At 43.3% G+C, this 72,089-nt stretch overlaps 1 protein-coding gene and 1 long non-coding RNA gene across 2 annotated transcripts; one reads left to right on the top strand and one right to left on the bottom strand.

Moving 5' to 3' along the window:
• Positions 1–20,549: 20,549 nt before the first annotated feature.
• LOC144679824 (fatty acid-binding protein, liver-like) lies at positions 20,550–22,774 on the bottom strand. The gene is made up of 4 exons (XM_078540648.1): positions 22,402–22,774; positions 21,750–21,922; positions 21,563–21,664; positions 20,550–21,302 (listed from the first exon to the last, which is right to left on the bottom strand). Exons 1-4 carry the CDS (start codon positions 22,472–22,474, stop codon positions 21,249–21,251), a joined length of 402 nt encoding a protein of 133 aa, XP_078396774.1. The 5' UTR covers positions 22,475–22,774; the 3' UTR covers positions 20,550–21,248.
• Positions 22,775–23,656: 882 nt separating this feature from the next.
• LOC144679825 (uncharacterized) lies at positions 23,657–31,144 on the top strand. Its single transcript, XR_013576428.1, has 2 exons — positions 23,657–24,003; positions 30,027–31,144. It is a non-coding gene; the product is annotated as an uncharacterized LOC144679825 (long non-coding RNA).
• Positions 31,145–72,089: the final 40,945 nt, after the last annotated feature.

Genomic DNA, 72,089 nt, shown 5'->3' with positions numbered 1-72,089 from the left:
TCACATTGTCTTTGTGAGTGTCTGGATCCTGTCTGGCTGAGGGAATGTTGCTTGCGCTCTGTGATCAGGGTCATATCATGGAGATAAAAGCAAAAAACTGCGGATGCTGGAAATCCAAAACAAAAACAAAAATACCTGGAAAAACTCAGCAGGTCTGGCAGCATCTGCGGAGAGGAGCACAGTTAACGTTTCGAGTCCGAATGACCCTTCAACAGAACTAAGTAAAAATAGAAAAGAGGTGAAATATAAGATGGTTTAAGGGGGTGGGGGGTAGAGCTGGTTAGAGGGCCAGTGATCGGTGGAGATAACCAAAAGATGTCATAGACAAAAGGACACAGAGGTGTTGAAGGTGGTGATGTTATCTGAGGAATGTGCTAATTAAGGGTAGAAAGCAGGACAAGCAAGGTACAGATAGCCCTAGTGGGGGTGGGGTGGGGCGAAGGAATCAAAAAAGGCTAAAAGGTAGAGATAAAACAATGGATGGAAATACATTTAAAAATAATGGAAATAGGTGGGAAAAGAAAAATCTATATAAATTATTGGAAAAAAGGGGGGGGGGAAATTGGAAAGGGGGTGGGGATGGAGGAGAGAGTTCATGATCTAAAATTGTTGAGCTCAATATTCAGTCTGGAAGGCTGTAAAGTGCCTAGTCGGAAGATGAGGTGCTGTTCCTCCAGTTTGCGTTGAGCTTCACTGGAACAATGCAGCAAGCCAAGGACGGACATGTGGGCATGAGAGCAGGGTGGAGTGTTGAAATGGCAAGCGACAGGAAGGTCTGGGTAATGTTTGCGGACAGACCGAAGGTGTTCTGCAAAGCGGTCACCCAGTCTGCGTTTGGTCTCTCCAATGTAGAGGAAACTGCATTGGGAGCAATAAATGCAGTAGACTAAATTGAGGGAAGTGCAAGTGAAAAGCTGGACTATCACTTTGCTCTGCAGGTTACACACTGCACAGGAAATGGGCCCTGGACTGAGACACCCGCTTGTATCTTGTGCAGGAGCCAAGGTTTCACATCTGAATGACACAAGCATTGTTCATCATAACAAGGAGCCATAGGCAAGGAGACACTCTTGGGAGTTTATTTACAAAAGTGAACATTAACACCCATGCCCACACTGTGCAGCTACATCTTCCTACATCTTCCTAACCCTGCTGCTAAGTCATGGTGTTCCCCCAACAGCCAAAGCAGAGGTGGGGGCAGCCTGCTGACTGCGACGCCCTGTCTGTGATGACTTCGGCATGTGTCCTTAGGAGGGCCGAGACCTGGAGGGTCCTGCCCTGCTTTGGGTGTCCTGCTGTGGGCACCCAACAGCAGGTGCCTACCTTCTTGGCTTGTGGACCTGGAGCTGTGGGGGTCACAGGAAGAGAGGATTTGGATCAGCTGGACATTCCCAGAATCACCTGGATGGATGGCCCTGGGGTGTTGAGCTGCTGATCCTCTTCCCTCTGGTTGCCTGACGGTCCCGGCTGACACCTTGAGGAGAAGGGGGAGCTGTAGTGAGATCGAGCTGCCCCACACCCCTCTCACGTTGACACTGTTAGCGATGGAGTTCAGCCCACATAGCAGTGTAACACCAATGTCCTGGGCCAAGGTCTCCATGGCAGCCGCCATCCTGCCAGTGTTGACCTCGGTGTGTTGACATGCTGGCGCTATCAACTCAGACTGAAAGTGGATAGATTCCCCCATTGTCCCTTACAATCTGAGGAGTGTACCAGACATCCCTTCCTGATGTTCCCGTGATTGTCTTTGCAGCTCCAACAACTGATTGAGGGCAAAGTCCAAAGGCTCAATATCTGACTCAGACTCAGCAGATTCCTTACCTCCAGCAGTCCTCTGAGTGCCGGCGACCTCAGATGTCTCTGATTCCGCCTGTTGTGGAACATATTGTGTGCTGTGCTCACTGGATTGTGAACCCGAGACTATTCTAGATCTAGGTCCCACCATGGTGTGTATCACTGTACTGGTGGAGTGTGTGGGTGAGTGCCGTGATGGGTCTTCAACGGTGCTGCCCTCAGAGGCCTCATCTATGGTTCTTTTGGTGCTGGGGTCAGGCCCAAGGTTGCCTAAGGACGACGTGGCAGATGTGCCTAGGAGAGACATTGGAGATGATTAGTGCTTGGTAACCACATTACACACAGAACAGTGGACCCAGAGTAGTATTAAAAGAGGGATGATCTGCTGCTGGGTCCTCATGCAGATGCTTGCTGCCGACCTCACTGTTGCCGCAGGAACAGTTCACATTCCTTCTGGGAGCAGCCATGCACCCATCAGCAGCAGCAGAATTGTACTCGAACACAATCTGTAACCTCATGGCCCGGCATATCCCCCACTCTACCATTACCACCAAGCCAGGGGATCAACCCTGGTTCAATGAAGAGTGCGGGAGGGCATTCCAGGAGCAGCACCAGGCATACCTAAAAATTAGGTGTCAACCTGGTGAAGCTATAAGACAGGACTACTTGCATGCCAAACAGCATAAGCAGCAAGTGATAGAGCTAAATGATTCCACAACCAACAAATCAGATCTACATTCTGCAATCTGCCACATCCAGTAGTGGGCAATTAAATAATTCACTGGAGGAGGAGGGTCCGCAAATATCCCCATCCTCAATGATGGGGGAGCCCAGCACATCAGTGCAAAAGATAAGGCTGAAGGGTCAGCCAGAAGTGGCGAGTGGGTGATCCATCTTGGACTCCTGCAAGGGTCCCCAGCTTCACAGATGCCAGTCTTCAGCCAATACGATTTACTCCACGTGATGTCAAGAAATGGATGAAGTCACTGGCTATGGTCCCTGAATATATTCTGGCAATAGTTCTGAAGACTTGTGCTCCAGAACTTGTCGTGCCCCTAGCCAAGCTGTTCCAGTACAGCTACAACACTGGCATCTACCCGCCAATGTGGAAAATTGCCCAGGTGTGTCCTGTACACAAATAGCAGGACTAATCCAACCCGGCCAATTAACGCCCCATCAGTCTACTCTCGATCATCAATAAAGTAATGGAAGGGGTCATCAACAGTGCTGTCAAGTGGCACTAGCTGAGCAATAACCTGCTCACTGATCCTCAGTTTGGGTTCTGCGAGGGTCACTCAGCTCCTGACCTCATTACAGCCTTGGTTCAAACATGGACAAAAGAGCTGATCTCCCGAGGTGAGGTGAGAGTGACTGCTCTTGACATCAAGGCAGCATTTGACTGAGTGAGGCAATAAGGAGCCCTAGCAAAACTGGAGTCAATGGGAATCAGGAGGAAAAATCTCCACTGGTTGGAGTCATACCTAGCACAAAGGAAGATGGCTGTAGTTGTTGGAGGTCAATCATCTCAGCTCCAGGACACCACTGCAGGAGTTCCTCAGGGTAGTGTCCTAGGCCCAACCATCTTCAGCTGCTTCATCAATGACCTTCCTTCCATCATAGGTCAGAAGTGGGGATGTTCGCTGATGATTGAACAATGTTTAGCACCATTCGCAACTCCTCAGATACTGAAGCAGGCCATGTCCGAATGCAGCAAGGCCTGGACAATATCCAGGCTTGGGCTGACAACTGCCAGGCAATGACCATCTCCAACAGGAGAGAATCTAACCATCGCCCCTTGACATTCAATGGCATTACCATCACTGAATCCCCCACTATCAGCATCCTGATAGTGATTGACCAGGAACTGAACTGAACTAGCCATATAAATACTGTGGTACAAGAGCAAATCAGAGACTAGGAATCGTGCGATGAGTCACTCACCTCCTGACTCCCCAAAGCCTGTCCACCATCCACAAGGCACAGTCAGGAGTGTGATGGAATACTCTCCATTTGCCTGGATGAATGCAGCTCTAACAATGCTAAAGAAGCTTGACACCATCTAGGACAAAGCAGCTCATTTGATTGGCACCCCCTTCTGCAAACATTCACTCACTCCACCACCAATGCACAATGATAGCAGTGTGTACCATCGACAAGATGCACCACAGGGACTCACCAAGCCACTTTAGGCAGCACCTTCCAGACTTATGGCCAATACCATCTAGAAGGACAAGGGCAGCAGATAGATGGGAACACCACACGTGGAATTTCCCCTCCAAGCACTCACCATCCTCACTTGGAAATATATCACCATTCCTTCATTGTTGCTGGGTCAAAATCCTGGAACTTCCTCCCAACAGCACTATGGGTGTACCTACACCACATGGACTGCAGCAGTTCAAGAGGCAGCTCACCACCGCCTTCTCAAGGGCACTTATTGATGGGCATTAAATGCTGGCCTAGCCAGCGATGCCCACATCCTGTAAATGAATAAAGAACAAAGAGGCAGCATGTGTCTTTCACTAGCTCTCCAACCACCAGATGAGACCCACGACGCCTCAGCATGATTCTGCCGCAGGAGAGATTGATTGCTTGGGGGACTGACTGATCATGGCAAATGATTTGCTATAGGGGCTGGGGTAGTACACCTAATCCTCCTGGTCCATAAGCAGGGAAGTTAAGATAATCACAGTGAGTTTGGTTTTGCCTGTTTATTGATTTAACCCCGACCTCTCAACCCCTATCCTCTCTTGCCTGTTTTGGGATGCTGGGTTAAAACTCCCCCTTCCTTGACTGGAACAGCCTCCCTGGCAACTGTCTGAAGCTGAACCAGACTGTTCAAAATCTTGGTGTCAAATTTGAGCCCTGAGGTGAGCTATTGACCACATAGTCGCAACACCACTATAAACTGCTTACTTTCACATCTGTAAGATCACCTGACCACACTCCACCTCAGCTCATCTGCTGCTGAAACACTCTTTGATGCCCCTCGTTACCTCTACAATTGACAACAACTCACTCCTGGTCAGCCTCCCAAGTTCAACACTCCGTAAACTTGAGGTCATCCGAATATCTGCTGCCTATTTGCTAACTTGCACCAAGTCCTGTTCACCCTGTGCTTGTTGATCTATATTGGCTCCCAGTTAAGCAACACCACAAATTTTAAAATTATCATCCTTGTTTCCAAATCCGTCCATGACCTCAAGCCTCCCTACCTCTGTAATCTCTTCCAGCCCTACAAACCTCCAAAATATCTGTACTCCTCCAATTCTGGTCTCTTGAGCAACCAAATTTTAATCGCTCTACCCCTGGCAACTGTGCCTTCAGCTACCCAGACCTGAACAGGTAGGATTCCCTTCCCACCTCTCTCTCTTCCTTTGAAATGCTCCTTACAGCCCAACTCTTTGACCAAGCTTTTGGTTATCTGCCCTAAAATCTCCTTGGTGTCAAATTTTCTTTTATAAAGTCCTGTGAAGAATCTTGAGGTGTTTTACAACATTAAAGGTGTTATATAAATGCAAGTTGTTGTTATAATATGGAAAGCTGCCTTGCAATTTTTTGTCCAGTTTTTGTCCCTTGTAATTTTGTCCACTTAAATCTAAAAATGGTAGAGATCGAAAAGAGAAATAACCAATAATTACCAATTTGTTTCATTTTTGATTAGAAACATCTCTGGTAGCAAAAAGGAGACAGATCTTTGAAAGAAACCTCAAGCCTGCTGTGAATGCTGCCTCCTTCTGCCTAAGCTCACATGTACAGAATGATCACCTTGGGCAGGTGCTGGTAGTTCCTATTGAACAATACACCAACATAACTAAGCACTTGAGGGGGAGGAGGGAGAGAATGGCATTAAGCATCAATCATTTTGCAGTACCAAAGCAGTTTTTTCCTCCTGCTCTATCTGCTTATTTTTATGTTAAGCTTTCTTCTAGAGCAGAGGCTCCCAATCTTCACTTAATGTGTACACACCGCCAGAGCAATCAGCTGTTTGCATACTCCTAACAGCATACAGGTTCAATATTTTAAACCCTTTAATGCCTAAGCATTGTAAAAAATGTACTAGTTACAATATACATATACAACTTAGTGACTTAATAGTATTACTCGCTATTCATGTGATGGATGAGGTTGAGCTTCTTTGTTCAAACATATATGCATAATGTTTGAAGTGATAGGTGATAGTTTGAGTTGTAAGCTGTTTTTTACACAAAGGCACTGAATATTCTTTCATTTCACTCCAGTTAGTGATGAAAGTTCACTTTCCCACTGGTAAGTTATAGCAAACAGTTTCAAAACATTGACAACAGCCCTGCCTGACAATTCAGAACTCTGCTTGCATTTGGGCTCAAATCTCAGCCAATTACTTTTGTTGGAACTAATGTTCCCATTAAGCTGCACGTGTACATGGCCACACAGCAGCTTGGAAGGTAACCTGTTAGACTTGTTCTATTTCAATACTTCATGTGCATGTCTGTGCAAAAATAATTAAAGGAACCAAGTATTAAGAAAAAACTGACACAATAACAACATTTTAAAGGGAACATGGGTTGTTGCTCAATCTTGGGTTCACTATCAGTTGAGATGTCCAGGATAAAACTGCCACGTGGATACTGCAGAAAACATCGTAAAAGGGTAGCAGACCCAGCTGTTTTGCATTTCACTTGGGACAGGACAACCCTCTGCCAATTTAATCTAAATCTAGGATGACAAACCCATCAGTTTAACCTAAATCTCCTATTAATAATTAAGGTACCACTCTAACTTTGACCATTTTGGCAACTCCAAATAGCATTTTCAGATATTGCAAAGTTCAAGGGTCATGTTTCCCAAAAGCAAATTTACTCCATGTTGGTTTTAGTGTGTGCAATTCTCAGCACTCAATATCATTTGGTCTTGTAACCACTGTACCTGCAAACCAAATGTCCACTTTTCAAGTGAACTTTCCTATTCCTCCAGATGCATGTTTTTGAATGTATTGTCATAATCAGAAGACAGGAAGGAAAATATATAAATCCACATCATCCTACTGCTTTATAAACTTATTACTTTTTAAAAAAATGGACAAATGGTTAGACTGATAAAAGGCCCACCACTGACTACATGATGGTAGTTCTGGGGTTCCTGAGCAGTTTAAAAATGGACAAAGGCTAACACATCACACTCCTGGAATGTAACACTCCTTGCATTGTATAAACCTTCCAGCCAGGCCAACACAAAGGATAGTAGATGATACGTCTGCACCAACCAGCTATTGACAAAGGCAGAGCCATTTGTGACTCCTCATCTCCAACGTTGTGCTAATGGTTCTAAGGTTATCTGCTCAAACACAATGGGTTTTAAAAAGGGTGCTTTGTTAGCTGAATAGCTCGAAACAAAACCACCCTGACACATGATTGAGACTTGAGCTATTGAGTTAATTAAACAGCTTTTGAGTTTTGTCGGCAGTCTGCTGTTTAACATCCGACTGGCAGGTAACACAGAAGCAAGCTCTGGCCAGGTTGGACAACTGGGCCCCATCTAACCTGACTCTGCTGGGGAGATTTTATACGATTGCCTACAGAACTGATTCAATCTCTGTGTGTCTACTTCATCTTGAGACATCAACATCACTGGAAAAGTGAATCTTACACCACCGGTCTTCAGCCAGCTAACCTCTGCAAAAGGATTCCTCATGGGACTTTGATTCTGGATTCTGGACTCACGTGGAACCATAATTCTTATTGTTATCATGGTCTTTATCCTGAACCCCTTTCTTTCCCTTATCTCTCTTTTATTGCATGAATGCAAAAGGGGCAGACATTGGGAACCCCTTCCCGCAGTGTGCGTGTTTAAAATAAACTACCCCTCTTGTTTTTACCTTATCTTGAGTTTGCTGTGGGGTTATTAATAGAGGATTGGATCACTCCAAACTGTAGGGTTGGGAAAATACACCACCACTTACAAAGAGGAAATCAAAAATTGAAACACATTTCTGTTTACTGTCAGTTAGTGAGTGGGGAAATCAGGGCTGTTTAGTTAAACCCTGTCTTGTCTACAACAGTATCCTGTTGTACTTAACATCAACCACATCTTAAAATAGGATTACTTACGCAGCTTTTTGGAATATTATGTTTTCTCTAAGTATTAATATTTTACATTAAAATGTTTCATGTTCTAATGCTGTGTTTCTTAGACAAGTTATACATTTCAGATTTATATTGGAATCAGTGCAACTTCATAAAATCCAATTTTACAAAGAGGCCTGGTCAGTCAGCCTGTGAAATTAGCGAAAATAAGATTTTCTCAATAAAATGACTACTTTCAAAACATAAAACAATCTGAATTCTTCCCCCAAAAAAGAGTGTAAAAGACAAGACTCGCCCTTTGAAAGATGGAGAAAGGGCATACGAAAGAGAAAATCTTGGGCAACAATAAGCAACGTTTTTTTTCAAAGCTGAAATTTTTGACCCGATGAATACTTCAGCGAGTTTACGACCTGCCTCCACCAACTCCTGTTATGTGTAGTCAGTAGTGGCCTTAGTAATATTCTTAATTGTAACTCTATCTTATAAATTTAAACTATCTTAACAAAGCAAGTGACAGCTTTATTTGACCAAAAGTTTAAACACCAACGAAATGCTGCCAGCAAATCCTAAATGTTCTTCTATTTAACTGTCTACAGAGTCATCATTGCCAGTGACCTCTGCAAAAGAATTCCTCATGGGACTTCGATTCTGGATTCTGGACTCACGCGAAACCATAATTCTTAATTTTATCGTTGTCTTTGCCCTGAACCCCTTTCTTTCCCTTATCTCTCTTTTATTGCATGAATGCAAAAGGGGTGGACATTGGGAAACCGTTTCCCGCAGTGTGCGTGTGTAAAATAAACTACCCCTCTTATTTTTACCCTTTTATCTTGAGTTTGCTGTGGGGTTATTAATAGAGGATTGGATCACTCCAAACTGTAGGGCTGGGAAAATGTGCCACCACTTACAAGATAATTGCAAATTGCAACAAGTTACAGTGAAATGAAAGAAAACAACCAAGGGAGAGTGCAAGAGGGAACACAAGAAGAAGGGGCACATGAGAGGATCCATCATAAAACAATATCCCCTTGTATGTGTAGCAGTTTTGGAACCACTTTTCTAGATTATGGGAAAGCAACAGTAAACATCTCAAGGCAGATAGGATAGTTTATTTTGGCAATGCTGGTCTACATTTATATAAATTCAAGGTTCTCATTTCAAAGATAACCTCATAAGATTTTACTTTAGCTAGAAATGTTACCAATGTGAGAAAAAGAGAACATCTACTCATCGAATCAAATATAATCTGTTGCTTTCTAACCCCAATGCAGCACAGTAAAATGTTATTTTGTTATGAATATTCAAGGCTGAGGCAGTGGGGTGTTCTTCATGAATTCCATTTAACTCTGTGTTGAACTGAAAGTTTACACTGTTAGGATCATAAATGATCATTATTCCTCATTGGTCACATTCAGTGTGTCAGATACCATGGCTGCCTATCCAAAAACATTTGATTAAAAGCTAGTGTGCCTCAGAGCACTCGGCTATGGCCAATTAGAACATAGGACCATAGGAACACAGGACTTAGGAGCCAGAGTAGGCCATTAACCCCTCAAGCCTGCTCAACCAACCAATAAGATCATGGCTGAACTAGTTGTCATCTCAACTTCACTTTCCAGTCTCCCCACCTATAACCCTTGACTCCCTTGCCTATCAAAGGTCTATTTAACGCGGTCTTGAATAAATTCAGTGACCCAGTTTTGTGGGGAAGAGAATTCCAGACTATAATGATCCTCTGAGAGAAAACAATTCTCCTCACCTTTGTCTTAAAAGTGAGCCTCTTATTCTCAAACTGTGTCCCCTAGTTCTAGAGTACCTGCAAGAGCAAATATCCTCCTAATAGCCATCCTAACAAGTCCCCTCAGGGTCTTTATGTTTCAATATGATCACCTCTCATTCTTCTAAAATACAATAGGTATAGGCCAAAACTGTTCAATCTTTCTTCATAAGTCCTTCAACCCAGGAATGAGTTGAATGAACATTCTCTTAACCACTTCTAATGCAATTATCTTATTCTTCAAATAAGGAGATGAAAGCTGTACAGTACTCCAGATGTGGTCTCACCAATGCCCTGTGCAGTAGCAGTAAAACTTCTCTCCTTTTATATTCCATTCCTCTTGCAATAAATGCCAAAATTCCATTTGGCTTCCTAATCACTTGATGTACCTACATACTAATTTCTTGTGATTCATGTGCCAGGACACTCAGATCCCTCTGTACCAGAGTTCTAAAATCTCTATTTAAATAGTATACTGCTTTCCTTTTCTTCTTGCCAAAGTTAAGTTCACATTTCACACATTAAACTCCATCTGCCAAATTTTTTCCCACTCACTTAACCTATCTTTTTTTTCATTCATTCATGGGATGTGGGCTTCACTGGCTGGGCCAGCATTTATTGCCTATCCCTAGTTGCCCATGTTTATATTGATGATCTAATAGTTTTCAGTCCTACGTGGGAGGAGCATTAACAGCATCTGGAAGGATTATTTTCTCGATTACAAGAAGCTAATTTGGAGATGAACTATGCTAAAAGTAAATTTGAAAAAAACGCAAGTAACATAACTAGGCCATACCATTGGACATGGTAAGGTGGCTCTGAGAGAGGCAAAAGTCAAGGCTATCCTGGATTTCCCAGTTCCTACAACAAAATGAGAAGTTTTGAGATTTCTGGGCATGAGTGGGTTTTGCCGGAAATTTGTACCAAATTTTAGCAGTATAGTTGCTCCACTGACTGAACTATTGAAAAAGAACAATAAGTTTCAACGGGCACAGGAGTTTCAGAATTCATTTGACAATTTGTAAACTGTATTAACTACAACACCAGTTTTGGCAGTACTAAATCAAGGCAACTCAATGGTTCGTCTAAATCCCTGTAAGATGTAATATGGAAAGGTGCCGATGTAGCCCTATTCCTTATAAGGTTTGCGTCCTCAATTAAATATTTAAATAATGAAATCTATTTGTACTTCAATGCCTGTAATGTAGGAATGTGTATTGGTTTGTAATTTTAATGGAATTTTAAATCAATATTCCTTCTTTGACTATCCCATCCACCACTTCTCTGTTACCTGCTGAATTTGTCTTTTTTTGTTATTACATGATAGTCACATAATTCATGTTTTCAATTGGTTACTTAGCTTATATATGAATTTTATGTTTTTTTGATACATACAAATTAGGAGCAAGAATAGGCCATTTAGGCCCTTAAGCCTGCTCCGCCATTTAATAAGATCATGGATGATCTGATAGTGGCTAAAACTCCACATTCTGTCTATTCCCGTTAGTTAGTCATGCATCTATCTACCTCTGCCATAAAAATATTCATTGACTCTGCCTCCACAGCTCTCGATGGAAGAGAGTTCCAAAGACCCTCTGAGAGAAAAGAATTCTTCTCATCTCTATCTTATATTGAAACAGTGTCCCTTAGCTCTAGTCTTTCCCTCAAAGGGAAACATCCTTTCAGCATCCACCCTGTCAAGTCCCCCCAGGATCGTAAATAAAAACATAAAATGTTCAGAAAAACTCAGCAGATCTGGCAGCATCTGTTGAGAGAAAAATAGAGTTGACATATGGAATGCAATATGACCCTCCTTTGGAACTGGGCTCTTCAGGACCATATATGTTTCAATAAGATTACCTCTCATTCTTCTAAACCCCAATGGATACAGGCCCAGCCTGTCCAACCTTTTCTCATAAGATAACCTGCCTCATTCCAGGAATGACTGCAATTCGGTCCTTGTGTTTCTTGAATAAAATTTCATTATTACATACCATAGTCTTACATTTCTTTTAAAATTAGTGCTAATCTATTCTCAAACAATATCTGTCCACACTTCACAACAAATACCGTTTCCTGTTTATGGAGAAACAAATAGCCTATTCTTGGCTCCAATCAGAACTTACAAATGAGGTCATATCAGTTTTTAAAAGCATGGTATTAGCATTCCACTTCTAGGTTTCCCAACTAATTAGAGCAGATGGCGTGATAAGAACCTGGACCTGACTTTTGAAGCTTCACAATTTAAAGTTACCCTATGAGTGTCAGAATGAAAGCATTCTATAACTGTCAAGAGAGAGTCAGTGACTTGACAGATGGAGTTTCAACGCGGGAAGGCTGCTCATGGCTCTCAGATACAACCTTGGACATCATGGTCTTGGGTCTGAAAAGACAGATGATAGCCTGTTCTTCATTAACAAAAAGAAAAAGAAAGATCTGCTCCATAATAAAGGAAAATTAAAGCCACTGCGAATTGACCTAATTCTACTTTGGCTATACGGGCCCACAGTGAGATTTTGGGCTGAATTTTACCAGCTCACGAGAGGCGGGGAGGGAAGCAGGCCAGTAAAATCATGGGAAGCCTGGTGAATTGGCTTTCCAACTATATCCTGCCGTCGGGGAATTTTACCAAAGGTGGGACTGGAATCAGGCTTCCTGCCTTCCCAAGGAGGCGGGAGCTTGCTTGTCCCTACAACCACCACCCCACCCCACCCCTCCTCAACTTTTCTCTCCCCCACCCCACCTTAAACCAGCTTATATTTCACCCCTCTCCTAACTATACTCAGTTCTGTTGAAGGGTCGTGAGGACTCGAAACGTCAACTCTTTTCTTCTCCGCCGATGCTGCCAGACCTGCTGAGTTTTTCCAGGTAATTTTGTTTTTGTTTTGGATTTCCAGCATCCGCAGTAGTTTTTTGTTTTTACCCAACTTGGGGCCATTTAACAGTGCCATTGGCATTTCACTGATGGTGGATTGACCTCCTGCTGCATAAGGAGGTCAACAGCTATATGGAATTGGCCTTGCACCAGCAGCCCAGGAGAGATGGTTTTTTAAAGCAAAGAGAGGATTGATGGCAGGGAAGGCAGCAACCCCAGCCCCAACAATACCCCCAAGAAGGATTTTCCCTCCAGCACTAAGCACCTTTTTTTAAAAGGAAGTTTATGCCTAGCTTCTGTAGGCTGCAGGCTGATTTGACCAGCAGCTCTTCAGGCAATGCAGCCATCCTTAATATGATGGCATCCATGGTGGCAGTCACTTCATTGGCTGTCACCCATAAAATTGAGAGGAAAGTTGAAGCATTTAGCCAGTCCTTGCTTTAGCAAGAAGGTAAAGGAAAATTCATATTGCCAATGAAGCCTAATCTTCAATGGGAGAAAATGTTTTAACAATGCTTACCCTGTTCTGTACAAATGGGTTCACAACTTTGTAACACACTGTGCACAGACAATATGCTAGTTTTGAAAAGAGAGATGAAGATTGTGTGCCAGTGACATGCATTTCCTGCTGATGTCTGGCCGTCCGCCCAACTGGCAAAATTCAAGCCTTTGTTTCCTGCCTTAGAGACTAAGCAGGCATGGCTGACAGTGGCAGAGGAGGTAAGCAGCAAGAGTGTGGTGTCTCGCTTCTGGGTACAGTGCTCAAGAGTTTCAGTGACCTCAGAAGGACAGCAAAAGTGAGTGGCATGGAACATTCAAGTACAAAACCCCTCACTTTACCTTCTCCAGTCTTCTCCTGCTCCTCAGAAAAATAAATCCTGAGGTGCACCCATCCCTCCCTTTCAAGGCAACGCTCATATCCCCACCTGATCAGCCATCACTGACACTCACACTTATCTTACTGCAATGTCACATCAATCCCTCACAGGGACCCTCCACAATTATTGTACTTCCACTCTCAAAAATTCCATTTCTCACACTCAAAACTCTTTTCTTTGTCTCCATGCAGAACACAACACAGAGAGCTGGATTGAGGGGAAGATAACCCTACAGTTATCGTGAGTCTGACTACTGCAGAGGAGGAAACACCAGGAGATTAGCAGAGTCTCAGCATGTATGACCATTGGCAATGGGAAGACGGCAGTATCCCAGCTATCGTGTGACAGAATTAGATATTACACCACCACGTGGCACAGAACACTCATGTTGATCTGATGTCAGCAGCTAATGAAAAATGATCAACACAATGAGGATTGAGAATACTCTCACATTGTCAATTCTAATTCATATCTTTCATCTCCCACAGATCATTCTATAAACATCCTTAAGGAATTGATGTAGGAGGAGGAGAAAGAATCCTCAGAGCAACTCGGGCATTCTGAGGAAGTACCTTCAAACAACTCATGACAACTCGTGCCGCTGTCCACCAGCTCAGATCCATGTCCCTTGGTGGGGTCACCAAGTCAGGTAGTTGGATTGTCATAAGGTTAGGTACGCAACACAGACTGAATTTTACGTTCCCCCATAGGTGGGTTGACAGGCAGACAGGGGAGTAAAATTATGTGCAAAGCCATGGGCACCGTCCCCAGTGCCTACTTGCCCACCCCAATTGTCAGGAAGATATAATAAGCTTCATAATGTTATTGTAATTTATTGTACAGTAATAGTGGGGTCTGTGTCTATGTGTGTCTCTGTGTGTGTGGAACTTAATTGAATTAAAGGCAGCTGGTCTGAAGGCTTTGATGTAACAGAAGCTAGGTTTGAAATGTTAAGTAGGTGAACATAGGTGTAAAGGGAACATTTGCATTTTTATTGCAAATAAAATGCAATATTAGACTGGCTTGAATTCAAAAGAGGGGGGTGAAATGTTTCACCTAGCTAGGAGAAGTTAAGAAACAATATGTTAATTTTTCCCAAAGATTACTGGTAAAATTGGTACTTTGATGGATTTTTATTGTTCGAGATAAAAGTCCAAAGATATAGTGAAACAATGGGAATTTGCATTCAAAGGAGAAAATATGTATAAAGGGGAAAAGGCTGTGTGTAAAGGCAGGCATTCTAAGATCAAATACAAGTGTGAAAAGCTTCCAGCATCTAAGCCTCAAGCTGCTGTCTACAAGGAACCGAAGCTAAGAAAAACTCACTTTGAATTTGGCTGCTCAGGGTATCACGTTACTTTGCCTGGGTCTTTTAAAATCTATGTATCTCACTGCTGCCTTAACGGGGGTGTAGCTGGGGTTTAAATTAATTAGGGGATTTAGATGTTATCATAGTAGTAATTTGTAGATCTATGTATGTGCTTAAAATCATTTCTTCTATTAATAAAGGTTTAATTTAGTTTTGTAAGAAACCTACAAGATTTGGTGGCCTTTTTACTGAATTCAAAGCCCGCATCTCAAAATAAGTACAAATTGCAAATAGCTGTGGCAGCTGCTTCAAGTTTCCCTCTGGGATTTGGGCAGCTTGGCATTTACCATCTGCCTGCCATAACACAATCCTCACTGCAGTTTTAAGTCTGATGGGAGGAGGCATTGGGCAGCCTGACTGCATGCGGGCCACTTTCAGCCTGTGCTGCAATTTTCCATGTGGTAGGTGAAGGTCAGCGCCAAGTTTGAGGCCCAGCAGCTATCAGTGCTCAGGCTGGAGGTGCGCAAGAGGAAGCAACATATGTGGTAGGCAATCGAGAACATGCTGACCCTGACCAGTGACCACATACACAGACCACCAGTTTAGGGAGGATGGAGGAAAACCTTGTCTTGGCCATTCAATGCCTCACTGAGGTACAGCAAAGTGCTCTCAGGCTCATGGCAATGTGGGTAGGCCATAAGAAGGCAATCAGGGAGAGGGCACATGGAAATGAGGACGAGAGAACCTAGGCCCCCAGCATCTGAGCAGTCAGTGCTGGGGAAAGAGCTGCCTGCCTTCTAGTTCTGTTGAAGTGAAAGGGACATAGGAACAATAGGAAAAGAATTTCCAAAAGGCATTCGATAAGGTGCCATACAAAAGGTTAATATGCAGGATTAATAAGCACTCATGGAATTGGGGTAATATGTTGGCATGGATGGACAATTGATTAACCCACAGGAAGCAGAGATTAGTGATAAACAGGGCATTTTCAAGTTGGCAGGCTATAATTAATGTTAGTAATGCCTCAGATCAGTAGATCCCAAGCTGGGGTTCATGAGATATTTTTTGGGCGGGGGGGATTTGCAGGAAAAATCCCTTAATGGTGGTAGCAGAAGTGTTTCCGCACCAAAGTAACATGAAATGACAGCTGTCGGTTTGGTGCCCACCAAATGACTGGGGCCCAACCTCTCGGTGGGTTGGGGCGGGGGGGGGTGGAGAGGCGCTCATTGGCCAAGTAGGATATCATTCAAGATGGTCAATGTCCAAAAGCAGCCAATCAGGTATGTAGACCATCCCAATTGACAGACTACTTGGCCAACGATTGCAGTCATTCTGACAACAGCAATCATTTGTCCTGTAGAACACGCTGTCTCGCACCTCAAAACTGTACATGAAGTTGGAGAATTGTCAGTGGTCAGGTGTGCTGTGTCTTCTGCTTGGACTTCAGAGTCATGTGCTGCCTGTGTCTGTAGGAGTGGAGCTTTTGGTAAGTAACTGCATTTTAATTTACCTCCATGGCTGGCCACTCCCCATACCCCCCTTCTCCTGAACCTGCAAAGGCTTTTCCCCTCCTCCCGACATCACCTGTAAATCCTCGATGCTTCGACAATGCTTTCTGCGGCCCTGGCTTGGGCCCTTCCCCTCCCAACCTCTTTGGTAAATTCTGAAGGAGAACTTCAGCATTTAGAAATGAGGTTGGGAGGGGAAGGGCCCTGGCCCACAGACAGACACCATCTTTGTGGGCCAGGGCCCTTCACCTCCCAATCTCTTCTGAGTCATGAAGTTGTCCCCAAGTCCCTCGATGATGGGTGTGGCCCAGGGCCCTAACCTCTTCTCTGGAGTCCTCCCCCAGTCCCTTGCCGTATTGTCGAAGGACTGGGGGTGTTTGCTTATCAGAATGGTAGGGTGTTGCTCCTCTTGCTGGTAGAAAATCAAAGATGCCTTTATTGCATCTCTACAGACATGTGCCCTCACGCCCAATGTTAAAGGCTCCATTTAGTGGCAACTGGTGGCATAATCTGGCCAGACTGGAAATGATTGGCTATTCCCCCATCAATTACACCTGGAGTCTAGCAATGCTATATAAGTAACTAGGTTTGATTTTGTGCATCTCATTTGTATTAGTAGCTACCCTTCACTTACTGCATTTTGCTAAATAATGATAAACAATGTAATTATTAATAATGTGCAGTAGTGTTGTAAGAAAAACAAATTTTACATTTCCAAGATCACTGCTTTTGTAATTTATGCTCAGATACGGGAGAAAATCCCTAGAATATGTTTAGTTTTAGAGGGGCGGTGGGGGGGGGGTGGGGTTCGCGAAATTTGGCATTTTCCTGAAAAAGGGGTTTGCAGGATGTTAAAGTTTCAGATCCATTGCCTTAGATCAAAATACCAAAAGTAATGTAACTAAATTTGATGACTATAAAGATAAGTAGGAATATAAGTGGCAAGGAGGACACAGAGACTGCAAAGAGATATGGACAGGTTAAGTGAGTGAGCAATAAGATAGCATATGCAGTGTATTGCAGGGAAATGTGAGGTTTTTCACTTTGGTAGTCAGAAAAGTCAACTTTTTTTTTAAAAAGTGTGAAACTTCCAAACGTTAATGTTCAGAGATACTTGGGTGTGCTTGTACAAGGAACACAGGCAGTACAGCAAGCAATTAGGAAGGTAAATGGCATGTTGGCCTTTATTCTTGTACTCCAATGCATTTGCAATAAGTAAGTCTTGCTACAATTGTATGGGACTTTGAGATCACACCTGGAGTTACAGGGTGTAACTTTGATCAACATAAGATGGCACTGTGTGTTAGTGGTAAGGGAAGTGAAGTGAATATTTAAAGTGGTGGATGGGGTGCCAAATCAAGCAGGATGCTTTCTCCTAGATGGTGTCAAGCTTTGAGTCTTGTTAGAGCTGCACTCATCCAGGTAAATGGAGGATATTCCGTCACACTCCTAACTTGTATCTTATAGATGATGGCCAGACTATAGGGAATTAAAGGGGAGGGCAATTACTGGCTACAGGATTCCCAACCTCTGACTTACTCTTGTTGTTACAGTATTTATATCGCTGACGCAGTTAAGCTTCCAGTCAGAGCTAAACGCCCCCCCCGGCCCTCAAGATGTTGTCGTGGAGGGATTCAGCAATGGTAATGCTGCTGAAGATTAAGGGGAGATGGTTAGATTCTTTCTTGTTGGAGATGGGCACATTTATGGCATGAATGTTGTTACTTGCTTATCAACCCAAGCAAGCTGGAATGTTGCCCAGATCTTTCTGCATGCAGGCTTCATTATCTCGGAGTTGTGAATAACATTGCACACTGCACAATTGTCTAACCTTATGATGGAGGGAAGGATACTGATGAAGCAGTTAAAGATAGATGAGCCTAAAACTCATGAGAAACTCCTGCAGTGATGTCTTAGGACTGAGTTGATTGGTTATGGCTGTTGACTGTTATCTTTCTTTGTGCTAGGTATGATTGCAGCCAAAGGAAAGCTTTTCCCAATTCCCATAGACTTCAGGTTTATCAACGCTCCTTGATGCAACACTCAGTCAAATGCTGTCTTGCTGTGAAGGGCATTCACTCTCACCTCACTTTTGGAATTCAGTTAGTTTGTCCATGTCTGGACCAAGGCTGTAATGAGGTTTGGAGTCAAGTGGTGCTGATGGAACCCAAATGAGAATTGGCAAGCAGGTTATTGGTGCAGGTTGCCTTACAACGCTATTGGCGACAGCTTCTATCACTTTGCTGATGAGGCAGTAATTTGTCAGATCAGACTTTATGGGCAGGACAGATGCACACAATTTTCCACATTGTGGGCAAATGCCAGTATTGTAGCTGTAATGGAAAGTTTGATAGGCACATAGCTAGTTCTGCAACAAGTCTTCAGTATGGCTGTTGGTACGTTTTCAGGTCCTATAGGCTTTGCTGTATACAGTGCCTTCAGCTGTTTCTTCACATCACATGGAGTGATTCACCGAGAACTGACACCAGTGATGCTGGAGGAGGCTGAATCACATCACAGGCACGTGGCAAGCAAAATGAATGATGGCATTGCTTCCAGCACAAGGCTACATCTGCTGCATGCATCTACAACAAGATGAAGTCAATACTCCAAAACACATCTCTTCAAAAGTTAAAAATTTTGTCGAAGAAACATAGTAACTTCGCTATTATTTGGCTGATAACCTGAAAGTTAATTGCCAAGAATAACACTGAAGTCCTGGAATCATAAATATTAATAGTACCTTAATTACAATCTGTTCAATGGGCTGCAAGATGAAAATACATGGAAACTGTATGAACACATGACTTGACAATTACATAGCTGTCAGAGGTAGTGACATAAGAAACATACTAGATCATCTAATTTCTTAATCACTTAGTTCGTCAGACTACATTTTGGGTGTGCAGTGCAGGCTAGTAATTGGAAATAGAACCAAAAATGCTGTCAGACCTAGTTACTGACTTAATTTTATCTAACTCAAATCTTTATTTCCATCATTCTTGGAATCATTTATGTCAATAGGATCAACTGTTTTGCACTTAATAAACATTTATTATTTAAAATGTGGTGGTTAATCATTTTTGTCACTCCAAAACTGTGTGCTTTTGAGTATATCCTTGAATCCATATCCTAACTTTAAAATTAAAAAGTGTGTTGAAAAAGCCAAAAGGACTATTTTCTCCTTCCTCTATATTACGAACATACAAAATAGGAGCAGAAGGCAGCCAGTTGGCCCTTCGAGCCTGGTCTGCCATTCAATAAGATCATGGCTTAACTAAATGAGTGCAGGGTCAGGAATTGAAATGAACTTTAAGCTGCAGTGGTGAGGAAAACCATGGATATTGCCACCCTTAGGCTAGCAACCTTAAAGTCAACACAAAAGCAAAAATAATTTCCATCAAACTAAAAACAGAAAACACTGGAAATCCTCAGGTCTTCCAGCATCTGAAGAGTGAAACAAGAGTTAAAAGTTCAGGTCAAATGAGAAGGTCACTGGCCTGAAAGTTTAACTGTTTTCTCTCCACAGATGCTGCCAGACCTGCTAAGCATTTCCACCAATCATCACATCCAGCTCAAAATACTATTGCTGCTTATTTGACTTAAAATCCCCAACAGTTCATATGAACCCTTGAGCCTGCTCCGCCATTTAATTCCATGGTTGATCTGATTGTGGCCTCAATGCTGCATTCCAGGCTACCTGACTAGCCAAATTCATGCAACAGCTTGCAAATATTCTCAGAAGTACAATTTAAAGCCAATTCTACCATCTTTGGTTAAAAATATAAATCAAACCAGCACAACCATTTGAGTTTCACAAGTAAGAGGTATAACTTAATAAAAATTGCAGTTATGCCAGCATCAGCGTACTAAACATTGGTACAATTCCTTAAATGGTACCTACATGCCTCTTTCCATTGCCTTCAAAAACGATTTCATATAAAGTTGCACTATTTTCACATCCAGAGGGGTAGAGCCAATTCCAATTTTTAAAAAAGTTTCTTTCTGCACTAATTAAGAGACTGCTATTAAGGCAATCTCACCGAAAAAGTCACCATCCATATAAATATTATTATTTCAATGTTGATGTCATTACTGAGCTCCAGTTAACAACTGTAACTTACCAGGTACATATAGAGACAGTTTTATAGATGAACAGGAATTTTCACTGAACACAAAAAAGTGTGATTTTTAAATCAAAAATTTAATTTGTGAGAAATTTCATACATACGTTTTACAATCTAACTTTCTTCAGGCATTATTCCAACTTAGCACTGTCTTTTTCACTCTGTCTATTGATTAGTGAAGCCAGTGCCACTTTATATCGAAGAATCAGACTGATCTTGTGTAGTACACAATTTTATTAAAGCTGCACAAATTTGACAATTTTTGCACTTTGGTTGTACATAGGGCTGTTCTTTTTCCACAGGCTTGCAGATCTGGAAGGGTCCCATAACACTGAAAAATAAATCAAAGTCCATGCCTGCAATTTTACACAGCAGCAAGATTTCAGAAAGCACAGTGGTAATATAACTTGAGTAGAGTAAGCAATTTATAGTTGTGATATTACAAGCATAAATCTTACAATACAAGGTAATTAATAATTAACACCAAGTGAATACTTGAAGATTTGTTCTGTGTCTCACTTTTCCTTTCTTTAAGCAAAATTTGTTTAATCCTGCACATATTACACATCTTGGGAAGCACTGAATAAGTTGAGAAAGTATTCATGTCTGCAATTTTCTTTCTAGACTATAAGTCGGTCCATATTTGTTACTTAGGTAATATTCAGGAATAAACATTTTTTTTTACAAAAGAGCTCAAGTTAATCATAAATTAGTATAATGGCAAACCAGCACTGTTCTTGTTGAACCTATAAGTCCTGAAATTTGTCTTGTCATGCAAATACCATGAAATGTAACCAAAAGTTACATGAAAAAGAACAGTCCTAATTATGCAAAATACTGAGGAGAAAGTCCAGTAGAAATGCTGCAAAAAGAATGAGGTTTTTGAACCGAGCCCATCCTCCTTGTTTCAGATCATCACTTTACTTTCCGATAGGTTCTGGTGCACACCACATCTCCCATGCTGCAGGTCTGATTTGCAAAGGAAAGTAAAAAAAAAACCCATTAAACTCCATTACTGGGTTAAATATTAATTTCATAATTCTTGCACCAAATGTGCACATCAGTTTGGCTCTTTGTAGCAATAGTATCGCAAGCAATTAATGATACATCCAAAAACTGTTACAACAGTTTCTAGTTATCTAAATATTATCCACTGCCACAAATTTACACTTCTCATTACCAGCAGTAGCTGTTTGGTTCTATCGATAATGATGCACTTAAGCCCTTACCAATATTAGGTCACCGTCCTTCAATTCTCTAATCAGGGTTGTCTCTTTTCCATCCCACCGTTGTATTTGGACCAGTTTGCCATTGTCCAATGTCACGGTGGTCTGTTGGGAATTTAAAACAAAAGATCATTTATCTTCAGAAGTCGTATATCTTCAAATAGTTAAAAGGGGTTGATCACCAACACACCTTGGTTTTTCTATCGTCTGCAGTGGTCTCATCAAATTCCTCCCCTAGCTTGAATTGGATCTTTGTGCTTTTAAATGAACTCTTGGTTTCTAGAATGATTGTGTCGCCGTCCATAGAAATTATAGTGTTGGGTTTGATTGTTTTAGCCATATTCCGTTGTACCAGACCCACTTCTGAAAGACATAAAAACGGTAGCGATGGGGAAAGGCAGTAACAGTCCCAACAGTGAGCGCTCACACGTTTCATTACACACCAGTGTAACAGAAATCATTTCTGGGAGAGGCAAATCAGGATCTCGATGAGAAACAGAGGGGGGGAAAAAAATATCTCCTGCTGCCTTTGTCTGGCACAATGCATTTTTCCCCACGTTTTCTACTGAGAAAATCGTACGCGTGATGCTGCAAGGCACAGCAAAAAAATAAATAAATACACCAATACCGTCCCAGTGTTCCGAAAGGAGGTCACTATCGATACACATTTTAAGTGCACAGCCCACGCTTTTCTCTCTGGGATCAATTGTGGACCTGGCGTTTTAACCGCCGCGGACAGCGGTACAGCTGCAGACCCCCCCACAACCAGCTCCATTCTGTGGCAGCGGCTACAAAATAACCCTCATTCCCCACCCCACATAATATAAACACTGAATCCTCACCCAGATGCTTCATGTATTCATCAAAATTTTCGGTTGCCTGTAAGCCCCAAACGCCCACAAATGCTTCGACCATTTTGTCTGTGTATGTGTGCCGATCCTCTCACAACCCAAGGTTAAAAACAATATTATAATCTGCTCAAACTATGCTCCGAAACCTCTCTGCGCTCACGCTCTTGAGCTCGTCCGCTTTTAAGCTCCTGCAGCTCAGCACCACGTGCAAAATCCTCAAACCAATCCCGAAACGGCAACGGCAGAGATTGGCGCAACAGATGTGGGAGCGAGGCAAGTGCAAAAAAAAAATCATGCATTTTTCAACATTATTTGCAAACGCTGCTTGACTGAGAACGTGCGCTCACATAAACTGCAGGGATCCTGTGCACAGGCTGCTTCGTGATGTCTGCACTCAACGTTTTAGTGCTTTTATTTTCGCAAAATGCCGCTCCAAGAGGAGAAGTTTTAATTTTAGGGAATAGCGAGGGGGCGAATGTTATTGAAAGCGCGAGGCTTGTTTGAACAGGATTTTTCAAGGTGGAGAGTGTGAGAGACAAAGGGTAGCTAGCTGCATTGTAAGGGACTACCCCTTATTTGACTGTATGACCCGTGTCCCTTAAAGGACGCCTCTTGTCCTCTATTTCTGGGACAGCAGGTAGGAGACAGATCTGGGAGTCTCCAGCATGATTTGGGTGGGACTGCAAATGAGTGAATTGACCAGCAGAGGTTTGATAATGTGACTCAACAAGATAAACCCTGCGTTCCCCACGATTATGATCTCAAGAACCACTTCCCCAACCCCTGTCATGTTGAAACCGCCACCACCCTCCCCCCGCTCTCACAGCCCCTCTCTCATTGTACCACCACCCTTCTCGCTCCTGATCCCACAGTCAAAAGTGTGCCTTATTTTATTTCATAAGTGTTGGTCACCATGCAGGATGATCATCTCTACCATTTATCACTGTGTTAACTACAATTACTCAGTGGAAAAGTTCCAATTTCTTAAGCACTTTTTTCAAAATCATAACGCATTATTCTTTATACATATGCTCCTCCATTCTGTCCAGAACCTGTTCATTTCTATTCACTATATATATTCTTCACTAATAATATAGCTTTCACTTTTTCTCAAAATTATCTACTTTACATTACTATGCATTGAACTGTGTTAGCCACTGATTTGCCCACTAGTTCAACCCATCTATCTTAGGATAGTTAAAGCTTCTCAATATTATAATTCTGAGACTGCCCTTATCTTCCCCCAACTATTCCATAGTCTATAAGGACCCAACACAGAATATAGGAATAGGAGTGTGCCATTCATTCCCTTAACCCCCATTCCACTATTCAGTAAGATCAGGCAATCTTACAGCACAGAAGGAGGTCATTCAGTTCATCTTTGTCGTACCTGTGAAAGATATATCTAATTATTCTCACTCCACTGCTCCATCCCAATAGCCCTGCAATTTTTTAAGCAGGAGGGGACATCCACTTCCATCCATCTTTCTCCTGGTCCATCCATGTGATGTTCAAGTGCATACACACCCAAGAAATGCTGTCAGTGAGGCTTAGATCAGAGTGGCCTAGAAGAAACATGAAATGACAGGCACAGTAATAAATTATTTTTATTCTTAGTCCAGCAAGATATTCAGGCCTTGGAACCTTCTAATTGTTGTCCTCTAGTGTTCTGATTTTGCATCTCTCATAGTTTTTCTTTCCTGTCTGTATTCAACTGAGGTAGAAAGAGAAGTGGTGAGGGTGAGACAGAGACTGGAGTTAGAGAGTTTTTTAATTTAACGATTGTTCACTTCTATTTCTTTTCAAATTTTGAAGCCAGCACCTTACACACAGTACTGTGGATGTTGACATCAATAATAGGGAAAATGCGAGAAATATTATTAGGGATGGTTACAGCACAGAAGGAGGCCATTCGGCTTGTCATGTCTGCATGGCTCTCCAAAGGAGCAATTTATGTAGTGCTGCTCACCCGCCTTCTCCCCAAGGCCTTGCACTTTTCAGATCGTGATCCAATTCCCTCTTAAATGCCTCGATTGAACTTGCCCCCACCACACTCTCAGGCAGTGCATTCCAGATCCCAATGGCAGATGGAACATAATATGGGAAGTTCTCCACTTTGGAAGGAAAAATTAAAAAAGAACATTTTTGAAATGGTGAGAGCGGGAACTGTTGGTATTCAAGGGACCTAGTTATCCTTGTACACGAATCACAGAAAGTTAACATGCAGGTATAGTAAGCAATTAGGAAAGGAAATTGTATTTTAGTCTTTCTTACAAAGGAATTGGGATATAAGAATGTAGAAACCTAATTGCAATTGTATAGGGCCTTGATGAGTCCACACCTGTACTGTGTACTGTTCAGAGCATTGTACCTAAGGAAGGATATACCAGCCTCAGAATAAAGGGCATTTAGGACTGAGATACAGATACATTTCTTCACTGAAAGAGTTGTGAATCTTTGGAATTGTCTACCTCAGGGGGTTTTGGATGCTCTATTGTTGAATACATTTAAGGCTGAGATAGTCAGATCTTTGATCTCAGGGAATCAAGGGATATGAGGAGTGGGTGTGAAAGTGGAGTTGAGGCAGAAGATCAGCCATAATCTTATTGAATGGCATATAGGCTTGCTAGCCCTGCTCCTATTTATGTTCTTATATATCTTATTGACATTTAGAAAAGTTTAATGCCAATGGTTTACACTTGTGAAACAGACAATCTAATTTCTAATATCTGTGAGGCAGAGGGGAAGAAATTACTTTCATGATGGTTCTTGGCTTGAAGTAACCTCTGCAAACTGGGACAAAGGCATGAGGTTCACTCAAAACAGGGCCTCAGTTCTCATCTCCCTACCACCTGCGATCATCACCAGTCGGAGTTGGCTGACAGAGTCGCCCTGGGAAGGGAAAGAGGAAAATAGGAGGGATGGAAGCTGGCAGTGAACAGCAGTATTGGTTTCGGATCAAGAAGAACACTTCTGTTTAGGTGGCCTCTAGTCGTCCCCATAAAAACCACTGATTAGGCCACGATAAAGCTGGAAAATCTAAGCAGAGCGTATAAGCTGGATGCCCGCCTAGTTTCTGCTGAATTTGACAGTGGGGTATTAACATATTTAAGGGCTTAATTGGCTCTCAGAAGTTACTGGCTCCAAGAGACTTCAGAGGCAAGTAAGGGAGTTGCCATAATCTCCACCCTACCGTATAAATGCCATGGGTTATCAACTAGGAGATTATTAGATTCTCTGTCAAATTATCATATTTTTTGTTACAATAAAGACGCAATTTTTAAAATATATAATACATTTTAAAAAATCAAATCCTAAAAGCTGTAAGTAAACCTTTTTCCATGGTTAAAGATCACCTATCAATATCTGTAAAATAATTGACTTTCAGTAAGCAGGGACTTTGTTTATGATGATTGCTAGTACAATTATTTTTGAATGAAATGTGATTCGCTTTTAATTTTGTTTGCTGAATAGTCAATGGAATAAAACAAAGGAACAGGAATGTTCTTTACCTACTGTACAAGTGCACACCCTGGAGGACATTTACAATGTTACTCAGAACCACTGGTTAAAGCAACAAGCTACAATACAGACATACTTTGTCGTTGTTCTAGCTTTTGTCATCGCAATTAATGTAACAATAAGACAAACATATAAAAACATTGACAAGCATTACTGTGACAATCTTTGTTTATGCTGACTAGGCAAGGCACCAGCGTACAAACAAGATCTATAATTTATGTCATTTAGAGTACAATATATGCCCAAAACCAGGGATTCTGGTTATTGACCAACAGTGTAATTTACCAAGGCCAAAAGACAATGTGAGTTGTAAGACTTGGTGCTGAAGTCCTTGGATTCAGTGCACATCACACTGCATTTACAACAAAGAAATTCCTGCCATACTGTCAAATGGTATGAACATTACAGATGAAGCTCACACACCAGATTTTATCATTACTGAGCTGTAATTTAGGTTTATGTTTTATGCTTGTACCAGCTGCGTATACAGAGACAACTTTAAGCCAAATGGGAAATTTTACTGAACACTCAAGTGTGATTTTAAAATTAAAAATCCAATTGATAAGAAATCCTGTTTTACAATCTGACACTCAGCAATGTATTTTTTTATTCATTCATGGGATGTGGACTTTGCTGGCTGGGCCAGCATTTATTGCCTTGAGAAGGTGGTGATGAGCTGCCTTCTTGAACCACTGCAGTCCCATGTGGTTTAAGTACACCCACAGTGCTGTTAGGAAGGGAGATCCAGGATTTTGATCCAGCAACAATGAAGGAACGGCGATATATTTCCAAGTCAAGATGGTGAGTCACTTGGAGGGGAACCTCCAGGTGGTGGTGTTCCTATCTATCTGCTGCCCTTGTCCTTCTAGTTGGTAGTGGTCGTGGGTTTGGAAGGTGCTGTCAAAGGAGCCTTGGTGAATTCCTGCAGTGCATTTTGTAGATGGTGCACACTGCTGCCACTGTGCATCAGTGGTGGGGGGAGTGGATGTTGAAGGTGATGGATGGGATGCCAGTCAAGCAGGCTGCTGTGCCCTGGATGGTATTGAGCTTCTTGAGTGTTGATGGAGCTGCACTCATCCAGACAAGTGGACAATTTTCAACACACTCTTGACTTGAGCCTTGTGGATGGCGGGCAGGCTTTGGGAAGTCAGGGGGTGAGTAAGTTGCTGCAGAATTCCAAGCCTCTGACCTGCTCTTGGTAGCCACAGTATTTATATGGCTAGTCCAATTTAGTTTCTGGTCACTGGCAAGCCCCAGGATGTTGAAGGGGATTCAACGATCGTACTGCCATTGAATATCAAGGGGAGATGGTTGGATTCTCTTTTGTTGGAGATAGTCATTGCCTGGCAGTTGTGTGGTGTGAATGTTACTTGTCACTTATCAGCCAAAATCTGAGCTTATGATGGAGGGAAGATCATTGATGAAGCATCTGAAGGTGGTTGGGCCTTGGACACTACCCTGAGGAACTCCTGCAGTGATGTCCCGAAACTGAGATGATTGACCAAACACAACCACCTTCCTTTGTGCTAGGTATGCTCCGTGATTCCCATTGACTCCAGTTTTGTTTGGGCTCCTTGATGCTACATTCTGTCAAATGCTGCCTTGATGTCAAGGGCAGTCACTCTCATCTCATCTCTTGAGTTCGGCTCTTTTGTCCATGTTTGGACCAAGGTTGTAATAAGGTCAGGAACTGAGTGACCCTGGCGGAACTCAAACTTGAGTGTCAGTGAGCAGGTTATTGCTGAGTAAGTGCAGCTTGATAGCACTGTCGAAGACCCCTTCCATCACCTTGCTAATGATCGAGAGTATACTGATGGGGCGGTCAGTAGTGGTGCTGCCTAGCCACTTTTTGTGATGGACATTGAAGTCCCCCACCCAGAGTACAAGCTATACCCTAGCCACACTCAGTGCTTCCTCCAAGTGGTGTTCAACATGGAGGAGTACTGATTCATCAACTGAGGGGAGGGTGTGGTACGTGGTAATCAACAGGAGATTTCCTTGCCCATGGTTGACCTGATGCCATGCAACTTCATGGGCTCCAAAGTCAATGTTCAGAACTTCCAGGGCAGCTCCCTACTGACTGCATACCACTGCGCTGCCACCTTTGGTGGGCCTCTCCTGTCGGTGGGACAGGACATACTCAGGGATGGTGACGGTGGTGTCTGAGACATTATCTGTAAGGTATGCTTCCATGAATATGACTATGTCTGGCTATTGTTTGACTAGTCTGTGAGACAGCTCACCCAGTATTGACACTAGCCCCCGTATGTTAGCAAGGAGGACTTTGCAAGGTTGTCATGGCTGAGTTTGCCATTGTCTTTTTTGGTACCTAGGTCGATCGCCTAAGGTGATCAATTTACAAAGACGTACAAAGTATTTGTAGCATAGGAACTGGCCATTCAGCCTAACAGGCTCATGCCAATGTTTATGCTTCATATAAGCCTCTTCCAACCCCTTTTTATCTAACCCCATCAACAAACACTTATATTAATTTCTCCACTGTGAGCTTATATAGCTTCCCATTGAATGGATTTGTGCTGTTTGCCTCAACTCTCACTTGGGGTAATGGGTTCCACATTCTAACCATTCTCTAGTTGAACAGTGTCAACAAGAGCTTGAATTTATATAGCTCCTCTAAAGTGGATTGTGAGCTCTGTAATGCTTGGGCCCAAATTGTTTTTGGATTTCGGAATTTTCTGGAATGTAGAATGTCATTAGGCTGCCTCACCACAAGTGTGTGAACCAGAAAACACTGTAGATATAAATAATTACCTGAAGCATAAAATGTGATAAAACATTATAACATAGTAATAAAAATTATTTTACTTATCCAAATACTATATCTTCCATGTTTATACTTTCCATGTACTGTATTAAAATGCTGCTGTGCATTGCTTGGGTCTTCTTGAAAAATTTCCAGACAACTGGTGTTTCCAAACAATAGATTTCCAGACTGAAGAGATTACAGTGTAATAAAATGTCCCAAGGCACTTCACAGGAGCATTATAAAATAGGGTGTGACACTGAGCCACACAAGGTCATACCAGTGAGATGGTTGAAAGGTTGGTCAAAGAGGCAGGTTTTAAGGAGTGCTAGGAGCCAATGTATATCAATCATGAGTAAGTGACTCATATGTTATCCCAATGTTAAACTGGCATTGTTTTTGTTAACTCTCATTCATGAGTAAAACGAACATTATGTTTAATGCCTGCATATCACTTCGCCAGGAAATGCATCCAATGAAAACATCAGCTTTTATTAGTTTCAAGTCCATTCAAAAATTGTGAGATTTGTATTTCACCATGCAGAAATCCTGAAATCGGACCCAAAATCTTATGAAGAGCAACAGTCCCTGTTATACACAATACTGACGCAAAAGCCTTGGAGGAAACAGCAAAAGTGAGGTTCATTGAATGGACCCGATTTTCCTTGTTCCTGGACATCACTTTACTCTCTGATAAGTCCTGATGCAACCACATCTCCTACAGTGCAGGTCGGATTTGCATCAGAAACATAAAGGAGTTAAGAATGCACCATTAAGCACTGTTGTAGGATTAAACATCAATTTTATAATTCTTGCAAGAATGATGTACATCAGTTTGACTCTCTATAGCGATAATGGCCCAGATTTTGCCGATGTAATGACAAAATTGTCAGCATTCGTTATATCTTTACTCCACTGAAACTGACAGCAAATTCAGGAGTCTGAACATGCGCAGTATTGTTATGGAGAGGAGAGAGAGAGAGAAACTGAACTTCTTTATCCTCTCCCGACTGTCCATAAGCAGAGATATTTTTTTTTTAAAGTAGGTTGTGGCGTGTTTCCCTGATCCCTCAGTTTGTCTGATCCAATTTAATAATAACTCTCAGCAAAATTGCATCATGATTAACTCAAAAGGTTAGTTTATTCACATTCAAACCTGGGTGGGGTTGGGGGTGGGGGAAGTGTTCGCAATCTCATGCACACGCACACACACACACACACACACAAACACATATATAGTACGGGGGAACAGAAAAGAGGAATATTTACAGCAATGGGCAACAACAGTAAAAGAACCACAGAAATGAATATTAGTTCATGTGATTTTCAGAGTCCGAGAAGTCAAAGTCCAGAAGATGTTTTGAGGCAGAGTTCAGTCCAGATGAGTTCCTGGTTGGAGACAGCAACACGAAAATCCTTGAAGTGAATGATGCTGCAGCATGATGGGCTGCCTCTGCTTCGGTTACTTGACAGACAATAATCAGAGACTTTGAAATCAAATAGGCTTTGGGGAGTTGAGAGATGGTGACCTGCTGCATGGTCAGCCAGGAGCTGCTGGAGTTCTTTCCAGTTGATGTTAAAATAATAGTCTGAGATGTGAGGCTAGAAATTAAAATGATCCAAGAGGCTAGAAGCATGGCATCATGTAATGTGGCCCATTAATGAATTAATGCAGCCTTTCAAGCAGTTTCAGTGCACCTGGCTACAACCCATTGTTTCTCTTAGGAGTGAAATTATGGCTTTAACACTTCTTCACGTATAATAAGTTTTGATGTCTATTGCTTTGTTATCATTCCGGCTGGCGGAGTCAGTTCGTCTATTAGCCGTCTAGTTTCATGATTATAACGTGGCCTTACAATGGGGTGTAAGATTCCACAAGGATGGGAGTGGAACTCTTTTGTTCTTGTAGTCTCTATTGGAACCTTCCAGAAGAGATGGTCAATCTTATGACTCATGTGACCTGTAGCAGCTTTTTTGCGAATAGCAAAAAAAATAAAGTTTTGATACATGCAGTGTTGCTTTCTTTTCACGTCTTATTGACACAACAGTATAATGCAGAAATCCAAAAGTTGCTGTCAGTGAGTCTAAGCTCTTCCATTGGGTGCACTGTAGAGTTTCCCACAGACTGCAGTTTCCATTGCAATCATGATTTGATGAAAAATTCCATTTCTGTGCTGTTAGTCTCACTGTAAAAGCCCTTGAAAAAGTTGCACCTTGTTGAATGAGGTGTAACTGGATTTTAACAGCATGCTAATATCAGAATGACTGCTAAACACTCCAAAAAGCTGATTTGTGAATTGTCAAATTTCTCCATAATAGTAAAGGACTCTACATTTTAATTATAAAAAGTTATTTTTTAAAAAGTTTGTTTATCTTTATTATAGTTCTTATGTTAATCTGATTATAATCATTTATTTTATGATTGGAAAAATAAATTGGAAGTGAGGGGATTCAGTTTTAACTTCCGAGTTTGCTTTGTGTGAATACGTCAATGTGATTGGTTCCTTACTTGCTTGCTGACATCACTGCTTTGGTGCACCAAGCCATTCCTTGACTTAATGTCAAATTTAGACTTGTTGGGGGAGGAGAAACCATGCCACAGTGATCACTAGATCTTTGTGGGCAGTGTTCTTCAAGGTCAGAGGTCAGTGCCCTTGCTTTACTGCTGACCATGAAACCCGATAAATCCAAAAGTGGTCACATAACTAGAAAATGTTATCTAAGTAATACCCATTGCCTCAAATGTACACTTTTCGTTAACAGGGATAGCTGTGATAATAGCTATATTGATGTACTGAGGTCCTTAGCAATATCAGTTTATCATTCTTCAGTTCTCTAACTAGGGTTGTCCCTTTTCCATTCCACTATTGTGCTTGGACCAGTTTGCCATTATCTAATGTCATTGTGGTCTTTTGGGAACTTGAAACAAAAGGACATTTATCTCAAGAAGTCGGGTATCAAGTAACTTAAATCAGTCAATGGGATTAATCATCAACATAGCTTGGTTTTCCTATTGTCTTCAGTCGTCCCATCAAACTCATTCCCTTGAATTGGGTCTTATGCTTTTAACATTACATACATTGATGGTTTTATCTCTACCTTTTATCTCTACCTTTTAGCCTATTTCGATCCCTTCCCTTCACCCCACCCCACCCCCACTAGGACTATCTGTACCTTGCTTGTCCTGCTTTCTACCCTTAATTAGCACATTCCTTAGATAATACCACCACCTTCAATACCTCTTTGTCCTTTTGTCTATGACATCTTTTGGCTATCTTCACCTATCACTGGCCCTCTATCCAGCTCTACCACCCCCCCTTAAACCAGCTTATATTTCATCTCTTTTCTATTTTTACTTAGTTCTGTTGAAGAGTCATACGGACTCGAAACGTTAACTATGTTCCTCTCCGCAGATGCTGCCAGACCTGCTGAGTTTTTCCAGGTATTTTTATTTTTGTTTTGGACTTCCAGCATCCGCAGTTTTTTGCTTTTATACATTGATGGTGGTTTTGTTTGCAGTAATTATAGTTATGGGCTTGGCTGTGTTACCCAGCTTCGTCAGTGCCACAATCACCCCTTAAAAAGGAAAGACATAAATAACCGAACATTTAATGGCACTAATGGTCATAATGGCACTTACGTCAAGTGAGGGAATGGCAGTAATCCTCCCAGCACAATGAGTTCCACTACTAGATGTTTTGTTGCACTGTAGCATAACTGAAATAATTTCTGGATGTGCCAAATCAGGATATGTATATATTAAATATCTTGCTACATTCAAAAGTATAAGTTTCCTATATGGTGCATCATTTCACATATTCCTATACTGTAGGCAGAAAAACACTGGGACAAGTTGTACAAACATAGAGAAGTACCCACTATTATTAAGAATTTTGCCCACTAATTGTCCCTGGGATCAATTGTGGACTTGGCTTTTTAATCACAGCAGAGAACTCAGGCAACCAAAAAGTGGGCTAAACTGTGGGAGCTGGGCTAGAGTGCAGGTAAGTGTGAGGTCATCCATTTTGGAGCAAAAAACAAAATGTTCCAACGTTTTAGAACACCACTACTGTGGTGTTCTAAAATGATGAACAGCTGGAAATAATGGTGGTCCAAGAGATTTCGGTTTCCCTGTACACCGATTAGTAAACTGTAGTTGACAGGTATTTTTTTTTAATTAAGAACAGAAGATACTGAAAATAATCAGCAAGTCTGTCAGCATCTGTGGAGAGAGAAAACTGAGTTCACATTTCATGGTGATAACGTTACATCAGAACTGAGATAAGTTAGAGATGCGATAGGATTTACGCAAGTGAAAGTGGGAAGGATGAGAAAAAGAACAAAAGGAAATGTCTATCATAGAGTGGAAAGCAGGAGATATTTTAGCCTTTTTATTGAGAGGGTTAGAAAATGTTATAAGTAAGCTTGTATTCTCTGTACTACAGAAGATTAACGGATGACTGGATTGAGGTTTTTTTTAAAGATTTTAAAAGCAATTGCTAGGTTCAAGAAAACCTTATTCTGCTGGTGGGAAAGTCTAAGACAAGGAGACACAAACTTAAAATGAGAACTAAATCATTGAGGAGAGAAGTTAGGATTGACCTCTTTACACAAGGCGCAGCGAAAGTGTAGATCTCTCTGCCGCAAAAAGCAGTTGCTGCTAAATAAATTAGTAATTAAGAATCTGAAGTAGTTGTATTTTTGCTAGCCTAGGGTATTGAGGGATATGGAGCCAAGATGAATAGACATAGGAAGGATGCAGATCAGCTACAACCTCACTGAATGGTGGAACAGGCTTGCACAACTGAATAGCCTACTCCTGTTCCTATGTTCGATGCTCAGGCCCAACCCAATGAAGATTCCGAGGGACATTAAAACATTTTTAAAAAAATAACAGGATCTGCTCCTGAAGTCTTCACATACTTGCCAAAATTTAAAGTCTGGATTAATTTCCACGTTCTTACAAATGATTCAGCCATTGTTTTATGTATGTGTGTTGTTGCCATTTTAAACTCAGAACAAATGCTAACCATGTGTTTGAAATTTATGTTTCAACTATTGTCCTCAAAATGTACTACTTTACATTTCTTTGCACTGAACTGCATTTGCCATCTATCTGCCTATTCCTCCAATTGGTCTACATCAGGATAGTTAAAAGTGCCTCATTGTTAAATTCTGCACACCTCCCAAACTTGCCTATAAATAACATCCTTTATATCTTTCCCACTATTCAATAGTTTATAATGTTCTCCCACTATAAAACAACAAAACAGGAGTAGGCCATTCAGTCCCTTGAGCCACTTCTGCCATTTTGTTAGATCATCGAGTTTTATGAAGCAGAAGGAGGCTATTGTGTCCATCATGTCTGTGTCAGCTTTTTGAAAGAGCCCCATTTCTCTCTTTTAAGTTGTAAGTGCATCAATGATTATTTTGGCCACTTAAGGGCTGCTTTCCATGTGCCCAGCTTGTGGCTGGCAGGAAGAGTTTAGGTGTGGGGGTGAATTCCAGCAGGTCATTCTGTTCAGGCTTTGGGTGGGAAGGTCAGGGGATGGGCATCTGCATCAAGACATCCAACCCTTCCCTTCCCAGCCCCCTGGGCCTCACTTCCCCTTACCACTATGAGACCACATCACCCCCACTACCTAGCCCTGGACTCGAGGATTTAGAATCTGGGGACTGCCTGTCGTTCCAGTTTGGCCATTGCTGCCACTAGCACTGCTGGGACTACAGAGCTACTGGCAAATCAGATTGGCCAGCTGCTCACTGGGGAGGGATTTCCACCCTCCCCATCTCCAGCGGTGGGGCTGCCATGATCGACAGGGATGCATTCTTCGCCGACGGTCCAAGTGATGGGGGGGGGAAACCCTGCCATCCGAGAAATCCAGCCCATGGATACGAAATTAGCTGAGTGGCAAGAAACAGAGTAGTCATGAACAGTTGTTTTTCTAGGCTAGAGGAAGGGTTTTAGTGGCAGTTCCCCAGGGGTCAGTGTTAAAACCCTGGTTCTGCTTGATATATATTAATGACCTAGACTTTGGTGTACAGGACACAATTTCAAAATTTACAGATGACACAAAACTTGGAGGTATTGTGAACTCTGAGGAGGATAGTGACAAACATACACTGATCAGCGGAATGGGCAGACAAGTGAGCAGTTAAAAGTTGAAGCAAAGAAGTGTGAAGCTCACAGGGAGAGGTAATATGAAATTAAGTTAGTTAAACACAATTAGTTAAGCTAATAAGTTAAAAATTAGTTAATTTGTTTAAACACAGTTGTTATTTAAACATAATTTGCCCTTAAATCCTTGTTGTCTTTCGTTAATTAATGTGCTTTTGTCCAAGTGACTGTTAATGTTATCCTGAATTATCGTTTCTAAAAGCTTTCCCACCACCAAGGTTAAACTGATTGGCCTGTAGTTGCTGGGTTTATCCTACAACCTTTTTTGCAGAAGGGCATAACACTTAGTTAATAAAACAAACAAGTAAGCTTGTTCCCGGATTACTTCCAAGGTACTGTCCAATTGCTCTATTTGGTTAATCTTTTTTTACTTTGTGGGAACTCTTGAACTCCTTTCAGTGTTTGCTTCAGGTGATAAGGTTGAGCTGTAGAAATAAATGCAGGCAGTACATGGATACAAAGCCACGTCTTAGTGGCATAGCGCCCTGGTGCTTGTACCAAAGGCCATCCAATAAAATTTTTACATTGTATGTTCCTGTAAATCTTATACTTATTGGATATTATATCATATGTGAAAAGCATTTATCAATAACTATTAAGGTGTGAATCTAATGGTGTTGTGATTCTGGATTTAATGCACAGGGTTGATATTTAGTCCTCTACCCATCTGCATGTTTTTTTTAGTTTGACATGATTGAAAATGTATTGAACACTCTCCAGTAAAAATGTCATCCAGTGGCAGCTGATTCATCAGTAAATACATGGTATAAATAGGATAGAGAAAGATCTACTCTTCCGGTTGCAGAAAATTAGCATGGAGATGAGCAGCTGCAGAAGTACCCAAACAAAAGCCAATATTGAAGAAAGAAAGATAGAAAAAATGAACTTGCATTTATAGATTTACTTCTATTTACATAAATTAGAATAAAGGAAGTGACAGATGCAGGAATAAGAATTTCCCTGAAGATCATCCCTTGTATTTATTGAAGACACACTCTGGGGCGACATAAGCAATCTGCTGCTCATAATGAAATGTCAGTAAAATCAATGGGAGAGAAATTGGATTGCACACAAACTGGCTGCAGGGAATAATCCTGGGAACAGAGGTAGTTACGTGTTATAGAATTCTCAGAATTATTTAGGCATCTTACCCAAAGGGCTGGATTCTGTCTCAACATCTGTTAGGGCGAGGTCAAAACCGATTGATTTTTCAAAATTGTTAAAATTGTAGAAAAACAGTCTAATCCTTTGTGAGGTAGTCAACAGGACTGAGGCACGTCACCTGAATAATGAGCAGTAAGTTTCATAACACATTCAAAGGCCACCTGTGGTACCTGAGAAGATGCTCAGGCTATCCTGACTCAATTATGTAGTTGTGTAATAGCCTGTGATGCATGTTAATTGTTTCTAGCACTGGGGTGCCTTCAGTAATTGTTTTCCCAGATGTATACATCAGTTGGTAATCAACTGTATTAGTTTGATGGAGTTCTTCCTTCTTCCTTCTTCTTCATACATAATGGAAAGAAATCAATTCATCAGGTTGCAATCGCATTTTGATGGTAGTATCTTTCTTAAAATAATTGATTTTAAGCTGAAAAAGAAACAAGGTACAGACAGGAATCTGTAAGTTATGGGTGATAATATAAGGCAGTTACTAATAAATCTAATGAAGAATTCAGGGGAAACTGAGAATGTGAAACTTGCTATTAGATAGAATGGTTAAGGCAAATCTCATAAATGCATTTATGGGAAAGCTAGATCGTCCGTGAGGGAGAAAGAAATAGAAGCATATGTTGATAGGGTGAGATGCAGTAGATAGAGCAGGAGGCAGCTCATGTCGAATATAACCTGACCAACTAGTTGAGCTGAATGTCTTGTTTCATCATAACTTCCTTATTCTGTGCCACTCTGTATAAAGTTCAGGATGCCTTTTTAATGACAATCTCAGCTTACACTGCCACCTTCAATGATTTGTACTCATCTACCCCAGCTCCCTTCTGCTCCTCCTCCTCATCTGGAATTGCACCTTTTATTTTATATTGCATCTGCTTATTTTTTCTACTAAAATGCACCTGCATTAAATTTCATCTGCCATGTGTCCACCCATTCCACCAGCCTGTCTGTCCTTTTAAAGCCTATCGCTATCCTGATAGTTCACAATACCGCCAAGGTTTGTAAAATCCACAATTTTTGAAACTGTGCTCTGCACACCCATGCCTAGATCATTAATATTAATTCACGCTTATCCAAGCAATCACTAATTTTGTCCCGGATTATCTTTGCTAAAAGCCAACAAGGTTAAACTGACTGGCCTTTAATTTCTGGGGCTTATTCTTACACCTTTGTTGAACAAGGGTGTAACATTTGCAATTCTCTAGTCCTCTGGCACCACCACTGTAACCAAGGAGGATTGGAAGATTATGGTGAGTGCCTCCGCAATTTCCTCCCATCCCTCAACATCTTTGCAAGCATCCTGGTGACTTATCAACTTTAAGTACAGCCAACTTTTCTAATACCTCTTTTATCAATGTTTAGTCCATCAAATGTCTCCATTACCTCCTCTTTCACTATGATTTTGGCAGCTTCTCCTTCTTTGGTCAAGACAGATACAAAGTGCTCAATGGTACCTTAACCATGCCCTCTTCCTCCATACATATAACCCATTTTTAGTTCATAATTTGCCCCACCTATCCTCTTACAACCCTCTCACTATTTATATGCCAATTCTTTTGGATTCCCTTTTACATTAACTTCCTTTCTCATATTCTCTCTTTGCTTCTCTTATTTCCCTTTTCGCTTCCCCTCTGAACTTTTTATATTCAGCCTGGTTCTCATTGGTCTTATCAACCTGACATCTGTGATACTCATCCTTTTTCTGCTTCACCTTTCTCTCAGACCTGTGCCTTATGCCTTAAAGGAGAAGGTGCATGCAGAAATGTGCCAGTTAGAAAAGCTAGGCATCATTCAACCAGTCCAATTTTCAGAATGGGCAGCGCCCATACTCCCAATGGCGAAGCCTGACCAAACTATATGCATTTGTGGGGACTATAAATTGACCATGAACAAGGCAGTCAAACTGGATAAGAATGCTATCCCGAGATTAGACGTCTTATCTGCAAAGCTAGCTGGAGGCAAACCCTATACCAAACTGGACATGAGCCATGCATACCAACAATTAGAGCTGGATAGCATGTCTAGACGGTATGTAACCATCAACACGCACAAGGGCCTGTATCAATATGCTCGCCTACCCTTTGAAGTATCATCTGCATGTGCAAAGGACAATGGAGAGTCTTTTTCAAGGACTTCCCCAAGTAGTAGTATACCTAGATGATGTTCTGATCATGGGGTGAACTGAAACCAAACGCTCGGCCAACCTGGAAGAGGTGTTAAGAAGATTCTTCGAAGCCGATGTATGATTAAAGAAAGAGAAATGTACATTTCAAGCTCCAGAAGTTACTTACCTGGGGCACAGGGTGGGATGCCATAGGTTTGCATTGGTAGGAGAGGAAGTTAGGGCAATCAAAGAGGCGCCCTCTCAATCCAGTGTAACTGAACTCAAGTCTGTTCTGGGCATGATTAACTATTACATCTGCTTCTTGCCAAACTTGTCAACAGTGTTAGCACTATTGCACTTGTTGTTAAAAAAAGAATCATCGTTGGTCGTGGAATTCACAACAGGAAAGAAGTCTTTGTGAAAGTTAAGAAGCTATTACAGTCATCATGTTTACTGGTACATTACAACCCGTTGAAAGAATTGGTATTAACATGTGATACATCTCCTTATGGTGTGAGAGCTGTTTTATCACATGTAATGGAAGATGAATCAGAAAAGCCAATTGGCTATGCCTCAAGAACCTTCTCCGCAGCCGAGAAGGGTTATTCCCAATTAGGTTGTCCGGGAGAGGGGGGTGGGGGGCAGGAGGTGTGGACTTCAGTGTCGGCATGACAAAGGGTTGGATTTTGCCAGCAACAGCCAAATAAGTGGCTGCTCACAGGGCTGCCATCCTTCTAAAGAGAGTGGTCTACCCTCAAGAGTTGCCAGCCCAATCAGGCTGCCAGCAGCTCAATATCTTCAGCAGCGCCACCATAAGTGGAGGCTACACCTGGAGGGTGAGGGTGCATCAAAGGCCATGCACCCTCAAAGTCAGATAAGTGGGATCTGGGAGTGCCGGAGCCAACCAGGCAGGCTGCAGTGATTGGAGGGCTTGGGGGTGTCACTGCATGGAGTGCCCAAAAAAGAAGCGCCCCCTCCAAATTCTGCCTGGGTCTCCCATGTAGCAGTGGGCCTTCTCCCCTCCACCAGCAAAACGTCATCAGAGATGGGAAGAAGCCCTTAATTGGCCACTTAAATAGCTCAATTGGGCTCCAGCCAGATGGATTGGCTGCCACCATTCCCACCACTGGAGGGCATTCCTGACACCTTCCTGTGTCATTTTGTCAGCCCTGCCTCCCAGTCTGCTCCCAAAGGGCTGGTAAAATTCAGCACATTGTTGCAGAAAACTATCCTGGGCACGCAAAAAAAAATAACAACCGTCCTGACATATGCTAGTTGCTTACTCAAAATGAAAGTTAAAATGCCCCCTTAAACTCTGCCTTTGCTACCTGCTTGTCTGACCTCAGCATTTATTCAGCTACCACTTCAAGGCTAGTACCATGGGCCATATACACAACTTCCGCTATGGTCTTAACTCCTTAATTCTACTTATAAAATCTCCATTGCTTATTTACCTTTTGTTATAGTACCTCTTATAATTGAAATTATTTCATCCTTAGTCATTAAGGCTACTACTCCACTTTACCATTTTCCCCATCTTTCCTGTAAACCTTATAATCTTTTTTATAGTTCCTAGTTCTGACCACCTTGGAGTTATGTCTCCATAATGGCTACAACGTCATACCCTCAAGAGTTGAACTTGTGCCTGCAATTCATTTTATTTGTTCTTTACTCCACAAGTTTGTACAAAGGACCCTTATTTGGGCCTGTCCTTCTGCTCTAATATTTTACCCACATGTTTCCTATTTCTCTCTCCTGGTTGAATCACTTTACATCTTTTTGTTTTCCTTTTAGCTGCTGTGCCTAAAGCACAAGTTTTGACTGCTACTCTATTCTTTTCCATTTTGTTTGTTTTAGAACTATCACCTATACTACCTTTCCACTTAAGCTCTCTGCCAGCTTATTATTTTGAAGTCTTTGTTACTGCCCTTTTATCCTTTTCACTCGGACCGTGGTCCTAACCCAGCTCAGGTGGAGCTCATCCCAATGTTTATAGTTCCTTCCTGTCCCAGTACTGATGCCAGGGTCCCATGAAATGGAAACCCACTTTCCCACACTACTCCGTCAACCACATGTTCACCTCCCGAATGTGCTTATCCCTAAGCCACTTTGCACATGGCTCAGGTAATAATTGAGAGATAATAACCCTCAAGGTCTTATCCTTAATTAAGCTCCTGGTTCTTGGTACCCTCCAAACAGGACCTTTTGCCTACTTGTTCTTTTGATTTTTGGTCCCAACATGGACCACAACGACTGGATCCTTCCCTTCCATCTCCAATATTCTTTCAAACTAGTTTGAGATGTCCCTCACCCTGGCATCAGGTAGGGCATAAAACATGTGGGGCTCTCAAATAAAAGCAAAATGCTGTGGATGCTGGAGCCCTGAAATAAAAACAGAAAGTGCTGGAAAAACTCAGAAGGTCTGGCAGCATCTATGGAGAGAAAAACAGAGTTAACGTTTGGAGCCCAATATGACTTTTTCTTAACTGAGGAGAGGTAGTTGTGATGGGTTTTATGCTGTTGAGAAAGGGGGGATGGGGGCAGGGTCAAGTGGAGCAAAACAAAAGGTCAGGGTAGGATAGAGTGCAGGGGAAAATGACAAAAATGTCATGGAACACAGGCAAAAGGAATGGTAATGATAGTATTAAAGACACAAAGCTAGGTGAGAGTAGGTGTTAATAGCAGAATAAAAGTGAACACTGTTTGAAAGCAAAATAGCAAAATCTGTTCATAGCCGAATAAAGGTCAGCATTGTCTGAAGCAAAAACACGAGAACAAGATACAGGCTGACACCATGGGAAAAAATCAAAATGGAGGACAGAGTTTCTACCTCGTCAGGCGCATGCGATCGGTGGGCCTGGGAGCTGTTGGGAAACGGGACCCCAACTGTGATCGGCCCCTGACCGCTATTTCACACTGGCTGGCTAATTAAGGCCAGCCCAGCATGAAACGTATCTTCCGAATAGTCAGGAAAGGCCGGGCGGGGGTGGGGGGCGGGAGCCTGTCGGGTGCCGTGTCCAATAGCGACCCAGCAGGCACTTTAAAATCAGCAAAGACAGCTCCCTGAAGGTTGTCAGGGGAGAATCTTTATTCAGTCCAGAGACCGGAACAACGGCTTAAGCAGCAGCAGGAGACGTTAGGCAGGAGGGCAGGTCGGGTGGGCACTCGGCCCCCTGTTTCTTGGACTGCTTCGCAGTCCTCGTGGAGGAGGTGGATGTGAGGTGGGACACCCTTGTTCCCAGGGATGGCAGGAGGAGGCTATTGCACAGATCAAAAAAGCTTAGGAGGAGGTGGCAGCTGAGGTCAGCAGCCACGACGTTGTGAGGCACACATGGGTGCAGTTTCGCAAAAGTTTCAACAACCTGCTGCGCTCAGCAGGGATTAGTGTGGAGAAGTGTTGAGGGCTGGCCATCCCCCCCCGCCCCCCACCCACCCAGTGAAGCTCAGGGCTGTTATAGTCTGAATGCCAACTGTCACTGATGCTGGGGCTGGCCAAGGGGATGAGCCCTGGCTGCTTGGCCTGAATGCCTTGCGGATCAAGGGCCACGATGTGGAAATGCCCTGCAAGTTGTTCCTCAGGTAGGGCTGGCCAGGCTGCATTGGCGCTGCAGGTAGAGAGTGGACTAATCAATGCTCCTCTGTCCTTTCATGGGAAGAGCAGCCGCAATAACATCAAGAGGCCAAGGACAGGCGGAGGCCCCCCCAAACCTCCTAATCGTGACAAGGTTTGAAATGGATGCTTTAGAGCTGGCAAGCCGCTACCCACCTTGGTCAGCCAGTCATGGAGAGACAGGTGCCTCTGAGGAAGGTAAGAGTGCAGTGCACAGAGGTGAGTGTGTCAGATTTTGCAAACATTCTTGCGTAGTCTCATCATTAATGGGAGCCTTAAACCTGGAGTCCCCATTGATCATTGAAAGACAATGGCACCATAATGCAGATCTCCATTGTCTCACCAGGGTGCCTGGCATGCACAGTGACAGTGTGATGACTTAAACTAATGGCATGTTGTTGTTCTCCTTTAGGTTCGCCAGCTCGCATTTGAATGCAAGACCCTGGAGAGCCACCCTTGACGTTAGAGGACCACTGGGCTTCAGATGCACCTGCATTACACCCGCTCTCTAAACCAGTCACCAGCGTAGATACCAGCACCTTGTTGGGCATTAGATCATCGGCTAGAATGTCGGAGCACAGCGATGAGGGCACTTCACGTTCGCTTGAGGAGCAGGCAGAAGCAGAGAGTGCCCAGGGCGCTGGAAGTCGGGGGGCTTCTGGAGACCTGGATGATACTCAGTTGAAGGCAGATAATGAGCTTCCAGAGTCATGCATTAGGCGGCAGATGCTCTATGTCCAGCGGGATGTGCAGGAGGATCTGGCGGAGATCCATGAGCGTATGCGTGCCATGGTCTCTGTTGTGGAGGAGTCCATGCGGAGCATGAGTATTGTGTTGACCTCCATTGCCACATTCACTGCCTCCTCCATTGAGAGAGTGGTGACTCTCATGGAGAGGTGGCTTCAGGGGCAGAATCAGGGGTTCCTTGACATGCTCTTGGACCTGCAAATCCTCACACAGGCAATGACTTGAGGTGGTCAGTGCCAGTGTGGGAGATGGATTAGGCACCAAGTTTCCCAGCTAGGTCCCATCCATCAATGGCAAGCAGGGAGGTCCAGGGCGACTTCACATTGGCGCATGTCCTGCTTGTTGTCTCTGCGGGCTCCTCTCTGGGGCCTCTGGATGATGGCAGCAGCTCCTCTGCCAGTGACTGTGGCATCTGATGAGGCTGCGATGACTGGGGAGATGCCAGCCGTGCCACTGGCTGCTCCCTCCCAGGTGGGGCCAGCCCAGGCTCCACTGGCCAGAGGACGACCGGCAAGGTCATCAAGGCCAACAAGACAGCAGAGTCAGCAGGCTGCCTCCAATGCCGGTGCCAGCGAGGGTTGTGGGGGGTGTGGTGATGGGGACCAACAAGAAGCAACACTCGCAAACGTAAGTTTAAGGCACCATGAGCACAAGAGATTCTGTTCATGGATGATCTTCTGTTCTGCCATGTTTTGTTAATATGTTTACTGGTGTGGCCATTAACATCAGATATGGTAATGTTCATTTGTTGTGAGTGTCAAAATTATAGCAATTTTGCTTTTGTCTTAATGACCTGAGTATGCTTCAATTTTATTTTGGTGCAGGGTACCCCAGTCTCTAATACTTTATCGCACAGGCACTGAGTAGACTTTGGGTTCAAATGAAAGGGTCATTTCAGACATCTGGGATGGAGGAGGCAGCCCTGGCATGAGGCTGAAGCAGACCTTTGGCAGCCTAGCTGCAGGAGCGTTCAGTCAAGGCATCCCTGGTGTCCCCGCCTTCCTGAAGGATCCAGATGTCTGCCTCCACGCCCTCAGCATTCTCCTAATTGTGCTCCTCTTCTAACTCACCGCTGGCCTGTGCAGCTGCCTCAAGATCCTCTTCCTCCTGTGGGCCCTTTCCAATGCCAGATTGTGGAGAGTGCAGCATGCAACCACTATCAGAGACACCCGCTCTGGGGGGTATTGTAGTACTCCCCCTGAACTGCCCAGACATCGGAAGCGCATCTTCAGAAGACCTATGACCCTCTCTATCACCGCCCTTGTGGAGGCATGACTCCTATTATAACACTGCTCTGCCTCTGTTCTTGGGTGGTGGAAAGACGTCATAAGCCATCTTTTCAACGGATAGCCCTTGTCACCCAGCAGCTATCCATCCAGTCGGGCTGGAGCACTGAAGAGCCTCAGCACCTGGGTGTATCTCAGGATGAATGCATCATGGGAGCTGCCAGGGCACCATGTACAGACTTGCAGAATCTGCGTCTTGTGGTCATAAATTATCTGGAAATCCATGGAGTGAAATCCTTTCCTGTTGACGAAGGCACCCGGCTAACCCGCTAGTGCCTTGATGGCCACATGTGCGCTGTCGATTGCACCCTGAATGCGAGGGAACCCAGCAATCACTGCAAACCCTCTGGGCCATTCAGCCTGGCTGGCCTCGTCCATACGAAAATGAATAAATGTCATTACCCACCTGAACAGAGCATCTGTCACCAGTTTGATGCAACTGTGGACAGGTGATTGGGACACTCTACACAGATCCTCCACTGACCCCTGGAAAGAGCCGGAGGCATAGAGGTTGAGGGCCATTGTGACCTTCAGAGCCGCTAGTATGGTGGGGTGTCCACCCACACAGTTGGAGCTGACCTCAGGCCCAATCATATGACAAATGGAGGTCACTGTATCCCTGGAGAGGCGGATTCTCCTTCGGCATTGCACCTCGGACATATTGAGGTAGCTGCATTGCTGACTGTAAACCCTGGCAGCAGGATAGTGGCACCTTTTGTGGCCCCTTACACCTTGGACTACCAGCTGGCCCTGCGCCCCTTGTGCCTGTGCCTCTCCTCCCACAGGTCACTCCCCTGGAGGCTGCATCGGGACACCTGGCCTCCTCTCTCTTCTGCCCCTCTCCTCCTCAGAGGAGGAGGTGCCACTAGCAGAGACCACAATCCCCATTACCAGAGTAAGGAAAGGCTGTCTGATACCTGGAAGGGTCCACACGGTCAAAATACTCTGGGAGCCTTGGACACACCAAGGAAATGGAAATGAAGCCTGGAAATGCTAAGAATGAAGCTCAGAACAGAGATGAAGCTGTCAAGTTCAAATAAGCAGCCAGCAGCAAACTACCTCCTAAAAACTCCTCACTGCTCACAATGGCAATTCTGCTGACCCTTTGCGTCCCACCCTTGGATGAGGTTTTTGAAATTGTCAGCTACCTACCTGCCCTTTTTGCCCAAGCGATGAGCGCAAAATCGCAAAATCTCAGTGCAGAGGGGATTTCTTGGCTGAGGAATAAGGAAGACATGTCCAAAGCCCCACTGTGGAAGATAGCATCATGGGAACAGGTGCAATGGAGCTGGAGAAACTGGGAGAATGGAATGGATTCCTTACAGAAAGCAGGGTGTGAAGAGATGTAGTTAAGAAAGCTGTGGAAGTCAATGAGCTTGTAATGAGTATTGATAGACAGACTATCCCCAGAAACAGAGAAAGAGAAGTCAAAAAAGGGAAGGCAAGTATCGGAGGTGGTCCGTATGAAGATGAGAGAGGGTGGAAACTGGAAGCAAAGTAGATGAATTTTTCCAGTTCCATACGAGAGCAGGAAGTGGCACTGATACATTCATCGATGTCCCGGAAAAAGATTTGTGGGAGGGGGCCTGAGTAGGACTGGAACAAGGAATGTTCCACATACCACCCGCCCCACCCCCCGCCCCCCCAAAAAAAGAAATGTGGTACTCTCACTCCAGATTTACAAAGGATGTTATCTGTTCCCCTAATTAATGAATCCCTTATAACTACTGTGTTAGGCTTCCTTTCCTTCTCCCTTTGGACAGTGTCCTGCTCCAAGGCGCCTTGGTCCTTATTCTGGCTGTCCTTTCAACAGTCTTTATCTTATCCTCACAGGTAACAATCAATTTTTCCTCTTGAGCTGCATTTTACAATACAACCCAAAAGTCCCCATGCGGGGCATGCTCAAGTTGGCGCCTTTAAATTATTGCACAAGCTTGGCCATGAAAAAAATATTAAAGGGGACAGACACTTAAACAAACAGCCTGTGCATAACACAAGCAGTTACAAGCAATGTTGGTAGCACGTACATTGTACCTGTTGGATAGGATTAATCTCTGTGATTCCTCATTATCTCACCTGGGCACCCTTTACCTGCACACTATTGGTCACACCAACCACATTCTGAACCTGTACCCCACTACAAGGTGTGATCAAAGTCAGGAGAAAACTGTCCAAATACATATGAACATATGAACTAGGAGCAGGAGTAGACCACTTAGCCCTTCAAGCCTGCTCCGTCATTCAATGAGATCATAGCTGATCTGATTGTAACCTCCTGCCTACCCCCAATAACCTTTCACCCTCTTGTTAATCAAGGATCTATCTAGCTCTAACTTTAAAATATTCAAAGACCCTGCTTGCACTGCCTTTTGAGGAATAAAGTTCCAAAGATCCACAACTTTCTAAGAGAAAAAAATTCTCCTCATCTCTGTCTTAAATGAGCGACCCCTCATTTTTAAACAGTGACCCCTAGTTTTAGATTCTCCCACAAGAGGAAATGTTCTTTCCACATCCACTCTGTCAAGACCCCTCAGGATCCTAAAAGTTTTGATCAAGTCACCTCTTTCTCTTCTAAACTCCAGTGGATACAAGCCTAACTGTCCAACCTTTCCTCATAAGACAATACTGCTCCACTTCCCTCGTCTGTCTGAGTTTTGCACTCCAGCTCAATGACTCTGAGCCAGAAAGACTCAAGATGGAGACATTTGACTGCAAATGTGTTTTTCTCAAGACAATCTTACAGTTTACAACCTGTGATGTACTGCATTGCAGACACACAATCTGCTCTGCCGCACCTGAGTCTAAATTATTTATATTACAGCGACAACTTACATTAATTATATCTAGTTATTAGTCTGTTATACTTTTTTCCCTTTTCTACACACTAATTTGCACTAAGCTAATAAACACTTATTGCCTCTATTTCCAAATCAACTAATTGGAGGTAAAGGAAAAATAGAAAGCAATACCTCCTTCCCCTTCTGTATTGAGATTGCACTGCACTAAGTTCCCAACTTTACCATTTTGTTAATGATGCACTCAGTTATGCAAACACTCTGTGCCATAGTAAATTCTGTTCTACCATCCTGACCCCAGATTTATACTGGAAATTTAATGCCATTGTGAAGCAAAATCACTTCACACTAATGATGCCATTTTATTGCAAATACCCTTAAGCTGCTGAGAATAAATAATTGCAGGTTATCCTTCATAGAAAGTAGAAACACTAGGGGCCAGAACTTTCGTGGCTGGCAATCATAGTCAGATTGCCACTCTACTCCTTTTTACTTACCTACATCAGGAGCCACACATTTCTCGCCTGACCCTTTGACTTGGGCCTGGTGAGAAACATGCATCATATAGTCTCGGACCCACTCCTCTCTTCCTTAAACTGAATGTAAAATTCAATCATATTATGGTTGCTGCTACCTAGGGGCACTTTCACTATGAGATCATTAATTAATTCCCATCTCATTGCTCAATACCAGGTCTAGTATAGCCTGTTCTCTGGTTGGCTCCAGAACATGCTGTTCTAAGAAACAATCCTAAAAAACATTCTATGAACTCCTCATCTAGGCTATCTTTGCCCATCTGACTTTTCCAGTCTATATATAGATTAAAATCTCCCATGATTATTGCCGTGCCTTTCTGACAAGCTTCCATTATTTCTTCCTTTATGCTCCATCCTTCCATGTGGTTACTATTATGGGGCCTGTACATGACTCCCACAAGTGAATTCTTGCCTTTACCATCTCTCACCTCTACCCAAACCCTGGTTTCCTGAACTTAAGTCATCCCTCTCTATTGTGCAAATACCATCATTAACTAACAGAGACACCCTTTCACCTTTCCCTCACTTCCTGTCCTTCCTAACTGTCCTATACGCTTTAATATTCGGATCCCAATCCATGTCCTCCTGCAGACATGTCTCTGTAATGGCTATCAATTCGTACTTATTTATTTCTATGTGCACTCTCAGTTCATTTGTTTTGTTTCGAATGCTTTGTGCATTCAGATACAGAGCCTTTAATTTTATCCTTTTATTCTTTTTATAACCTCTAGTCTCATCTGTTGATTTACTGCTGGATTTGTACTCTCTATCCCTTCCTGTCATGGTCTGTTTTTCATTTCCCATAATAATTCCTTTCTCTTTTGCCTTGTCTCTACTTTTTGATTTACCACATCTTCCCAAATTTGTATTCTTGCCCCCAATACTTAGTTTAAAACCCTCTCTACTTCCCTAGTTATATGGCTTGCAAGAACACACACCCCACCACGGTTTAGGTCCCAATGGTACAGATCCTACTTTCCCCAGTACTGGTGCCAGTGCCCCATGAGCCGAAACTCATTTCTCCTCAACCAGTCTTTGAGCCATGCATTCACCTTCCTAATCTGATTTGCCCTATACCAATTTGCATGTGGCTCAGGTAATAATCCAGCAATTATGACCTTTAAGATTGTGTTTCTTAATTTGGTGACAAGCTTCACATACTGACTATGCAGAACCTCCTTTGTCCTGCCTATGTCATTGGTACCAACATGGACCATGATGACTGGGTCCTCCCTCTCCAACTGCAAGTTCCTCTCCAACCCTGAGAAGATGTCCTGAACCCTGGCACCGGGCAGGCAATATAGCCGTCAGGACACATGCTGTTTGTTGTAGAGAATGGTGTCAAACCCTCTTACTATACTGTCCCTAGCAATTTTTTCCTTGCAACTCCCCCCACTTGAATGGCTTCCTGTACCATGGTGCCATGGCCAGTTAGCTCATCCATCCTGCAGCCCCATTCTTATCCAAACAAGCTGAAAAAACCTCAAACCTGTTGGACAATTGCAAGGGCTGAGGCTCCTGCACTCCTGCCCTCTGGGTCTCCTTACCTGCTTCACATGCAGCCACACCCCCCTGTCCCTGACCGCTGACCAAATCAGAAGACTCTATCCTAAAGGGTGTGACCGCCTCCTGGAATAAAGTGTCCAGGTAACTTCCCCGTTCCTGATATGCCGCAGTGTCTGCAGCTCAGCCTCCAGCTCAATAACTCAGAGCCAAAGTTCCTGCAGCCTCAAACACTTACTGCAGATGTGTTTGCCCTGGATTACACTGGTATCCAGAAGCTCCCACATCCTGCAATTGCAACACATCACCTGCCCTGCCATCACCAATATGTGTTAATTAATTAATAGCTAATTAATTAATTATAATTAATAAAGCCTACACCTCCCATTAGGTTTCGGCGCTGCCTGTAAACTTTACAATACTGACAAAACAATAAAGTACTTACAGTACTGGTAAAGCTAATAATACCAGTTACTGGTTTACCTGCTCCTCCTGTTGCACCAAAGTGGAAATCAAATACTGGAGGCTGAAAAAGAGTAGAAGAAAAATCACCTCTTCCTTGCCCTTCACCGAACTCTCCACCCAACACACTTTACTTCCTGCAGTAAACCTTAACTAAAGCAACTCTTTTCCCCCTGTGCACTGAATTCTCACTTTGAAGCAAATTCCCAAATACACTCATTCGGCCTCTGTCTCATTCAGACCGAAGCCTTCTATCACTGATTGTGTGCCTCTTCCTCCATGGAATAGAGGGGATGGACACAGAGCGGGGCACAACTATCAATCCAGTGTCTACAGGCTATGGGTAATCTTCCTTGGGCTCTCTAAACAACAGTGCCTCAGAAGGCTCAGACTCTTGCGGCAGGTAGTCACAAGCATCTGCAGTCTCTTGGAAGAGGGTCTGCACCCAACAGGAGCCAGGGGGACATTTAATGCCCATGGCTCCCAACTTTACAGCTGTCAATTTCTTTACATATGGGTCCTTTCAAGAACCAGCTGGTGACATATGTAGGATTTCACATGCTGCAGCTTACAACTCCATCAGCCATGTCATCAGTGCCTTATTTGCAAGGTCTTCCAACTATATTCACTTTGAGATGGAGTAGGCTGGTCAAACTCAAAGGACTGTCAGCTTTACTTCCTTTACAGAATTTCCACAAGTCCAGAGGGCCATAGACTACATCCATGTAGCAATCAGAACACCATCAGAACAGCCAGGCACCTTAGGTAATTGGAAAGGATTCCACTCCCTTAATGTGCAGCTCGTACGGGACTGCCAGATAATGTAGTTAGTACAGAATAAAGGCGAAGTAGGTGTGGTAATCTGATGTGTAATATACCTTCAAGAAGAGTGTTATAATGGAAGATCACATGATCTTAGTATCCAATAGCAGAGTAGCGTGGGCTACCTCTGTAGTTAGTAGTCTGTAGTTAGTAGTTGGAGTAGTGTAGAGATAGAGTTTGAAGTATAAGCACATGTTTAGTTGCTGCTGAATAGCTTTATAAATAAACATGGAATTTCTACCCATGAAGTGCCTGCTACTCAACACTATCATTAGTATCAAATCGGCCACCCCTTACAACAAGCGCATGAACAGGATCCAACAAACTGGTGGTTAGGATCCAATAAACTGGCGACAAGGATTAAACAAGTTAAACAGAAGCAAGCAAGCAAGAGTGGATCGGTAATCATCTTCCGAGATTCTATAGACTCTGGAACAGTTCCTACAGGTTGGAGGGTAGCTAATGTAACCCCACTATTTAAAAAGGGAGGCAGAGAGAAAACAGGGAATTATAGACCAGTCAGCCTGACGTCAGTAGTGGGGAAAATTCTAGAGTCCATTATAAAAGATTTAATAGCTGAGCACATGGAAAACAGTGGCAGAATCAGACAGAGCCAGCATGGATTTATGAAAGGGAAATCATGCTTGACAAATCTACTGGAATTTTTCGAGGATGTAACTAGTAGAGTTGATGAGGGGGAGCCAGTGGATGTGGTTTATTTGGACTTTCAGATGGCTTTCGACAAAGTCCCACATAAAAGATTGGCGTGTAAAATTAAAGCACATGGGATTGGGGGTAGTGTATTGAGATGGATAAAAAACTGGTTGGCAGACAGGAAACAAAGAGTAGGAATAAACGGGTCTTTTTCCAAATGGCAGGCAGTGACTAGTGGGGTACCACAGGGATTGGTGCTGGGACCCCAGTTATTCACAATATCTCTTAATGATTTAGATGAAGGAATTAAATGTAATATCTCCAAATTTGCAGATGACACAAAGCTGGGGGTGGGGGGTGGGGGGGGCGGTGGGGGTGGGGGTTAGCTGTGAGGAGGATGCAGAGATGCTTCAGTGTGATTTGGACAAGCTGAGTGAGTGGGCAAATGCATGGCAGATGCAGTATAATGTGGATAAAAATGAGGTAATCCATTTTGGTAGCAAAAACAGGAAGGCAGATTTTTATCTGAATGGCTATAAATTGAGAGAGGGGAATGTGCAATGAGACCTGGGTGTTCTTGTGCACCAGTCGCTGAAGGTAAGCGTGCAGGTGCAGAAGGCGGTAATGAAGGCAAATGGTATGTCGGCCATCATAGCCAGAGAATTGGAGTACAGGAACAGGGATATCTTGCTGCAATTGTACAGGGCCTTGGTGAGACCACACCTGGAATATTGTGTGCAGTTTTGGTCTCCTTATCTGAGGAAGCATGTTCTTGCTATAGAGGAAGTGCAGCAAAGGTTTACCCGACTGATTCCTGGGATGGTGGGACTGACACATGAGGAGAGATTGAGTCAATTAGGATTATATTTGCTGGAGTTCAGAAGAATGAGGGGGGATCTCATAGAAACCTATAAAATTCTAACAGGACTGGACAGGGTCGATGCAGGAAGGATGTTCCCACTGGTGGGGGAGTCCAGAACCAGGGTTCACAGTCTGAGGATACAGGGTAGACCATTAAGGACTGAGATGAGAAATTTCTTCACCCAGAGAGTGGTGAGCCTGTGGAATTCGTTACCACAGAAAATAGTTGAGACCAAAACATTGTATGTTTTCAAGAAGGTGTTAGATATAGCTCTTGGGTGAAAGGGATCAAAAGGTATGGGGAGAAAGCGGGAGCAGGAGTTGGATGATCAGCCATGATCATAATGAATGGCGGAGCAGGCTCGTAGGGCCGAATGGCCTACTGCTGCTCCTATTTCTACGTTTCTATGTTTGAATGTAAATTAAGAACATAATACATTTTGTGTGGCTTTAGCTATTTAGCAAGTGCATATGGTTAGAAATTCCAAGTGTGAATCAGAGAAAAGGTCCTGAGTATTTGTTGGATTTTAGTCCCTTGAGTTTACACATAGTCGTTTGGTAGTACTGAACTTGAGCATTGCTGAAAAAGGAGATGTGGCAACGCCTCTGCCAGAGTCCACTTGCCAACCAATCAGCACTCTCTTCTCATAAAATATAAATTGTTGTTTCCCCCCTTATATTGGTATTCTTGCAAAGTGTTCTGGGGGTGGGGGGCCCAGAGAAACAGTTTCAGTCTGAGTGCTCTATGTTGAGATGGAGATTGTGGGACGAGGCCAGAGAGGCATGAAATCAGAGGAGTGCTGTATAGGAGAATGCAAGGGAGGCGAGAGAGTGATGGCTGCCAGTTGAGAGTTAGCCGGCATCGACCTAGGCATGGGAAACAACAATAAAAAACTCAGCCTCATTGACCCTGCAAAGAACTCCTTACTAACATCTGGGGGCTGGTGCCAAAATTGGGAGAGCTGTCTCACAGACTAGTCGAGCAACAGCCTGACATGTTCATACACATGGAATCATACCCTACAGATAATGTTCCAGTCACCACCATCACCATCCCTGGATATATCCTGTCCTACCGGCAGGATAGTCCCAGCAGAGGTGGAGGCACAGTGGTATACAGTCAGGATGGGGTCTGCCTGGGACTCCTCAACATTGACTCTGGACCCCATGAAGTCTCATGGCATCAGGTCAAACATGGACAAAGTAATCTCCTGCTGATTACCATGTAGCCATCTCCCCCACCCCCTCAGCTGATGAATAAGTGCTCCTCCACTTGGAGGAAGTACTGAGGGTGGCAAAGGCACAGAATGTACTCTGGGTATGGGACTTCAATGTCCATCGCCATGAGTGGCTCGGTAGCACCACTGCAGACTAAGCTGGCCGAGCCCTAAAGGAAATAGTTGCTAGACTGGGTCTGCAGCAGATGGCGAGAGAACCAACAAGAGGGAAAAACATAATTGACCCCATCCTCACCAGCCTGCCTGCCACCGGTGCATCCGTCCATGACAGTATCGGTAGGAGTGATCACTGCACAGTCCTTCTGGAGACGAAGTCTCATCTTCATATTGAGGATACTCTCCATCGTGTTGTGTGGCACTACCACTGTGCTAAGTGGAATAGATTTCGAACAGATCTAGCAACTCAAGACTGGGCAACTATGAGGCACTGAGGGCCATCACCAGCAGCAGAATTGTACTCAACCACAATCTGTAACCTCATGGCCCGGCATATCCCCCGCTCTACCATTGCCACCAAGCCAAGGGATCAACCCTGGCTCAATGAACAGTGTAGGAGGGCATGTCAGGTACAGCACCAGGCATACCTAAAAATGAGGTGTCAACCTGGTGAAGCTACAACACAGGGCTACTTGTGTATCAAGCAGCATAAGCAGCAAGTGATAGACAGAGCGAAGTGATCCCACAAACAACGGATCAGATGTAAGCTCTGCAGTCCTGCCACATCCAGTTGTGAATGGTGGTGGACAATTAAACAACTCACTGGAGAAGGAGGCTCCACAAATATCCCCATCCTCAATGATGGGGGAGCCCATCAGTGCAAAAGATAAGGCATAGGAGCAGAAATTAGGCCATTCAGCCCATCAAGTCTGCTCTGCCATTCAATCATGGCTGATAAGTTTCTCAACCCCATTCTCCCGAGTTCTCCCTGTAACCTTTGATCCCCTTACCAATCAAGAACCTATCTATCTTGGTCTTAAATACACTCAATGACCTGGCCTCCACAGCCTTCTGTGGCAATGAATTCCATAGATTCACCACTCTCTGGCTAAAGAAGTTTCTCCTCATCTCTGTTCTAAAAGGTCTTCCCTTTACTCTGAGGCTGTACCCTCGGGTCCTAGTCTCTCCTACTAATGGAAACATCTTCCCCACGTCCACTCTATCCAGGCCTTTCAGTATTCTGTAAGTTTCAATCAGATCCCCCCTCATCCTTCTAAACTCCATCGAATATAGACCCAGAGTCCTCAAACGTTCCTCATATGTTAAGCCTTTCATTCCTGGGATCGTTCTTGTGAACCTCCTCTGGACCCTCTCCAGGGCCAGAACATCCTTCCTGAGATACAGGGCCCGACATTGCTCACAATATTCTAAATGTGGTCTGACCAGAGCCTTATAAAGCCTCAGCAGCACATCCCTGCTTTTATATTCTAGTCCTCTCGAAATAAATGCCAACATTGCATTTGCCTTCCTAACTACCGACTCAACCTGCAAGTTAGCCTTAAGAGAATCCTGGACTAGGACTCCCAAGTCCCTTTGCACTCCAGATTTCTGAATTCTCCCCCCATTTAGAAAATAGTCTATGCCTCTATTCTTCCTGCCAAAGTGCATGACATCACACTTCCCCACGTTGTATTCCATTTGCCACTTCTTTGCCCATTCTCCTAATCTGTCCAAATCCTTCAGCAGCCTCCCCGCCTCCTCAATATTACCTTTCCCTCTGCCTATCTTTATATCATCTGCAAACTTAGCCAGGATGCCCTCAGTTCCTTCATCTAGATCATTAATGTATAAAGTGGAAAGTTGTGGTCCCAAAACTGACCCCTTAATGTATAAAGTGGAAAGTTGTGGTCCCAAAACTGACCCCTGCGGAACTCCACCGGCCGCCATCCTGAGAAGGACCCCCTTATCCCCACTCTCTGCGTCCTGCCAGACAGCCAATCTTCTATACATGCTGGTACCTTGCCTCTAACACCATGGGCTCTTATCTTACTGAGCAGCCTCCTGTGTGGCACCTTGTCAAAGGTCTTCTGGAAGTCCAAGTAGATTACATCCATTGGCTCTCCTTTGTCTAACCTACTCGTTACCTCCTCAAAGAATTCTAACAGATTTGTCAGGCATGACCTCCCCTTGATGAAACCATGCTGACTTTGCCCTATTTTACCATGCACTTCCAAGTATTCTGAAATCTCATCCTTAATACTGGACTCTAAGATCTTACCAACAACCGAGGTCAGGCTAATCGGCCTGTAATTTCCCGTCTTTTGCCTCACTCCCTTCTTAAACAGGGGGGTTACATTAGCGATTTTCCAGTCCTCTGGAACCCTCCCTGACTCGAGTGATTCCTGAAAGATCACCACTAACGCCTCCACTATCTCTTCAGCTATCTCCTTCAGAACTCTGGGGTGTAATCCATCTGGTCCAGGTGATTTATCCACCTTCAGACCTTTCAGTTTTCCTAGCACCTTCTTGGTAATGGCCACCATACTCACCTCTGCCCCCCGACTCTCTTGAACTTTAGGGATGTTACTTGTGTCTTCCACCATGAAGACTGATGCAAAGTACCTATTCTGTTCCTCTGCCATTTCTTTGTTCCCCACTACTACTTCTTCAGCGTCATTTTCCAGCGGCCCAATGTCCACTTTTGCCTCTCTCTTATCCTTTATATATCTAAAAAACTCTTGCAATCTTCTTTTATATTACTGGCTAGTTTACCCTCATATTTAATCTTCTCCCTCCTTATTTCTTTTTTAGTTGTCCTCTGTTGGTCTTTGTAGGCTTCCCAATCCCCTGGTTTCCCACTGCTCTTCACCGCATTGTATGCTTTCTCTTTAGCTTTTGTGCTGTCCCTGACTTCCCTTGTCAGCCATGGTTGCCTTGTCCTCCCTTTAGTATGCTTCTTCTTCCTAGGGATGAATTTTTGCTGTGTCTCCCAAATTACTGCCAGAAACTCCTACCATTGCTGTTCCACTGTCTTTCCTGCTAGGCTCATCTCCCAGTCAATTCTGGCCAGCTCCTCCCTCATGCCTCTGTAGTTGCCTTTATTCAACTGTAATACTGTTACATCTGATTCCAGCTTTTTCCTCTCAAATTGCAGGGTAAATTCTATCATATTATGGTCACTTCCTCCTAAGGGTTCCTTCACCTTAAGCTCCCTTATCCAATCTGCCTCATTACACATCACTAAATCTAGAATTGCCTGTTCCCTAGTGGGCTCCACCACAAGCTGCTCCAAAAAGCCATCTCGTAGACATTCCACAAATTGCTTTTCTTTGGATCCACTACCAACCTGATTTTTCCAGTCTACCTGCATATTGAAATCCCAATCTGAGCCTCCTCCGGAGGTCCCCAGCATCACAGATGTCAGTCTTCAGCCAATTCGATTCACTCCACGTGATATCAAGAAACGGCTGAAGACAATGGATACTGCAAAGGCTATGGGACCTGACAATATTCCGACAATAGCACTGAAGACATGCGCTCCAGAAGTTGCTGTTCCCTAGGCAAGCTGTTCTAGTACAACTATAACATTGGCATCTACACAGCTAGGTGGAAAATTGCCCAGGTATGTCCCGTATACAAAAAAAAGCAGGACAAATCCAACCTGGCCAATTACCGCCCCATCAGTCTACTCTCAATCATCAGTAAAGTAATGGAAGGGGTCATCAACAGTGCTATCAAGTGACACTTGCTTTGGAATAACCTGCTCATTGACCCTCAGTTTGGGTTCCGCCAGAGCCACTCAGCTCCTGACCTCATTACAGCCTTGGTTCAAACATGAGCAAAAGAGCTCAACTCCCGAGCTGAGGTGTAAGTGACTTCCCTTGACATCAAAGCAGCGTTTGACCGAGTTGGCATCAAGGACCCCTAGCAAAACTGGGGTCAATGGGAATAAGGGGGAAAACTCTCCGCTGATTGGAGTCATACCTAGTACAAAGGAAGATGGTTATGGTTGTTGGAGGGCAGTCATCTCAGCTCCAGGACATCACTGCAGGAGTTCCTCAGGGTAGTGTCCGAGGCCCAACCATCTTCAGCTGCTTCATCAATTATCTTCCCTCAATCTTAAGGTCAGAAATAGGATGTTCACTGATGATTGGACAATGTTCAGCACCATTTGTGGCTCCTCAGACACTGATGCAGTCCATGTCCAAATGCATCAAGAGCTGAACAACATCCAGGCTTAGGCTGACAAGTGGCAAGTCACATTCACATCACACAAGTGCCAAGCAATGGCCACCTCCAACAAGAGAGAATCTAACCATCACCCCTTGACATTCAATGTCATTAGCATCGCTGAAACCCCATTATCAACATCCTGGGGGTTACCATTTACCAGGAATTGAACTGGACTAACCATATAAATACTGTGGCTAAAAGAGCAGGTCGGAGGCTAGGAATCCTGCTATGAGCAACTCACCTCCTGACTTCCCAAAGCCTGTCCACAAGCATTAGTCAGGAGTGTGATAGAATACTCTCTACTGACCTTGAAAATTGCAGCTCCAACAACACTCAATAAACTTGACACCATTCAGGACAAAGCAGCCCACTTGATTGCCACCCCATCCACAAACATTCACTCCCTCCATCAGATGCACAGTGGCAGCAGTGTATATCACCTGCAAGATGCACTGCAGAAACTCATCAAGGCTCCTTAGACAACGCCTTCCAAACCCACGACCACTACCATCTAGAAGGACAAGGACAGCAGATAGATGGGAACACCACCACCTGGAAGTTCCCCTCCAAGTCACTCACCATCCTGACTTGGAAATATATCACCGTTCCTTCATTGTCGCTGGGCTAAAATCCTGGAACTCCCTCCCTATCAGCATTGTGGGTGTACCTACACCACATGGACTGTAGCAGTTCAAGAAGGCAGCTCACCATTACCTTCTCAATTAGGGATGGGCAATAAATGCTGGCTTAGCCAGAGGCGCCCACATGCCATGAATTAAAAAAAAAACTCACCTTGGTGGAATTCTTCAGCTCATTAAACCCTTTCTGATACTAGATCCAGGTCTGAGTACCACACTTTGATTACTGATAGCCATGCCTCCTTGGTGACTGGCCTCCTCCTGCCATCTTCAGTGAAGATGATCTGTTCATGCCCTCACTGCACCAATCATCATCTCCAGGGATGTGTCTGTTAACCAGGTGTTGGGTGGGAGAGGGGATCCTGAGTGCAGTGTTCAATTATTCAATGATTCTATGTTTCATCATGTGAGTCTGTTTACTATTGATGTTCACTGTGCTTAATTAGTGAAGCCTTGGCATGGACTCAAGAGAGAAGTAAACAAACTGTCAAAGTTGCTGGAAGCTAGAACTGTAAGCATGGAGCAGACATTCAAAGCACTGTGAATGAAACCTCATAAAGCTTGGTATGTCATTTTGGCATAGACCTGAGAGATAAAGGACAGAAAATTATGCTTGGCTGGGTCGTGCAAGCACATGACCCGGCCGAGTGTATAATGGCACGTAATGACGCCAGGCGAGCGTCCTGACGTCATCGTGCAGTCCCGTGATATTTCATTTGGTGGGCACACGTCGTAGCCGGCAGCACGCCCACCAACAGTTAATAAGCCTATTAAGGTCATTAAAAAGTTAATTAAATTCAAATTTACACTGCCTGCCCAACCTAACGGTAATTTTTTATCTGAAATCAGTTCATCTCCCTGAGGCAGAGAGCTGCATCAGGGAGATTATGTAGCGCGCACTCACATGTATGCACGAAGATCGCACTCGCCCGGCTCACAGTCCTCCCCCCCGCCCGCACAGGCAGCACAGAGCTAGGACAGCATTTATTGCCCGTCTTTAATTGCCCTTGAGAAAATGATGGTTAGCCACCTACTTGAACCACTGCAGTCCGTGTGGTGTAGATTCACCCACAGTGCTGTTAGGGAGGGAGTTCCAGGACTTTGAGCCAGCGACATTGAAGGCATCCCGGACGGCTTCCCGCCCACTCGCGCCCGCCCCCGCTGAGCCCGCCCGCCCCCACCGAGCCCGCCCGCCCCCGCCAAGCCCACACACCAAGGGCAAAATTCTGCCCAAAATGTACAACAAAATGGCAACAAGGATGATGAAGAAAAGTTTAAATTTACCGATTCCTGCACCTTTCCTTTCTTTGCAGGGAGACCCACCCATGCTGTGGGATCTATGAATTTCGGGGTTCAAAGCCTACTTTCTCACTCCAGGAATGGATGGCAATACTCGTACATTGCCTCAGAAAAGAAGGGGCCAGCGAATATTCAAATAGCTCACAGAGAATGTGTTTAAGTTTGATAAAGCAATAAGTGCTCTTGAAAAATTCTTTGGTCCAAAGAAAAGTGTGATGGTTGAACTATATGCATTCGACCAGAGGTGCCATGGAAATAGTGAGCCCATAAAACAATGCCTCCGCTGTTGCTGGGTCAAAATCCTGGAACTCTCTCCCTAATATCACTTTAGGTGTATCTACACCACACGGACTGCAGTAGTTCGAGAAGGTTGCTAACCACCATTTTCTCTATGGCAATTAAAGATGGGTAATAAATGCTGGCCTAGCCAGTGACGCCCATATCCTGTGAAAGAATAAAAAAATGTGACAGCTTTCTGGTAATTGGCTTCTACATGTAAATTTGGCACACAAACCAACAAATTAACTTGTGACCAATTAATTAAAAAGGCTTCAATTCAATGAATTAGGGAATGTCTCCTCATGGAGGATGATAATTTAACCTTAGAAAAAGCCACAGCCTTGGCAGTCCAAATCGAATCTGCCATTTTTAATTCAAAGAGGTTACACAGAAATGCACCCTCAGACTCAGGGTTGGCAATACAGCTTGCCCAACCAACTCAAGTGCAAGGGTTATGGATAAAGGTTCATGCAACAGAATTGATCACACTGAACCACAACCTCAAATTCATAAATCTCAAGGCAGTCATCAGAGACATTCATATCTCAAAGACTATTTCTGTCCTTAAACGGACAAGCTGAGCTCTAAGAAATGACTCAATGTACATATGTTTTTTGTTAAGGATGGTTTAATTTAAAATAAGGTCCTTAGATTTACAAGGGGGAAAAGATATAGTGTTAAATTGTTCAATGGCTCTGTGTTTAATTATGTGAGTCTCACCGTGCTTGATTAGTTAAGCCTGGGTGTGGACTCAGAGGGCAGCATCTTCCGGTCGGCGAGTGGGGTCGGGGCCCGCTCGCCGACGCGTAAAATGACGTGGGGATACATCGGGACACATGCGCGTCATTTAGATTTTCAGTTCGCCAAACTATCAATGGCCAATTAGGGCTATTAAAAACTAATCAAGATGATTAATGGACCTGCCTGTCCAACCTTAGGGTTGGTGAGCAGGCTGGGAGCCCAGGGGGTCTTCAGAAAAAACATGAAACCTCATCCACGGGCGGGATGAGGTTTCATGAGGGTATTTAAATTTTTATGAAATGTTTCAATAAAAGTTATGGACATGTCCCAACACTTTGCCTCAAGGGGATCTGTGCGCTCTTTTGCATGCATGTGCGAAAGAGCACAATCCCGCCTGAGGGAATACTCCCCTCCCCCCCCAGCCCGCACAGGGAGCGCACAGCGTTTCCTGGCAGTCGTCACGCTGAGCGGGCCTTAGTTGGCCTGCCCATGTAAAATGGCGGCGTCCCCCCAACTGGGGGAAAATGTTGCCCAGAGAAAAGTGAACGTAATGTAGAAGCTGCTGGAAGCTAGAGCTGTAAGCATAGAGCACACAATTTAAAACAATGTGAGTAAAACCTATTACACACATAGAAACTGACGTATCATCTCTGAGATATAAAATATACAACAGTAAGGGCAGCCCTTCCTTGGTAAAAAACAACCAGAGGGTGGAGCTGATGGTAATCCAGTGGGCAGAGGCAAAAATTGGGTTGAAAGTTATAACTAATTCTTTGATCCTGATTAGCATAAACTTGTTACACTTTTGCTTATTTCCAGCAAGATATCTGGCCAACTGGTTTGAGCCCAGCGGAACATCATAATGAATGAGAAATGGACCGAATCAGGGCCATTAGGGACAGAAGAAACATATCCATCCACGTTTCCATCTTCTTTCTTAACCTGATCTACTCAACCAGGCATTCAGCTCTTTGTCCATGTTATCTGCTCTAAAAAAACCTGTACTTTTAATTAATTTTATTAGTTCAATCTTTGCTGTGGTTCTTTTCCTTAAGAAAGCAAATTGTCATCGCTTGTTTAGAATGATAAACATGAGCCTTTTTTTTAGAAAACATGAAATTTGTAATGTTTTTGTCCATTCAAAGTCAATGTGACTAAGGTTTTAAAAAGTGAAACACAACAAACTTATACTGTATTAACAAATTAAAAAATAAATAAATCTTGCACATTAAAGATAGTAAAAAAAAGCAAGGTTTAAGATGCAATACCCTTAATCTTGCATAGACATTAACAGAAAAGATGGGATCATTAAAACCTAATAAAATATTAATACCCTACAAAAGCTGCATGGAAGCACACTGCTTTCAGAAAAATATGCAACTGTACTTGAGGATATTTATGTAGACTCATTGTTCTGTATTTGAAACGTTATTATATTAGGTAAACAGGCATTGTAATCTTCACTTTTAATGTTTAGTTTGAGTTTGGCAATGAGAAAGCTGTTGTACCCTAATGCCATGATATGCCCTTCAGAAATGGCAGCATTTAATTAAGAGCAATTAGCTGTCTCCCTGCAGAGCAGGTTTCAAGTAGCAACTGTCCCCATTTACAAATGACAGCCTTGGACGTCAGTCAGTTGTTCTACAGTTCAAGATCAGTTTGTTAGGCAAAAAAGGGCAGAAGAGAGATTTTGCTCAGCAAGCCCTATTGTTGGACCTGGCCAAGTACAGAAGCAAGATTCGAGTCTCAGCTGTTCAGGACAACTTATATTTACCCAGCCAATATCATGGTGTTTGTCATAGGTGAGTGCCACTTTGTGATTGCTGCTGCTTGACAATATATGCCGCATATTGTTTGTGCACTAAAAGAAAAAGTTTTAATGAGGACCAGAAAGGAGACTGCTTTAAGTAGGATATGGCCTGGATGCCTTTGGATTTCAATGATTATGCAACGAATCTACTGACATCTTGACTTTGTTGAATGCAGATCCTAGCACCCATTGCTCACATATCCTGTTCTGATGTTGAAGTCAAATTTGACCTGTGCTGACAGTTGATGCCTCAATAATGATACTCAAGGTTGTCCTGAATTGTTATACTTAGCACCTGGACCGAGGAGTAGTCACATATATCTTGGTCTAATCCAGCTGGCTTGAGTGATCTTTTTTTCATTTACTATTGATGTGGAGGGATTCATAAATTTTCCTTACTTCTAAGTAAGTTTGTGTGATCATTACATTTCATAACATGCTGATGGGATATTTGGTGTGTCGTATGCCTGCATCTGTCATCACCATTTGGAAAGTATGGATTTTTAATTGTTTTGGTTTGCATAGTTGCAACTTTATTTTAATTCATAAAAACCTTTAAATGAAACATTTTAGAAAATACTGATATGAAAAAATACATGAAATGAAGATATGTGTTGTACAAATATTGAGCAATATCAGGGCAAATTGATTTGGTGTGGCATCCTATGATAAGTCCTATTTCTACACTTACCACATGTAGGCCGGGATTTTCTGTGCCGGCCGGCATTGGGCGTGTTCAGTGGCGTGAGCGGACAATATGGAGCTCACGGCGTGAAACCAGTTTGCCATTGTCAGCCCGTCAATGGCAGGCCGCATTTCCCGCTATCGGACGTCAGGAACCTCATTGTAATACATCAGCATATCATTATAAGGCCAGCCTGCCGGACTCATCCCCTTGCTGGATTGTCCGCCCATGTCAGGGGGAAAGCCAATGTGTTTCACAACAGCACATAAGTGATGTGCACCTGGCGGGCTGCACTTCGCTCAGGACTTCAAGGTTTGTTTGCTACCTTGCAGTCAGCACTCGCAGTCATCAGTGCCAAGCTTCACAGACAGCACCACATTACTTTAGGGGGGGTTTGACGGGTAGGTCTCTATCTACCAGATCAACCATATGTTGGGTGGCTTTTCAATGGCTGCAGAACGAGGGCTTGCTTGGGGAAGGGGGAAAAGTGGCCTCAGGCAAAAGAAGAGGCTGCAGGATGAGAGCTGTACTGGGGAAGGAGGGTATCCCAGGGTGTGTGTGGGGGTACATGTTGATCTGTGCAAGAGGCCTCAAGAGAGTGAGGGCTGAGGAGGCAGCCTCCAGAGGAGATGAGACCAGATGGACATGTGAGGGTACGTGTGAGAAAATGTGTGGTGATGTCCCTTAAGCTGGCAGTGAGTGAGATGCCAGTGAATGTGTGATGGGCTTGAGTGTGTGAGTTTAGAGTGATGAGATGGTTGCCTTACCCTGGCTGCAGGGATGAGATCATTCATCTTTTATCTGCATTGGATGGCAGATGCAGCATTGGCACTAACCACCACTGTCACTGCCTGCCATGCTGGATTGGTGATGCCGCTGCAGGTCCTGCGGCCAGAGTAGGGTAGAGGACATCATGGTGGACCTCCACAGCATCCAAATGGCATTCCAGTGACGTGTCATTAAACCTGGAGGCTGCAGTCTTTTTGCCTTTCTTGGACATCTTCTTTGCAATAGCTGTGGGCTGGAAGCACTGAGATGTGGTGCATGTGGCTAGACTTTAAATATGTCACCTGGCATAATGAAGGGGCGAGGTGATGGCATGGTGGGTGAATGAGAGCCTGCCAGCCGTGAAAATGGTGTGTTTCCTGGGAATGCATAAAAATGTGGCGGGTTTGGGACGATGCGGCGTGAAAACCCACCATCGCGGCCAGCGGGTAAAACATCGTTTTACTTGCCCGCTACTGCGCTTTGTGCAAAAAGGGACGATTCTGCCCATAGTGTTTGTTTTTTAAAGTTTATTTTGAGGAATTTTGTGACCTTCACTCCAATTGTAACAGAATTTTTGTTGAGGTGAATGTGATCTCTTGCATTCTATGGCCATGTGATTGGGTTGGCATCTCTGGTAGAATTATTTCTAAAATTTCATTTTTGACTGCCTGTCTTCAACTACATTCCTGCCATTGGTTATCTGACATCCATCATCATGGGACACTAGCTCTCTATGCCAACTAGAATGCAAAAAAATCCTTTATTAATAAAAGCAGAAAATGATGTAAATACACAGGAGGCCTGATAGCATCTGTAGAGAGAGAAACAAAGTGAATGTTTCAGGTTGATGACCTTTCATCAGAACTCTTCATTAACCCGTTAAATCAAACAACCCGACAACCAAACAACCTTTACACCTCTCCCCCATCATCTCTGATTGCCTTACAATTAACAGAATTGTTCAAAGAAAATGAAAAAAAACACACAATTTTCTTAATACGCCTATGGCTTTTCTTCGAAGTTGCCTGCAGTATTGTCCGAGAGATTAATCTTCATTTCTTGGAGAATCAGGCGGATTGGCAAACCTACTGTGTGATGACAGTACTTTTCACACTCTGTTGGGGTGACACAGGCCATTAATAAAGTGGGAAATAGAGAACAATACTGTCACATTTTACAAAGAGGAGCGTTTCTATTTCTACTCATCACCATCTGTTGGCAAAGAGTCTGCTGGATGAGTGCTGTGACATCAACCACAAACACACTGCATGCACTTTGAAGATGTGGCACTGCTGGTTAAATTCATCTGAAGAATAAGTCAAACATTAAACAAGTAAAATCCATGAAAAAATTCACAAGATGTATAAAATCTTATACTTCTCAAGTGTTGTACATGTGTATGACTGAAGATAAATAAAATTTTCTTATGATTGTTGTAAATCATTGCATTTCTACTTTAATTTTACTAATACTTTACAGCTGATGTGTCAAAAATAGAGTTGAACTGATAAAAAATGGCAATCTGAAGTAACCAGAATTATAGAATTCAACCTCAATCCGAAAAAGCCTCAATTTTGGATGGTTAATGATGTGATTTTCCTATGCTATCAATAATAAGAACAAGTATAAAGGGAAATGAAATATGTCTCTATCTTGTATACCATTATTTTCCCTATGTCACCTTGAGTTTCATATCACTACAGCAGGAGTGGCATCAGAGAAGTTGTCAGTTAGAAAGTTTGTCACGCAGTAAATTGTTTTTAACTTGGCCTATTGTTTTCTAGAAGAATGTGTATCGGGATGAAGGAAAGGGGAAAGAGAGGTGCAATTCTTGCTGGCTTGTAACAGCAAGTGCAGTTATTATCCTTGATTTTGTTGACTGAACCACGGCTAAAATATTTCTTTCAATAGAGTCAATATGCAGTAGTTTTGTTCTAGACCTTATAGTTAACAGAAAATATGTCTATTTCTTGGTAACCAAAGGAGACCCGCACATTGCCTAATGGCATTTGTATTGAATATTTGGATTTAGCATTGGGAATGCCTCAGTATTTGCCCCCTGCAGCTGAGTCTGAAAATAAGCATAAAATGAAGTAAAATTTGCTGTAATTTTTAGGAAGGGATTAATCCTTCAGTCAGCATACATTTCACAGTTAGCATCTTTATGGCAATTCCTATAACACTGTGGGGAGAATTTTCTCCCCATCGGGCGGGCTGGTCGGGAATGGGTGTGGGCGGGTGCGCAGCCGAATGCCACCTGCGATTGGCTGTGTACTGCCATTTTACGTGAGCGGGCCAATTAAGGCCCACCCAGCGTGACATGCACCCAGAAGCACTCAGTGCTATCTGTGCGTGCAGGTGGGGGGAGGAGGGAGAGTCGGGGCCTGCGGTCTTTGGCACATATGCGTGAAAGAGCGCAGAAATCTCCCTGAAGCACACAGCTGCCTCAGGGAGATTAAGAAAAGTCATAAAAATGTGAAAATTAAAAAATAAAATTATTCAGACATGCCCCCTCATGTGACATGTTTATGAATTTACATGAAACATTTTATTAAATTAATAAGCCCTACGTGAAACCTCACCTCGCCCGTGGATGAGGTTCCATGAAAAATGTGAAGGCTGCCTGGGCTCTTCGCCTGCCCACCAACCTTAAAGTTGGACAGGCAGCCCTGACAAGTACTTCAATTAGCTGATTAATGGCCTCAATAGACCTTTGACAGTTCGGCAGGCACGCAGCCGACTCCGGTGCGCGCCTGCCTAACTGAAGATCAGAATGATGCGTGGTAACATCGGGACACATGCCCGACGTCGCCGTGTGTCATTTTATGCATCAGTGTGTGGGGCCCACCTCCTCACACTGACCAGAAGATTCTGCCCTATGTATTAGTTGTTACTCAGACATATGCAGCAGCTTTAGTAAAATTGCAAAATCATTCAAGAATGCAACATGGATAAGAACATAAGAAATAAGAGCAGGAGTAGACCATTTGTCCACTTGAGCCTGCTCCGCCATTCAATGAGAGCTTGGCTGATCTTCTTGTGTTTCAATTTCTACATTCCCAACTAACCCTGATAACCTGTGATTCCCTTGCCTAACAAGAACCTACCTCTGCCTTAAAAATATTCAATGACCCCCAACTCCACCACCTCCTGAGGTAGAGAATTCTAGTCGCACAATCGTCTGAGAGAAAACAATTCTCCTCATCTCTGTCCTAAAAAAGCGACCCCTAATTTTAAAATAGTGCCCCCTAGTCCTGGACTCAACCATAAGAGGAAACATCCTTTTGACGTCCACCTTGTCAAGGCCGTACAGGACCTTATATACTTCAATCAAACCACCCCTCACTTTTCTAAACTCAAGTGGAAACAAGCCCAGTCTGTCCAAACTTCCCTCAAAGGTCCACTCGTTCATTCCAGGTATCAATTTAGTAAACCTCCTTTGAACCGCCTCCAATGCAATACATCCTTCCTTATATAACGAGACCAAAACTGCACACTGTATTCGAGGTGCGGTCTCACCAATGCCCTGTATAACTGAAGCATAGCATCCTTACTTTTATGTTCAACCCCTCTCGTAATAAAGGATAGCATTCCATTAGCCACCTTAATTATTGGCTGTACCTGCATACTACCTTATTGTGACTCATGTACTAGAACACCTAGATCCCTCTGCACCTCAGAATTATGCAGCCATTCTCCATTTAAGTAATATTCTGCTATTTTGTTCTTCCTGTCAAAGTGAACAACTCCACATTTTCCTACATTAAACTCCATTTGCCAGATCTTTGCCCACTCGATCAACCTAGCTATATCCATCTGCAACCTCCTCATGTCCTCTTCACAACATACTTTCCTACCTATCTTTGTGTCATCTGCAAATTTAGCTACCATGTCTTCACTCCCCTCATCTAAGTCATTGGTGTAAATCATAAAATGTTGAGGCCCCAGTACAGACCCCTGTGGGACTCCACTCGTCAAATCCTGCCAATCAGAAAAAGACCATTTATGCATACTCTGCTTTCTTCCAGCCAGCCAATCTTCTATCCATGCTAATATGTTACCCACTACACCATGCACTTTTATTTTCTGTAATAATCTTTGATGTAGCACTTTGTCAAATACCTTCTGGAAATCCAAGTACAGTATGTCTACAGGCTCCCCTTTATTCACTGTGCATGTTACTCCTTCAAAAAACTCCAATAAATTGGTTAAACATAATTTCCCTTTCACAAAACCATGCTGACTCTTCCCTATTGCCTTGTGCTCTTCTAAGTGCCCAGCTATAACCTCCTGAATGATTGACCCTAATAACGACAGATGTCAAGCTAACTGGCCTATAGTTTCCTGTTTTCTGCCTCCCTCTCTTCTTGAATAGAGGGGTTATATTTGCTACTTTCCAATCTGATGGAACCTTCCTAGAATCTAGCGAATTTTGGAAAATTAACACCAGCGCATCAACTACCTCATTAGTCACCTCTTTTAAGATCCTAATATGTAATCCATCAGGACCCAGGGACTTGCCAGCCCGCAGCTCCAACAATTTGCTCTGTACTGTTTCCCTCGTGATTTCAATTTCATCAAGTTCTTTTCTCTCGTTCATCCCCTGATTTGCAGCTATTACTGGAATGTTTTTTGTAGTGAACACAGAAGCAAAATATTTGTTCATTTCTTCCGCTATTTCCTTATTATCTACTATTAACTCCCCACTGTCACTTTCTAGAGGACTACCACTCACTTTACTTACTCTTTTCCTTTTTAAATACCTGCAGAAACTCTTGCTATCCGTTTTTACATTTCTAGCTAGCTTCCCCTCATACTCTAATTTCTTTCTCCTGATTAACTTTTTAGTCATTCTCTGCCGTTCTTTATATTCTGTCCAGTCATCTGTCCTGTCACTCATCTTTGCGGAGTTGTATGCTTTTTCCTTAAGTTTGATGCTTCCCTTAACACCTTTAGTTAACCACGGATGGTGGGTCCTGCCCTTAGAATTTTTCTTTATAGTAGGAATGTAATTATTCTAAATACTCTGAAATATCCTCTTAAATGTCTGCCACTGCTTCTCTATTGACCTGTCCTCTAGCCTAGTTTCCCAGTTCACTTCAGCTAAATTCAACCATATTGTGGTTGCTGCTACCTAGGATTGCCTTTGCTCTGAGGTCATTAATTAATCCTGTCACGTTACACAAGGAAATGGCAGAACAAATGAACAAATGCAACCTGCTCTCTGGTTCTGGTTCCAGAACACTGCTCTAAGAAACTATCTCAAAAGCATTCTAAGAGCTCCTCATCCAGGCTACTACTGCCAACCTGATTTTTCCAGCTTATGTGTAGGTTAAAATCACCCATGATTATTGCCGTCCCTTTATCACAAGCACACAATATTTTCTCTTGAATACTTTGTCCTACACTGTGACTACTGTTAGGGGGGCCTGTAGACCACTCCCACTAATGACATTTTCCCACTGCTATTCCTCATCTCCACCCAAACTGATGCTACATCCTGATCTCCTGAACAAAGGTCATCTCTACCTATTGCACCAATGCCCTCTTTGATTAACAGTGCTACCCCTCCAACTTTACTGAGCTTCCTATTCTTCCTGAATGTCATGTACCCTTCAATATTAAGGGCCCAAACTTTGCACTAACCCAGAAAAAGAAGTATGGTTGCAGAATGAGATAGGGGCTCTAAAATTACTTGGTTTGTGGTTCTAGCGATTTTGGTGGTATTGTGCTTGAAAGTGTCCCCTAGTACAGATTCTGGTGGAGCTTGTGAGGTCAGGTGGGCACAAGCGCACAAGACCACCTCCGGCATCTGCCTAGCCATGTTGACGGGTATGGGGTAGTGCACAGTGGTGACTTCAGGGGGAAGGTTTTTCTGGACTGTTCAACTGTGTTTAGTGCTTTGTATATATTTCTAAAATTCTTACTTTGAATGCAGAGCCTCTTACCAAGAAATTTGGATGCATAAGTCACTGCAATCTTCATGAGATTTGTTCAAGGGGTGCTTCTAGTTGAAATTACAGGGTGGAACTATTGGAACCACAGAGGAATCTCTGGCTCAAGTAATTTGATTTACATTTTTTAAAATTGAATTTTTGATGATTTTTGAGACAATTTGAGGTATGATTTTTATGTATTAGTGCTTCCAGTGCAAGTTTTTCACGCCACTGAACAGAAAATCATGCAGTTTCAGATGACAGGTCAGTTGGGGACCTGTCTGAATGCTGTGATATTTCAGGAAGTTGAAGGCCTCACGGCACTGTTCAAAATTAGCAGAATCTCCCAGTGTCTAGCTCATAATCCTCCTTTATAATGTTTCCCATATTATACCAATGACTGCACAATGAAAAGTTCTTAATTGGCTGTAAAGTGCCTTGGTATCCTGAGGTAATGAAAGGCACTCTGTAAATGCAAGTCTTTTTTCTCTTTCAAACAGCACTAATAGAAGAGCTTAACTAGTCATTCATCTCATTGCTGTTAATGGAATCCTGCTGTGTGCAAAATAGCTGCTCATTTGCATACATACCAGACAATGCACTTCAGAATAATTCATTGTATGTGCAATGTTTTGGGACATTTAAGTGGTGCAATTCTTCCTTCATTCCTTGCTTGTTTAGAAATAGATGAACAGTCCATCTTTTCCAAGTATATAAAAAGAAAGATGGTAGCTAAATTAAACATTGGCCCCTTAGAAGCAGAGACAAGAGAAATTATTATTGGGAATGATGAAATGGCAGAGACATTGAACAAATATTTTGTGTCTGTCTTCACAGCAGAAGACCCAAGTTGCATGCCAGAAATAGAGGGTAACCTAGGTGCTAGAAAGAGTGAGGAAATGAAGGAAGGTAATATTGGCAGAGAATAAAATAATGGAGAGACTCAAGGGACTTGAGTATTGCTGAAAAACGAGATGTATTGAAGCTTTCTGTCTTGCACTCATCAGAACAGTTTGTAAGAATACCAATATAAGGGGGAAAACAACAATTTATACATTATGAGAAGAGAGTGCTGATTGGTTGGCAAGTGGACTCTGGCAGAGGTGTTGCCACATCTCTTTTTTCAGCAATGCTCAAGTTCTGTACTACCATATGACTATGTGTAAACTCAAGGGACTAAAATCCAACAAATACTCAGAACCTTTGCTCTAATTCACACTTGGAATTTCTAACCATATGCAAAAGCCACACAAAATGTATTATATTCTTAATTTACATTCAAACATAGAAACATAGAAACTAGGAGCAGGAGTAGGCCATTAAGCCCTTCGAGCCTGCTCCGCCATTCATTATGATCATGTCTGATCATCCAACTCAATAGCCTGCTCCCGCTTTCTCCCCATATCCTTTGCTCCCTTTCGCCCCAAGAGCTGTATCCAACTCCTTCTTGAAAACATACAATGTTTTGGTCTCAACTATTTTCTGTGGTAACGAATTCCACAGGCTCACCACTCTCGGGGTGAAGAAATTTCTCCTCATCTCAGTCCTAAACGGTCTACCCTATATCCTCAAACTGTGACCCCTGGTTCTGGACTCCCCCACCATTGGGAACATCCTTCCTGCATCTACCATGTCTAGTCCTGTTAGAATTTTATAGGTTTCTGTGAGATCCCACCTCATTCTTCTGTACTCCAGCAAATATAATCCTAATCGACTCAATCTCTCCTCATGTGTCAGTCCCACCATCCCAGGAATCAGTCGGGTAAACCTTCGCTGCACTCCCTCTGTAGCAAGTACATCCTTCCTCAGATAAAGAGACCAAAACTGCATGTAATGTTCCAGGTGTGGTCTCACCAAGGCCCTGTACAATTGCAGCAAGACATCCCTGTTCCTGTACTCCAATCCTCTGGCTATGAAGGCCAACATACCATTTGCCTTCATTACCGCCTGCTGCACCTGCATGCTTACCTTCAGCGACTGGTGTACAAGGACACCCAGGTCTCATTGCACATTCCCCTCTCTCAATTTATAGCCATTCAGATAAAAATCTGCCTTCCTGTTTTTGCTACCAAAATGGATAACCTCACATTTATCCACATTATACTGCATCTGCCATGCATTTGCTCACTCACTCAGCTTGTCCAAATCACACTGAAGCATCTCTGCATCCTCCCCACAGCTCACCCTCCCACCCAGCTTTGTGTCATCTGCAAATTTGGAGATATTACATTTAGTTCCCTCATTTAAATCATTAATATATATTGTGCTTAACTGGGGTCCCAGCACCGATCCCTGTGGTACCCCACTAGTCACTGCCTGCCATTCAGAAAAAGACCTGTTTATTCCTACTCTTTGTTTCCTGTCTGCCAACCAGTTTTCTATCCATCTCAATACACTACCCCCAATCCCATGTGCTTTAATTTTACACGCCAATCTCTTATGTGGGACTTTGTCGAAAGCCTTCTAAACGTCCAAATAAACCACATCCACTGGCTCCCCCTCATGAACTCTACTAGTTACATCCTCGAAAAATTCCAGTAGATTTGTCAAGCATGATTTCCCTTTCATAAATCCATGCTGACTCTGACTGATTCTGCCACTGTTTTCCACATGCCCAGCTATTAAATCTTTTATAATGGACTCTAGAATTATCCCCACTACCGACGTCAGGCTGACTGGTTTATAATTCCTTGTTTTCTCTCTGCCTCCCTTTTTAAATAGTTAGCTACATTAGCTACCCTCCAATCTGTAGGAGCTGTTCCAGAATCTATAGAATCTCAGAAGATGACCACCAATGCATCCACTATTTCTAAGGCCACTTGCTTAAGTACTCTGGGATGTAGATTATCAGGCCCTGGGGATTTATCGGCCTTCAACCCCATCAATTTCCCCAACACCATTTCCCTACTAATACTGATGTCTTTCAGTTCCTCCCTCTCACTACACCCTGTGTTCCCCAGCATTTCTGGTATGTTATTAGTGTCCTCCTTTGTGAAGACAGAACCAAAGTATGTATTTAGTTGATCAGCCATTTCTTTGTTCCCCATTATAAATTCCCCTGTTTCTGACTGTAAGGGACCTACATTTGTCTTCACCAA

Source organism: Cetorhinus maximus, chromosome 4 (genome assembly GCF_964194155.1).
Source record: "Cetorhinus maximus chromosome 4, sCetMax3.hap1.1, whole genome shotgun sequence".
Taxonomy (NCBI): Eukaryota; Metazoa; Chordata; class Chondrichthyes; order Lamniformes; family Cetorhinidae; genus Cetorhinus; species Cetorhinus maximus.
Note: the sequence above shows the minus strand (reverse complement) of the source record. Positions and strands in the feature narration are given on the sequence as shown.

Bases quoted from the DNA above. Each gene is read 5' to 3' on its own strand.
- LOC144679824 (XM_078540648.1), bottom strand. From the start codon at position 22,474: ATGGTCGAAGCATTTGTGGGCGTTTGGGGCTTACAGGCAACCGAAAAT. The intron at 21,923-22,401 runs GTGAGGATTCAG...TATGTCTTTCAG, and splicing joins TGAATACATGAAGCATCTGG to AAGTGGGTCTGGTACAACGG. The intron at 21,665-21,749 runs GTGTGTTGGTGA...AATTCCCAACAG, and splicing joins CAGACGATAGAAAAACCAAG to ACCACCGTGACATTGGACAA.